Source organism: Hyperolius riggenbachi, chromosome 6 (genome assembly GCF_040937935.1).
Source record: "Hyperolius riggenbachi isolate aHypRig1 chromosome 6, aHypRig1.pri, whole genome shotgun sequence".
NCBI lineage: Eukaryota > Metazoa > Chordata > Amphibia > Anura > Hyperoliidae > Hyperolius > Hyperolius riggenbachi.
The window spans coordinates 118,670,704-118,742,792 of NC_090651.1; the positions used below are offsets into that span (position 1 = coordinate 118,670,704).

A 72,089-nucleotide genomic window follows, 5' to 3' on the forward strand; every position below is an offset into this window, starting at 1 on the left:
CCTCCTCCTCCCTGGATGCAAAACGGTTCTTGCAGTGCCAGCAATTCTTTTCCTTTCTTTTCACTACTATACCGCCTGGCCAATCAGTACCAGGCAGCGCTGAGGGGTGGATCGGGACTCCCGCTGACGTCACTACGTCGATGACGACATCGCGATCGTCGCCATGGCGATGGGGAAGCCGTAAAGGAAATCCCGTTCAGAGCGGGATTTCCTTATGGGCGAGTGCGCCGGCGGCGATCGGAGGGGTGGGAGGGACGTCGCAGGGAGGGGGGCATCATGTAGCTAGCGCTAGGCTAGCTACATGATAAAAAAAATGCAAAAAAACCTTCCCGCGGCCGCAGGGCCGCAGGAATTAGACCGGCAAGGAGGTTAATAAAACCTCCAGATGTCCTTCCCCTTCTTAGTAAGTATGTATAGAGGGTCACTTTTGACCTTCTACCTATGTATTTTAAAGTTTTAAAAAATAAACTTTATTATCTGAGCACTTTCTTCTGATGTCATCTTCTTGTGTATCTATTTTCATCTGTAATCTTGCTTGGAGATACTACCCTACCAAAACTATCCTACTGCTGCATCTTCAAACTTCTCGCCAAGAGCATGCTATTTTCATTTTATAGTGTAGAGGAGAGCGACGGAAGGTCATTGCTGCTGTGGTGGAGGGTGATGGTGCCAGATATCAGATGAATGTTGGAATACCCAAAACTATAGCAATCGGTCTGGAAACCTCTTCTTTTAGATAGTCTCAGTGCTAAAAAAAATAGCCTAGATGTCACCAGGTCCAAAGGGCAAACCAGCATAGACAAGGAAGATATCCTGAACCGAGAAAAGTTCAGACGACTTACAGGGCAAATGGGCTAAATATGCCTGCTGCTGCCAATGCCATTTTTTCAAGACAAAAGGGAAAACGAGAGAGGGATGCTCCCTGGTATGAAAGTAAGCAATGAGCCTATTGCTTGGTTTCTATGCAGCTCACCTTGTATGATGGGTGATAATGTCATGTAAAGATAATCAGCATAACAGGAATTTATTGTCTTCAGCTGCTATCATCCATAAATATGATGAATGGCAACAAATGTTTTCCTCTGGTGTTAAAGCACTACAGCACATGCGCTGCCCCGGCGGCCAGGAGCATTCTGCTCATGTGCAGTTACAAGTTTTTACCAACTGCACATGCACATAATGCTCCCAGCTATGGTAACATGACAGGACAGCGCATGTGCTTTAGCCAATGAATCAGCAAGTCGCAGACATTAATTTGGGAAAAAACAAGGGAGCCTGGAGGACTTCAAAGACTACAGGGGCTGGAAGAAGCCCCAAGTAAGTAAAACTCAACTTTTCCGCCCATCTCAGGTACACTTTAAGACTCTGATTAGCTCTGTGAGGGACCCAGGAGATTAATGTAGTTTGTGATTGTTCCAGAAGTATTAGCAACAATCTCATTAAACCAATTCAGAGGTATCAGTTTTTTATGTTCAGATATAAAAATTGTAAAAAAAAACCTCGAAATCTTCAGACCAAAAGTTAAGAACCATTAACTTTTACTATGAAGAAGCGATGTTGATCCTCCGAAACCACTAACTACATTACTCTCCTGGGAGCTAATCGGAGTCTTAACACCAATTTGAGACGCTTATTGCTGTTCATCATGTTTCTGGATGAGATCAATACAATACACGCCTGTTATGCTGATTATTGTTATAGACATTCTCTAGATGGTACATTTGCAAGGGCAGGGATCTCCAAGCGTTTCTTATTCTGCTGTAATTTATCATATGAACATACTGGTGATGTCTGAAACCACTCATCAACTATGTATGTATTTGTATGTTCTGATTGTACTGTCTCATGAAACTATGACACCTACAATTTTTTTTGTACTATGTACAGCACTACAGAAGATGTTGGTGCTATATAAATAAAAAATAATACCATATATACTTGAATATAAGCAGACCCGAGTATAAGCCAACCCCCCAACTTTTAACTAAAAAAAACAGGGAAATATGATTGACCCGAGTATAAGCTATACTCTCCACAATACTCCCTGTAAGCCTTATATGATTATACAAAACTGCAATATAATAAAAAAATGATAGAAATGCACCCTGTATGTATTTAGAGAGTTTAGCTTGTGTAATCCCCCCTCATTTGTGTCTAATCACAAGTTGTAATTTGATCTCTCCCAATGTCTCCTGACTGCCACGGCAGATAAGCTCATTTGAAAGCACAGGATGTTAATCAAAAAAAGTTTTTTTCTGCAAAGGTTATCATGCTGTTGTGTATCTTTTAGAGCAGAGAGTAAAGTTCTGAGTTCAGGTCCGCTTTAACCACTTAAGAACTGCAGTCATAAAACCCCTTAAGGACCAGAGCCTTTTTTTCCATTCAGACCACTGCAGCTTTAACGGTTTATTGCTCGGTCATACAACCTACCACCTAAATGAATTTTACCTCCTTTTCTTGTCACTAATACAGCTTTCTTTTGGTGCTATTTGATTGCTGCTGCGAGTTTTACTTTTTATTAGATTCATCAAAAAAGACATGAATTTTGTCAAAAAAATGACTTTTTTAACTTTCTGTGCTGACATTTTTCAAATAAAGTAAAATTTCCTATACATTTGAGCGCGAAAGTTATTCTGCTACATGTCTTTGATAAAATAAAAAAAAACATTCAGTGTATATTTATTGGATTGGGTAAAAGTTATAGCGTTTACAAACTATGGTGCCAAAAGTGAATTTTCCCATTTTCAAGCATCTCTGACTTTTCTGCCCACCTGTCATGTTTCATGAGGTGCTAAAATTCCAGGATAGTATAAATACCCCCCAAATGACCCCATTTTGGAAAGAAGACATCACAAAGTATTCACTGAGAGGCATGGTGAGTTCATAGAAGATTTTATTTTTTGTCACAAGTTAGCGGAAAATGACACTTTGTGACAAAAAAAAAAGTTTCCATTTATTCTAACTTGCGACAAAAAAAAATGAAATCTGCCACGGACTCACTATGCTCCTCTCTGAATACCTTGAAGGGTCTACTTTCCAAAATGGGGTCATTTGTGGGGTGTGTTTACTGTCCTGGCATTTTGGGGGGTGCTAAATTGTAAGCACCCCTGTAAAGCCTAAAGGTGCTCATTGGACTTTGGGCCCCTTAGCGCAGTTAGGCTACAAAAAAGTGCCACACATGTGGTATTGCCGTACTCAGGAGAAGTAGTCTAATGTGTTTTGGGGTGTATTTTTACACATACCCATGCTGGGTGGGAGAAATATCTCTGTAAATGACAATTTTTTTATTTTTTTTACACACAATTGTCCATTTACAGAGATCTTTCTCCCACTCAGCATGGGTATGTGTAAAAATACACCCCAAAACACATTGTACTACTTCTCCTGAGTACGGTGATACCACATGTGTGGCACTTTTTTGCACCCTAACTGCGCTAAGGGGCCCAAAGTCCAATGAGTACCTTTAGGATTTCACAGGTCATTTTGAGACATTTGTTTTTAAGACTACTCCTCACAGTTTAGGGCCCCTAAAATGCCAGGGCAATATAGGAACCCCACAAATGACCCCATTTTAGAAAGAAGACACCCCAAGGTATTCCGTTAGGAGTATGGTGAGTTCATAGAAGATTTTATTTTTTGTCACAAGTTAGCGGAAATTGATTTTAAGTGATTTTTTTCACAAAGTGTCATTTTCCGCTAACTTGTGACAAAAAATAAAATCTTCTATGAACTTACCGTACTCCTAACGGAATACCTTGGGGTGTCTTCTTTCTAAAATGGGGTCATTTGTGGAATTCCTATACTGCCCCGGCATTTTAGGGGCCCTAAACAGTGAGGAGTAGTCTTAAAAACAAATGTCTCAAAATGACCCTTGAAATCCTAAAGGTACTCATTGGACTTTGGGCCCCTTAGCGCACTTAGGGTGCAAAAAAGTGCCACACATGTGGTACCACCGTACTCAGGATAAGTAGTATAATGTGTTTTGGGGTGTATTTTTACATATACCCATGCTGGGTAGGAGAAATATCTCTGTAAATGACAATTGTTTGTTTTGTTTTACACACAATTGTCCATTTACAGGGAGATTTCTCCCACTCAGCATGGGTATGTGTAAAAATACACCCCAAAACACATTATACTACTTCTCCTGAGTACGGCGATACCACATGTGTGGCACTTTTTTGCACCCTAACTGCGCTAAGGGGCCCAAAGTCCAATGAGTACCTTTAGGATTTCACAGGTCATTTTTGTTTCAAGACTACTCCTCACGGTTTAGGGCCCCTAAAATGCCAGGGCAGTATAGGAACCCCACTAATGACCCCATTTTAGAAAGAAGACACCCCAAGGTATTCCGTTAGGAGTATGGTGAGTTCATAGAAGATTTTATTTTTTGCCACAAGTTAGCGGAAATTGATTTGAATTGTTTTTCTTCACAAAGTGTCATATTCCGCTAACTTGTGACAAAAAATAAAATCTTCTATGAACTCACCATACTCCTAACGGAATACCTTTGGGTGTCTTCTTTCTAGAATGGGGTCATTTGTGGGGTTCCTATACTGCCCTGGCATTTTAGGGGCCCTAAACCGTGAGGAATAGTCTTGAAACCAAATGTCGCAAAATGACCTGTGAAATCCTAAAGGTACTCATTGGACTTTGGGCCCCTTAGCGCACTTAGGGTGTAAAAAAGTGCCACACATGTGGTACCGCCGTACTCAGGAGAAGTAGTATAATGTGTTTTGTGGTGTATTTTTACACATACCCATGCTGGGTGGTAGAAATATCTCTGTACATGACAATTGTTTGATTTTTTTTACACACAATTGTCCATTTACAGAGATATTTCTCCCACCCAGCATGGGTATGTGTAAAAATACACCCCAAAACACATTATACTACTTCTCCTGAGTACGGCGATACCACATGTGTGACACTTTTTTGGCAGCCTAGGTGCGCTAAGGGGCCCAACGTCCTATTCACAGGTCATTTTGAGGCATTTGTTTTCTAGACTACTCCTCACGGTTTAGGGCCCCTAAAATGCCAGGGCAGTATAGGAACCCCACAAGTGACCCCATTTTAGAAAGAAGACACCCCAAGGTATTCCGTTAGGTGTATGGCGAGTTCATAGAAGATTTTATTTTTTGTCACAAGTTAGTGAAAAATGACACTTTGTGAAAAAAACAATAAAAATCAATTTCCGCTAACTTTTGACAAAAAATAAAATCTTCTATGGTCTATGAGGGGCCGAATTTTGTGGAACCGGTCATAAGCAGGGTGGCCTTTTAGATGACAGGTTGTATTGGGCCTGATCTGATGGATAGGAGTGCTAGGGGGGTGACAGGAGGTGATTGATGGGTGTCTCAGGGGGTGATTAGAGGGGAAAATAGATGCACTCAATGCACTGGGGAGGTGATCGGAAGGGGGTCTGAGGGGGATCTGAGGGTTTGGCCGAGTGATCAGGAGCCCACACGGGGCAAATTAGGGCCTGATCTGATGGGTAGGTGTGCTAGGGGGTGACAGGTGGTGACAGGAGATGATTGATGGGTGTCTCAAGGTGTGATTAGTGGGGGGAATAGATGCAAGTAATGCACTGGCGAGGTGATCAGGGCTGGGGTCTGAGGGTGTGGGCGGGTGATTGGGTGCCCTAGGGGCAGATAGGGGTCTAATCTGATGGGTAGCAGTGACAGGGGGTGATTGATGGGTAATTAGTGGGTGTTTAGAGGAGAGAACAGATGCAATGCACTTGGGAGGTGATCTGACTGCGGGTCTGCAGGCGATCGGATGGTGTGGGTGGGTGATCAGATTGCCCGCAAGGGGCAGGTTAGGGACTGATTGATGGGTGGCAGTGACAGGGGGTGATTGATGGGTGGCAGTGACAGGGGCTGATTGATGGGTGGCAGTGACAGGGGGTGAGTGATGGGTGATAGGTGATTGGCAGGTGATTGACAGGTGATCAGTGGGTTATTACAGGGAAGAACAGATGTAATTAATGCACCGGTGAATTGATAAGGGGGGGTCAGAGGGCAATCTGAGCGTGTGGGCGGGTGATTGGGTGCCCGCAAGGGGCAGATTAGGGTCTGATCTGATAGGTAAAAGTGACAGGTGGTGATAGGGGGTGATTGATGGGTGATTGATGGGTAATTAGTGGGTGTTTAGAGGAGAGAATAGATGTAAACAATGGATTTGGGATGTGATCTGATGTCGGATCTGCGGGCGATCTATTGGTGTGGGTGGGTGATCAGATTGCCTGCAAGGGGCAGGTTAGGGGCCGATTGTTGGGTGGCAGTGACAGGGGGTGACAGGGGGTGATTGATGGGTGATAGGTGATTGGCAAATGATTGACAGGTGATCAGTGGGTTATTACAGGGAAGAACAGATGTAATTAATGCACCGGTGAATTGATAAGGGGGGGTCAGAGGGCAATCTGAGCGTGTGGGCGGTTGATTGGGTGCCCGCAAGGGGCAGATTAGGGTCTGATCTGATAGGTAAAAGTGACAGGTGGTGATAGGGGGTGATTGATGGGTGATTGATGGGTAATTAGTGGGTGTTTAGAGGAGAGAATAGATGTAAACAATGGATTTGGGATGTGATCTGATGTCGGATCTGCGGGCGATCTATTGGTGTGGGTGGGTGATCAGATTGCCCGCAAGGGGCAGGTTAGGGGCTGATTGTTGGGTGGCAGTGACAGGGGGTGATTGATGGGTGATTGATGGGTGATTGACGGGTGATTGACAGGTGATCAGGGGGGATAGATGCATACAGTACAGGGGGGGGGGGGGTCTGGGGGGGGGGTCTGGGGAGAATCTGAGGGGTGGGAGGGTGATCAGGTGGGGGCAGGGGGGGGATTAAAAAAAATAGCGTTGACAGATAGTGACAGGGAGTGATTGATGGGTTATTAGGGGGGTGATTGGGTGCAAACAGTGGTCTGGGAGCTGGGCAGGGGGAGGTCTGAGGGGTGCTGTGGGCGATCAGGGGGCGGGGGGCAGATCAGTGTGTTTGGGTGCAGACTAGGGTGGCTGCAGCCTGCCCTGGTGGTCCCTCGGACATTGGGACCACCAGGGCAGGAGGCAGCCTGTATAATACACTTTGTAAACATTACAAAGCGTATTATACGCTTCCTATCCGGCGATCGTCGGGTTAACAACCCCCCGGCGCTTCCGATTGTCGCGGGTGGGCGGAGCCTATTGCCGGCGGATGCGCGCGCATCCCAGCGCGCGATCCCCGGCAAAACAGTGCCCCAGGACCTGACGCCATTCTGCGTTACGTGGTCCTGGGGCTGCCACTTTGCCGCCGCCGCCAATATGAAGTAGGCGGTCGGCAAGTGGTTAACATGACACCTCCTCCCAGAGTTCCCCCACTTTATGCAGAGTGCAGCAGTGACTCCCGAGTGCCCCTTCCACCATATGCCGGTGTGATCTCCGTGAGGCGACGTATAAAATGTTCCAGGCGTTATTTATGACATGTGGCCGCCCCACCTCCCCGAGTCTCTAAACCTCCCCCCCGCAGAGTGGAACAATAGTAGTTATTGGCATTGTGTTCCCGCCGGCACACACAGGCTACATGTGTAGAGTGTAGGGGTATGGCGAAAGCTTTCACTCACCGCCCAGATTTCCCTGCTTGCCTGTTGCCAGCTCGCGTCTATGACGTTATGCAGTGGCGTCTCACGTCTAGCGTGCGTCATAGACATGGGTCGGCGACAGGCAAGCAGGGTAATCCTAAGCGGTGAGTGAAAGCTTCTGCCGTACTGCACATGTGTGCACCAGCGGGGACACAATGCCGATAACTACTATTGCTCCACTCTGCCGGGGGAGGTTTGGAGACTTGAGGTGGGAGGTTTGGAGACTCGGGGGGGGGGGGCACATGTCATCACACCGGGACATTTTACTCATTGCCTCACTTCTCATCATTTTACCGGAAGTATTCTGCTGGCATAAGGCGGAGGCAGCACTCGGGGGGTCACTACTGCACTGAGCACATGGCGGGGGGCACTCAGGGCATGTTAGGACTCGAGTATAAGCCGAGACCCCCACTTTTGGGCCAATTTTTTGGACCCAAAAATTTGGCTTATATACGGTAATCATCAGCCATCATAGAAACCAAGCGAAAGGCACATTAGTCATTTTTTTTTCAACACAGAGCTCCCCTTTTTTCCCCCTTTTGTCTCCATACATAATTACCAGTCTAATGAAGGGCAGCAGCATATCAGCGTTGTGAGTAAACTAATATAGTGATAAAGTGTAGAATCCTCCTCAATTAATTGAACTGATGCTATATTTTGCCATTCTTCAAGAGGCATCTCCTCTTCATGGGCTTCCAGTATCTACCACGTGCAGAGTTTCAAGCTTTTCATTATGGTTAGGTTCATGGAGAGTAGACCCTACAGTATAGTCTTCTGTTTTATTTGGAACATATGCATTGTCCTCAGCCTGCTCTGCTTTGCAAATAAAAATCTTGAACTCACACTTGAATCCTTGTGGCAAGTTTTTACCCTATCAGTATACTGCCATGGAGGCGCCAGGAAAAACAAAAGGATACCTGCAACCGCTGGGGGGACCCGAGTAATATCAGCAGCCTTTCCGAGGAAACTCGAAGGCTTCATTAAGATTAACCATTTCAGCCTGTGAGCTTTTTTCACATATCAGCACTGCTTCCATTCATTCGCCAATAACTGTATTACTACTTATCACACCCAAATGATCTATATATTGTTTTTTTTCAGGACAAATTAGGCTTTTAGTGAGTGACATATATATATATACAGTATATATATATATATATATATATATATATATATATATATATATATACATATATATATATGTATATATATATATATATATATATATATATATATATATATATATATATATATATAGTGGCTTGCAAAAGTATTCGGCCCCCTTGAAGTTTTCCAGATTTTGTCAAATTACTGCCACAAACATGAATCAATTTAATTGGAATTCCACGTGAAAGACCAATACAAAGTGGTGTACACGTGAGAAGTGGAACGAAAATCAAACATTTTTTTACAAATCAATAACAGCAAAGTGGCGTGTGCGTAATTATTCAGCCTCCAAAATTGATTCATGTTTGTGGCAGTAACGTGACAAAATGTGGAAAACTTCAAGGGGGCCGAATACTTTTGCAAGCCGCTGTATGTATATATATATATATATATATATATATATATATATATATATATATATGTGTGTGTAATTACCTTATTTTCTTTGCATTTTAAAGGGAATTGAGGAAAATAGAAAAAAAACACACTATTTCTCCATTTACATCCATCATAGCTTTACAATAAACAGTGCTAACCATAAGTTAAAGTGTACCAGAGCCGATTAAAAATAAAAGGGGTTGATTCACTGTCTTTCACTATAGCTCCCCTTACTGCATGCCTTATCAGAGTTAACATGCCTTACCAGAGTTGACGTGCCTTATCAGAGTAGCATAGCGAGCGCTACAAACTTATGCCTGCTAATTGGCAATGATGAGAGCCCCACTCGTCCTGCCCTGAGCCCCTGCGGATCCAATCACTTTAAAGGACATTATCCCCGCACTTTGATTGGCCCAATAGGCTGCCTGTAACTTGACAGGAAACTTGACAGGCATTTTTCAAAAATAATTTTAAAAATGACTTTTTATGTTGGATTGAGTTTGTACCTACCTATTTGTTATGTAACATGGGTCCAAGCTTAAAAACACACCAAAATGTATTCTACAACTCGTCACGGTTAAAATGATACCACATGTGTCTCATTCAGTAGCAAACTGGTGGAGCAATCTCCACAACTACACTGGACATTTATATATATGACCAGTTTGCATTAAGTGGTTAAAGTCGGAATAGGGCACATGCTGGTGGAACGAAGGGACGCAGTGGGTATAGGTATCCTTTATACACTTAAAGGGAAACTTAAGTCAAGTATAAAAAATGAGATTTACTCACCTGGGGCTTCCCTCAGCCCCCAGCAGCCGATCGGTGCCCTCGCAGCCCCGCTCAGATGCTCCTGCACCCGCCGGCGAACACTTCCGGTTTGGGCGTCACCGGCCGACAGGCATGGGAACGCGAGTGATTCTTCGCGTTCCCAGCCTGTATATCGCCCCCTATGCTGCTATTGCGGCCAGCTGGTCGCAATAGCCGCATAGGGGGCGATATACTGGCTGGGAACGCGAAGAATCACTCGCGTTCCCATGCCTGTCGGCCGGTGACGGTGAAACCGGAAGTGTTCGCCGGCGGGTGCAGGAGCATCTGAGCGGGGCTGCGAGGGCACCGATCGGCTGCTGGGGGCTGAGGGAAGCCCCAGGTGAGTAAATCTCATTTTTTATGCTTGACTTAAGTTTCCCTTTAACTAAACTCCTCTCCTGTGTCCTGTTTATTCACTGTGATCAAGGGAATTTTCCATCCTCCATTTTGAAAATGGCCATTACCCATAACAGCTTTCTGGTCAGCACACAGTTAAACTGTAACATCGCCGACTTGAGCCATAGGGAAACATGGACATTACCTGGTACATCAGTTTTCCTCTCAGCTATAACTGACAGCAACTGATATTTTACTGACAGCAACTGATATATTTCAGATCTGACAAAATGTTGTCAGAACTGGAAGGGATCATTGTCAGAAGAAAATGGTGAGCTTCTGAGAGGAACTGATGGCAAGGTAACTATGCAATGTTCATTTGAAGTTACCTCGTGTTTATTTTAAATATGTTTACTCAGTACAGGTTCTCTTTAAAGTGAACCTCCGGACTAAAAATCGACTCAGCAGCACTGAAAAGGCCTGGTGTTTCTTTAACAGTTTCACAGCATCAGAACTTTGTTTCTCTTACACAAGGCTCATTTTTAGCTGCACAGAAGAAAACTGCCCGGGCTTTTTTCCCCTGATGCTGTGCAAAGCATGATTGGATTTCTGATGCTGTTGTTCTCGTTCTGCTGTTTTGGTGCATTTTTTTTTTTTTACATTTTGAATTTGACACTTGAAGCCTAGCGCATGCAGCTGATAGGGGTTATCAGCAGGGCCGGGCCGAGGCATAGGCTGGAGAGGCTCCAGCCTCAGGGCGCAGTGTAGGAGGGGGCGCACAATTCATTCAGCTGTCATTTCTAATTGTGTTTGTAGCAGAAAGAAATAAGAAAAGGGGATACATAGCAGTGACTGCAAGCCAGATAACTAGATATTAAGGTGTTGGGGAGGTTGTGGGCCCTGTGGCACCTCTTAGTCTAATAGCAATCAGTGTGTGATGGCTGGGGTGGCAGGGATGGAGGGGCGCACTTTGGTGTCTCAGCCTTGGGTGCTGGAGGACCTTGTCCCGCCTCTGGTTATCAGGACACAGGATAGTTGGAACTGTGTCTCCTGCTCCTTGTCACATCCTTTCAACCAAAAAGATGGCTGCCCCCATGACAAAGATGGCAGCCCCCATGAATCACAAACATTTGCCTGTTCTTTTAAAACAGGGTGGGTAAAAAAATTATATTACCTATCTATTTAAATTAACATAACAAATGTAACTTGATGACAGTATGTTTGTTTAGGCTGAAGTTCCCCTTTAAGGCTCATACACACATCAGACCATAGTCTTTTGAAAATGAAAGATCACAGACCAATTTTACCCCCTTCCATGTAGTATGAGAGCCATACCTACACAGTCTATTCTATGGAGCTGAACTCCCCATCAGACAGAAATCTTTGCAAGATGCTGCACACAAAGATGCTGTAGACATTCAAAAGATCAGTATCTGCAAAAGATCCGTTCCTGCAAATTGCATTCATAGTCTATGATATCTGCAGATCATCATACACACCTTGTTTAACTGACATTCATCTGCAGATCAGACAATAATCTGCAGATCTGAAAATCCATCCTGGTGGATCTGATCTGCAGATGAATGTCAGTTAAACAATGTGTGTATGATGATCTGCAGATCTCATAGACTATGAATGCAATTTGCAGGAACGGATCTTTGGCAGGAACAGATCTTTTGCAGATACTGATCTTTTGTGTCTGTACAGCATCTGTGTGTGCAGCATCTTGCAAAGATTTTTTTCTGATGGGGAGTTCAGCTCCATAGAATAGACTGTGTAGGTATGGCTCTCATACTACATGGAAGGGGGTAATATTGGTCTGTGATCTTTCATTTTCAAAAGACTATGGTCTGATGTGTGTATGTGGCCTTAGTGATAGATCATGTCTGTCCACCCAGAAGAAGGTTGGATAGACTCAAGGTGCGTACACACGTCTGATTTTACACCCGATTCAAACCGGACGACTTGTCCTTCAAACAAAAAGTTGTTCAGACTCTGTGTGCACACAGATGACAAAACGTTTGAAATGCTAATTACAGCTCATTTACGTGTCGTTTGACTGGTCAATGGACTGGATAGAATAATGGACCAGATCAAAAGACTGATCAAACGACTTGTTGTTTGAATGTCTATTAGTGTCAAACTAATTTTTACAGCTTGATACAAATCCTAAAATAAATCTGCACTGTTTCTACTTCCTGATTCATGGAAGCAGACATATTATTAACAGCCTGTGTTTTCAAATGAGCTCATCTGCCATCTCTGCCATAGGCAGTCATGTGACACAGGGGAGAGATCAAATTACAACTTGTGATTAGACACAAATGAGGGGGAATTAAACAGGCTAAACCCTCTAAATACATCCAGGGTGCATTTCTCTGTTTTCCTTCTGTCCTGTGCAAGAGGTCAGGTCCACTTTAAGTAAAAATGATGTAAAGTCCCAGCAACTGGCACACAATCCCCCCTGTGCTGATTATAAATAGGATTTTACGGCACATATCTGTCATGCAACTCCATATTGGATCTATAGGTTTAGAGCCATCTAACCTGCTAGCCTCAACTACATATAATTATCTTACACATTTAAGTATTTCTGTATTGCTAGTGTTTGTGTAAAGATGTATACTATTTTGATAACGCACATCTGACATGAAATACCAATTTGGTTGCAGAGATATGCTCCCACCAATTCATATGTAGAATTGCGATTGTAGTATTTATAACCCCTTATTAGGAATCCTGTTTATTAATTTGTCTATTTATTGATTTGTCTTGGCTATTCTAACATTACTATGTTTATAAGGTAGATATGTCTATGTACACTTGTTTGACAGATGCCGAGATGGTTCCTGCCTTTAAGTTAATGATTATCTTTGCAATTTTACTCTCTTCTAACACCCCTGTGGTCCCACCCCCTACTGACAGTACAGACTGATTTGCTGGGATCTCCTATGACAGTGATGGCTAACCTTGGCACTCCAGCTGTGGTGGAACTACAAGTCCCATGAGGCATTGCAATACTCTGACAGCTCTAAGCATAACTCGGGGAGGCAGAGGCATGATGGGATTTGTAGTTTTGTCACAGCTGGAGTGCCAAGGTTAGCCATCACTGTCCTATGACCACCGCTGCACACGGCAGCCACGTATACTGCAGCTAGCTCACTGTCAACGTGAGTGCACATCTTCAGGGTAGGAGACCTTTGATTTTAAGACTGCATATACTGTATAAAAGGTGACCAGGCATTATAAAATAACTGCACATATCTTCTCTCTCCAGCTTCACTTTACACTAATTTATTTTAGTAACATGCACCATCTGTAGGTGATGGTCCGTTAAAGGGGCACTACAGCGAAAAACTGTAAAATTTAAAATATGTGCAAACATATACAAATTAGAAGTACATTTTTTTTCCAGAGTAAAATGAGCCATAAATTACATCTCTCTTATGTTGCGGTCACTTACAGTAGGTAGTAGAAATCTGACATTACCAACAGGTTTTGGACTAGACCATCTCTTCATAGTGGATTCTCTGGATTCTCAGCAAGGCTTTTATTCTTTATAAAGATATTCACAAAAAAGGATTTAAACAATGATGCTGGCCAGCTTCCCTGCTCATTACAGTTTTTTGGCAGTTGGACAGAGCAACTGCCATTCACTAAGTGCTTTTGAAAATAAATATATCCCTGAGAATCCCCTATAAAGAGATGGACTAGTCCAAAACCTGTCACTTCTGTCAGATTTCTACTACCTACTGTAAGTGACAGCAACATAGGAGAAAAGTAATTTATGGCTCTTTTTACTCTGGAAAAAAATGTACTTCTTATTTGTCTATGTTTGCACACATTTAAAATTTTAGTTTTTCACTGTAGTGCCCCTTTAAACAAGGTGTGTATGAGATCTGCAGATATCGACTATGAATGCATTTTGCAGGAACAGATCTTTTGCAGATACTGATCTGTTGCATGTGTACAGCATCTTGCAAAGATTATTTATCTAATGGGGAGTTCAGCTCAATAGACTGTAGAGTATGCTCATATACTACATGGAAGGGGGTAAAATTGGACTGTGATCTTTCATTTTCCAAAGACTTATCTGTGTGTACCCACCTTTACTGAAGATTACCGCTAAGGCAGTTAAAGATGAAAAGACCTAAATATTTGATTACCAGGGGCTTCCTACAGTCCCATGAACACATGCTAGTCCCTCACTGTCATCCTGCGGTCTGCTGTTCAGCTGCGGTAACTGACTCAGTTGGATCAGTCTGGGTCTTGGACCAAGTATCAACTCTTTAGTTCTTTTCATCTAATGCTGGGCATACACGGCTCGATGCCCCACTCATCCGCGCATGGATCAATCCCCGCCGGCGCTCCTTATCAGCCACTCGATTCCCCGCCATTGTCCGCCAGCGGGGATCGAGCGAGGTCATCGGACCAGCTGAATATTATCAGCTCCCGGCATCAGCTGCTCGATACACGGTACAGAAACGTACCATGTACCCCCAGCATAAGTCTCTTTAAGGACCATACACATCAATATCTACAGATGACTGGCCAATTTTACCACTGCCATGTAGTATTAGGGACAACAGATTTTTGAATACTAAAGCCGAGTACCCACAAGATAACTCTTTGAAAAGTGAAAGCTCAAAGATAAACTCTGCAGACTATCTTTGTGTAAAAAAAAAAAAAAAAAAAAAACTTCACAAAAGACCTCTAAAGAGCCATATTAAAGATATTTCTCTCAATCTTTGATGCTTCCTGGTGGATCGGATCTGCAGATGACTCACTGTTACACAAGGCGAGATCTCTAAATAGACCATGACAACATTTTGCAGGAACTGATCTTTTGCATGTGTACATCTTAACGCCGCATCTACACGCGTAGATGCGGCCGCGATGCTCCTTAACAATCGAGCCGCTGATGCGGCTCGATTGATAAGATCCGGCAGGACGGATCTTCGCACCGCCGATTCCCTGCTCGCTCCCCGCGAGAGGACAACGGCAGGGAATCGTGCGGGAGATAAGCGGCGCCGGCGGGGAATCGAATGCGGGGCACGCGGAAGAGGCGATCCGGCGGCTAATCGAGCCGCCGGATCGCTACAATGTCCCTCCGTGTAGATGGGGCTTTAGAAAGATCAGTCTTTCAAGAATACTGTAGGTATGCTTTAATATTACATGGAAGGTGGTAAAAGTGGAATATGATAGATAAAATACTTATCTCCTGTGTACCTAGCTTGTATATGTTACGGCCAGAACCCGAAGTTTGGCCAGAACTAGAAGTGGCCGGCCACTTCGGGTTCTGGCCGGCCAATGCGCGAACTGGCCGCTGCGCTGCGGCCAATGTGAGGAATGAAACAATTCCTGTAAGGTTTAATGTGATGTTGTGGCCGCAGCGCAGCGGGTAAATGTATCACATCTTTACTTTATTCAATGGCATTAAGCCGCCCGGCTTTTTCCCTCTGCCTCTCTCTCCTCCCCCCGCCTCTCTCTCCTTCTCTTATGGGCAGCGGGCGGGGGACACGCGTGTCCAGGAGAGTCGTTCGTCGCGGCAGGAGAGCAGAGCGGGGAGGCTGCAGACATCGCTTCTGCCAGCACCCGCTCTGCAAGAACGGCAGGATTCCCCTGCCGCGACGAACGACTCCGGAGGGACACGCGTGTCCCCGCCCGGCTGTGCCCATAAAGAGAAGGAGAGAGAGAGGCGGGGGGAGGAGAGAGAGGCGGAGGGAAAAAGCCGGGCGGCTTAATGCCATTGAATAAAGTAAAGATGTGATACATTTACCCGCTGCGCTGCGGCCACAACATCACATTAACCTTACAGGAATTGTTTCATTCCTCACATTGGCCGCAGCGCAGCGGCCAGTTCGCGCATTGGCCGGCCAGAACCCGAAGTGGCCGGCCACTTCTAGTTCTGGCCAAACTTCGGGTTCTGGCCGTAACATATACAATGTCTGGCACAGAAGTTAGTACTGCTTGCAATCCTCTTACTACTGATGCATTTTGTTAGTGACACTCTTCTGCACTTAGTCTCACTCTTAACACATTTTGCTCTCACGGTTTCTCCTTTGGGCTGGTACACACCAGAGCAGTTCTGGAGCATTTTTAAAAACCGCTAGCGGTTTGAAAACTGCTGGGATAATGTATTTCAATGGTCTGGTGCACACCAGAGCGGTTCATTTTTTTTTTCCACAAAAGAAAACTTGGGGGGCTGCAGCATTTTAGATTTGAGGCATTTTTGCCTCAATGTTAAAGCAGGAGTGTCACCATAAAAATCAAATTTTAACAGCAACTGGTCTGAGTGAATTAAGTGATAAAGATGCTAATCTTGCATTCAAAACTTTCTGCTGTTACGATTTGGAGTTATCACATACTTAAGAAGCACTGGCCCTTTAGTAGTCCGTGCCAAACAGCTGCATGCTGGGAGTTTTAGCTATAATAAATTCCTCTTCCCTTTATCTCCCTGCCAGCTGCTTATCTGAAACAGGATCCCCTGGTCACTTGTGTTTACAAGCAAGGGTGAGGTGACTCAGCGATTAGAGGAGAAAAGAAAGTAAAGGGCAGACATGACATCAGGCATTAACCCAAACTGTGGGCAAAAGACATAGCCCCCACCAGGAATAGAATTCTCTACATTTACTATACAACATTCACTGAAATCAAAACGTGGACAGTACAATACATGTTAAAGAGACACTGAAGCGAAAAAATATAATGAATTGGTTGTGTACTATGAATAATTACTAGAAGATTAGCAGCAAAGAAAATATTCATATTTTTATTTTCAGGTATATAGTGTTTTTTCTAACATTGCATCATTCTATAATATGTGCAGATTACACAACACTCCGTATTCAAAATGATTCTTTCAGAGCAGTCTGAACTAATGACCTCTGGCAGAGAAAAAGAAACCAGTTGAGATAATAAAAGTCAGATAACAGCCCTCTCCAGACTTTGAAAGTTGTAGAGCTTAATGGCTGTTTTGCATAGAGATAACTGGAGTTTCTTAACTCTTCCTGTACTAGAAACAATTAGACGGATGTATCTGATGTTAATGTTTTATTTCTTAGCTGTAACTACACATACAAATATGATTTTTTTTCGCTTCAGTGTCTCTTTGTAAATCAAGTATTTATCTACCTATGTCTTCCCCCCCCGGCATAGTATGGCTAATCCTACCGCTTTAAAATAGTGGAAAACCGCTAGATCAGAGCGGTTTTCCAAGTGTTTGTTACAGAAGCTGTTCATTAACAGCTTTACATTAATATATAAAATCTGCTACACAAAAATGCTCCAAAACACTAGGCATGTTTAGAAAACCTCTAAACCTGCCTAGAATCACTCTGAAAATCTGCTTCAAAAACCTCTAGTATTTTGTGGATCTGCTAGATGTTTTTGGTGTGCACTGGCCCTTTCACAGTCTCTCTGTAGTGCATGCTTTTAGGTACAAGACATAAGCAGTTCCCAGTGCGATTCCCCCCAACCAGCATAATCCACCTACCCTCCTCCCCACCGAGAAGCACCCAGCATGATCCTTCCCACCACTCCCTACCTAGTAGTGACCTTCCTTCCCCACCACCTACTTTTTCATGTCATTGGGCTGGGGAAAAAAAAAAAAAAAAAATCTGGGGAGAAAACTGGACAGGGATCTATTGCTGCTAGTGTAGTGCACAGGCTTTCAAAAGATTTCAGCACAAAAGCGGTAAGAAATCTGTATGCCACATCAGAACCACCCTTATGAGAGAAACGTCCTTAAAGGGAACCAGAGCTAGCCTAAAGAAAAGATTCTATACATACCTGGGGGCTTCCTCCATCCCCATACGCACCAATCACTCCCACGCCGCCATCCACATCTAGGAGAACCAGCTCCTGTCAGTGACGTCATTGGAGCCGCGCTACGCAGGAGAAGTGCGCCCTCTACGTATCTCTCCATACACTGCTGCAGAGATACGCAAAGAGCGCACCTCTGCTACGCTAGACTGGCGGCAGAGCGGGGTCCTGGTTATAGATGCGGGCAGCAGTGGATGGCGGCGTGGGAGTGATCAGTGCGTATGGGGCTGGAGGAAGCACCAGGTATGTATAGAATCTTTTCTTTAGGTTAGCTCTGGTTCCCTTTAAAGAGTAACTGTCGGGCATAAAATCAATTCTTTATTTTTATCTGGTGAACAAGTAATAAGGATGCTAATCAGGCAATCCAAAAGTTAAAATCTATTACTTTTGTGGATTAATCATACCCCAGTTTACATGACTTATTTGGTACACAAAAGAGAAGTTGCAGGGCATGCTTGGTTGTCTTTTTGCTTCTCTACTTCCCCTCAGACTTCACTAATTCAGCCTGATTGGCTGAAGCCCCTTTCTCTCCTGTTTTCCCCTCCCACACCTCTGTTCCTCTGATTGGCCAACATTTCTCAGGCTGAAACAAGCAGAGGAGACTATTGAAAGTGCATTGATTTGCCGGCACTTCGCTAAGAGCAGATATTACATCAGGGCTGGCTTCAAAATAGCCACAGTAAATATGGAAACTGTCTAGAATAGGATTCTCTACTTTTCCTTTAGAAAATTCACAGGAATCCTAACATGGACAGTGCAGCACATGTTATGTAAGTAGAGCAAGTATTTATCTACTTAGCCATACTATCTCAAGAAAAAAAAATACTGACAGCTCCACTTTAAAGAGTAAGAGCTGGTCCACACTAGGTCCGGAAACGTATCCGTGGCTGCGTTTTTCAAACCTGATGAAAAACGGAGTCCCGGATACTAATGTTCAAAACAGCAGCCAGCCTCACCCAAGTAAAAACGGATCTGTCTGCGTTTGCGGGGATCAGTTTTCAAAACCTGAACGGAAAGGTCCGGATCTGCTGCATTTTCACGCAATGGATCAGGACCACGGATACACGCAGGGGTAGTGAAAGTAATGAGAAAACGCATCTCCAGCTCCACAGGCAAAAACCGGATGTTAAAAACGGATAGCCTGAGCTTTATGATTGGCCCAGAAAAATCCTCCCACTCCTTCCTAATGATGGAGACGTTTTCGGTCAGGGAAAAACCTGAACGGAAACTGATGCAACACTGATGCACTTTCATCAGTTTGCAGTACGGTGGGTACTTCCCCTGATCCGGACCGCAGGGTCCGTCCTGCAACTGTGTCTAGTGTGGACCTAGCCTAACTTTCAGGCTGCAAAAGCTAATTTAAACCTCTAATCTCCTGTGTTAAACAGTTTAGAAGCAAGCCAAAAAGGCAATACTGAAGTTAAAAATCTTATTTTGATGTGTACTGAAAAGCAAGGCTCGTTATTCCCAAGCTCCTAAGGAGGCCAGCAGGACGCATAACAGATACTGCAAAGCATTCTGGGGCTGCTTCTTCTCCCCACTGCACTACCTTGGGTCAGCCCCTTCATTTCCCTATCCCTCCCAAAGGCTGCTTTCACAGTGAGAAGTTACAGGCTAATGTGACAGCAGCTTGTAACAGCAGCCTAACTCAGCACTGAAAAATCACAGGGCACATGTTCCGGTTAGAGTATACTACATGAGTCCGCTATTGTTCCAAGCCACATGGCTAATATTCACTGCACAGTAGTGTTGTCCATTAGGATCTTTTTTGAGAGTTGAATCATCAGGAAGCAGGGAGGATAGGACATCACAATTGGCTTCATAGGAGACAAACATGGAACCTGCCATGAGCTGTCAGGGGCATAATTCTCTGCAAATGCTATATAAAAATTCTGTGAAATCCAAATGTGGACAGTGAAATGCATATGTAATTCAAGTACAGCCAATATTTAGCTACTGATATGTGTTTTTTTTCTCTGAGACCTTATACCTAACAGCTCCTCTTTAAGAGCTTACAGCATCAAGGCATCAGTGGTAATAACTAGGCATGAGCAATTTGAAACAAGAATTTGAGGCACTGCAGAAAATGGAAGGGGAGGGGGTAAACACCCTTGATGCCACCTCCTGGAGCTCGTCTCAGTACCCTTGGCGGTATGATTACTGGATTTTAGTGTCTTTGGCACATTTCAGACTCTAAAATCAGCAACAAAAAACGCAAGCACATTTTGGGAGTTTAGATTTATTTGTTACCTTTGAGACACAGATCTAAGTAGCAAACCAAATAGAAAAGTAAGAAAAAAAAATTTGAAATAAGTTTACACTGCCACATTACTTGGTGCCACAAGCTACAATATAAACACTAACTCTGTCAATGTCATACAAATACATTTTCAAAGACTTCACAGCATTTTGTTAAAATACTAGGGCCTAGCAGGGTGACCGAAAATAAAACTGGCATTTTATCATCAGGATTATCCTGAAACATAACAGCTAAAAACTGCAAAAATAAATTTCAATGTAAGTGGGGGAAAAAGAAAAAAAAAAAAAAAAAAAACGACATTCTTAGCAAACATGGAAGGTCAGATTGCTTTCCCAAAAGATTTTAAAACAAGATGGCACAACAATTTAAAAGGGATGGATCTCTAGATTTTTGAATCAGGTAATTAATTGTCATCAGTTGCAGTCAAAGGATCAGCAGTGAAGTCTTCGCCTTCATTTTCAACAGCCTCCTCAGTATTTTCAGCTTCCACTGCAGCTCCAGGTTCTTCAACAACGGCAGCTTCTGCTGCAGATTCTTCAGTATGAGGTTCAAATGGATTTTCACCCTTGATCAAGAATAAAGCAAGTTAGTTTAAATCCATGGAATGTTTGGCAAATTGTACACAGTGGACAGTGAAAGTCGCTAAGGCTACTTTTATTACAAAGAATCTAATCTAAAAACCTCCTCTGGGGGGATACCTCAGGCGAGGGAAGCCTCTGGAGCCCAATAAGGCTTCTCCGTCCTCCATCCCTCCAATTAAGCGACAGGACCCCCTGAAGTGTGGCAAGGTAAATATTTACCTACCATGATCCTACACAGACACTAGCTGCTCTTTGGGTAAGGAACCCGATCCTACCCACTATTGCACATGCGCAAGTCCTTTGCGCCTGCACAGTAGAGAAGATACGGTTGGGCTCAGATATTTCTGCCTAGCCTGAACGAAGAGCCACTAGTGCGCCTGCAGGATCAGAAAGGGGTAAATATATCAGCTTTGGGTAGAGAGCCAGCGCTGGATTCAACCAAGCTTCAGAGGTCAGGGAAGCCTCATTAGGACCCTGGTCAAAGCCAGGTAAGGCAAACCATTTTCAGTTAAGGCTCCCTTTAAATAAAAATCCTGGCTTTCCAGATGATTCCAGCCTTGCCTTTATGATAGACTAATGCCTGGTAAGCACCATGCAATTTTCGGTCACGCCAAATAGCTAATTTCCATCAAGTAATTTCTGATTGTTTTATGATCAATTATCCTATCACGTCTATACAAAATCAATCAGAAAACTATCGGAAACCAGATTGGACGTGTCGCAAATATACTCAACCCATCTATCCAACAGGAAATTGCATGGTGTGTACCAGGCATAATAGGAGTGGAGTTACAGATTTGGAAGTTCGTTGGGTACAGAAAGACTGGTGAGTGTTAAGAATTGTTTACATTTCCACAGATCTGCTTGAGATAAGTGAGGGAATGTTGAAAAATCTATTAACCTATCAGTTTCAAATAAGAATGATTGGTTACTTGTCATACAGGGCTAGTAACAGACTATAGTTTGGTTTAATAGGCATGCCAAAGCCTACAATGAGAATTGCGCTCTACAAAAGCAGAACAGTTTTATCTACAGCAGGGGCTGTAGTTTATCTCAGGAAAGCCTTTAATCACAAACCGCATTTAAATCATTTACATCAGGGTTTGCTGCTAATATGCAGCTCGTCCAAGGACAAATGCCAGACAAGGACAAGTAATGGATTATGCCCACTACAGAAATTTTTTTTAAGAACTCACCTTCAAATACAGTTCATATCTTGCCTTTACAAGTGGGTTATTCAGAATGCTTGTTGCAGTCAAAATGCTCTCCCTCTTGATTTGGTCCTTATAGGCCTGAGAGAAAAAAAAAAAAAAAAAACGCAAATTTTACTACCATCCTCGGATGTCATACCTATAATCTACAACTACATTTTCAGATCGGAAAAGGCAGCAATTTTTCAAACAGTTTCATTTGTCAGTTTTAACTTAACCACTTAGAGAACCAGAGATGAATAGATTTATACATACCTGGGGCTTCCTCCAGCTCCATAAGCCTGGATCACGCCCACGCCGCCTTTCTCCGCTGCCTCTGTCCACCAGCACCGGGTCCTGTCATGTCGGCCAGTCGACGCAAGCGCAGTGCGCTCCCTCCGTACTGCACAGGCGTATAGAGACGGAGGGAGCCCCTGTGCATGCGGAAGACTGGACCCGGTACCAGTGATAGAGGCAGCGGAGGACGGTGGTGTGGGAGCGATCCATGTTTATGAGAAAGCCCCATGTATAAACATTTTCAGCTTTCCCTCGACTCTGCCCCCTTAAGGACCAGAGACTGCTGGTACAGGAACGCAGAATCCCGGCGAATCGCTGCACATACCCGCCGCCATCGCCAGGACAGACTGCCGCCTCTGACAGCAGACCCATGTGAGCCAGTCAAGAGCCGCTTTCACTGGCTCCCAACTAGGTCTATCAATGTAAGCCAATGGGAGCGGAGTCAATGAAACTGCTCCTGACTGGCTCACATGGCTCTGTAGTCAGACAGGCAGAGCCTGTGAGACGTGGCGAGACTCGTGTTTGAGAGGCACGATCTGCGGGGCGGAAAAGGCGGCGGTTAATTGAAATCTACGCCCTGCCAGCCAGAAGCCCACCAAAACAGGGCATAAATTTCAATTAGCTCGGTCCTTAACCTCCCAGGCGTTCTGATTTATTGTGGCGCACGGCCGCGGGAGGGTTTTTTGAAGCCTTTTCCCCCTCCCTTCGCTTTCCCACCCACCCCTCCGATCGCCACCGGCGCAAATACCTGAACGGGATTTCCTGTATGGGCTTCCCTATCGCAACGATCGCGATAATGTCATTGACGTTAGGGGGAGTCCCGATCCACCCCATAGCGCAAGGGGTCTGCGGGGGGGGGGCCCTCTTTCACGGCGGGTAGCGGCAATCGCAACAAACATGCAGCTAGCAAAGTGATAGCTGCGTGTTTGAAAACCCGCTCAAGTGGCTAAATAGTTGGGTTAGTGGGTTGGAACTCAAAAAACAAACACTTCTTGTACCCATTAGTAGTAGGCACAGAGTTACTTTAACCTAAGGACCAGAGATTTATACCTCCTAGTGACCAGGCCATTTTTTACAATGTAAACTTTAAAGAGAACCCGAGATGGATTCTAAGAATTATATCTGCACAGCCTCTTGCTATGTGTCCTCCCAGGCGCCCCCCCTCCCCCCCCCCCCTGCTGTGTTTACCTATGTAGTTTCACTCTCGCTGCTCCCCCTGCCTCCTGCATAGCTCTGGTCCCTGCCTGAGTTCCTTCCCTACAATCAGCAGGGACATGGGTGGGTACCGGAGGTATGCAGGAGGTGGGGGGATGGCAAGAGTGACACTACATAGGTAAACACGCCCGATGCGTGTCGATAGCACGGCTGTGATTTATAGGGCATAGCAGAGCGCAGGGGGGGGCCTGGGGGGACACTACATAGCAACAGAGGCTGGGCTGTATAGGCAGACCCACCTTCTGTGTGCGGATATTCTTAGAAACCACCTCGGGTTCTCTTTAACGGTTGCTCGGTCATAAATTCGCACCAAGGATTGCATCTCCTTTTCTCAAAAGGTTTCTTTTGGTGGTCTGATTGCTGCAATCTTTAGCTGCAACATTTGTTTTTTTAAACCCCACCCCCCTTTGGCCGTACACTATTCATGCATAGAAATATGCCTATGGTAGGGGATTGTGAGCCCCGAGGGACAGTTAAGTGACAAGCATATACTCTGTACAGCACTGGAAGATGGCAGCGCTATATAAACATTTAAAATCAATTTACTGGAATACACAGCCTGCCAGAACTGATCAGCCGAGTAGCAGAGTAGCAGAGTACTGTGCGAAGAGACCACATTTACCTACTGTAAAGTCTTTTCCAGGAGTCAGAAGGACAGCACCCCTCCGAGAGACAAGTTTCAAGGAGGGGTGCTGTCCTGACAGACGTCCTGGGGAAAAAAAAAAAAAAAAAAGTTCTGCACACACACACACACACACCTCTCTCCCTATCTCCTCGTGACTTACAGCAGGTTTGGGCATGTGGATTGCTGTGCACTTTGGGTCCATTTATGAGTAACATGTCTGCAGTTGCCACTGGAAAGGAGGCAGTGGGGAGGAATGCAGTGGGAAAGAATGGGAGTGAGAAGTGCAGAACTCCCTTTCACGCACCAGCTAAGAGATTAATGTTCTTTTAAAAAAAAGGGTCAGCAATGGCATCCTCACTAATCTGAATGAATCTTACCAGTTTGTTCTTTGAGTGATCAGCAGACTTGAGGTGAACTTGCACAGAGCTATGCAAAGCAGGGACATAAGCACTGCAAGCACTGCAGTGCACAGTTTCCACTTTCATCATGTGATCATCTGGAGTAACTCCTAAAATAAAAAAAGGCATTTTAACATACAACAGAATAAGTCTGATCAGTGTTGATTAAACATGAGCTCAACCTGTTTTTATTGCAATGTTGTACCCCAGCAGCTATTACTTTTAATCTGTGTTGGTATCCTCTGTGCCCTATATGTGCCAATAATTCCAGGCACAAAATGGTAGTCACTGTGCATTCACAGCAGTAAAACCTCACTCAGCAAGCTTCTAATACAGATAAAATTTACAGTTTGTAGCAAATAACTTTAAAATGAGCTAAATAAGGTGCATCATGATACTCTAACACTATTTAATAGTTACCTTCCATAATATCCTTCTCTGTAGGTTTTGGCGCATCCGTTTGATTTGGAGTCTGATTTTGAGCCTGGTTTTGACTCTGGATTTGAGCAGCTTGCGTTTTACGTGCTGCAGTTTTCTTATACTTGTTAACTATGCACTCCTAAAAAAAAAAAAAAAAACCACAAAGAACTGTTTTTCAGTAACTAAATAAAAAGCCAAGTCTTGACACTAAGGTGGATCTCACTAGTTTTACATCAGTACTTAAATGTGCCCACTTAATACAATCTGCCGACGTGCAACAGTATGGCTGTAAAGGCGACCACATGACAATATTTACTGCTTTCAGACCTTCATGATTGAAATCTACGCAGTTTGTGGCATTTTATGCCTGCCAGCGCATAGATTTTTTGGCCACACTATATGGTTTGAGTCACTGCATTCGCTCGCTTTGCTGTCACACTGACAGAACTTCCTCATCTCCGTCATTTCATTGGCTCCTGACACCGTGAGAAAGATGGCTCTGGTCTTTAAGGATACACGAGGCAAAAAATGGATTTACTTACCTGGGGCTTTCTCCTGCCCCTAGAAGCCCGTGTACCTCCCCAAAGTTCCAGCCACTCTCCTGGGATCCCCTCTTTAGCGGCCGGGAGCTACAGAGGGGACCTGGAAAAGTGTCAAGGAGAAACTGCGGTGAGGAACACAGCCTTCTAAGGGCAGGAGTAAATCTACTATAATTTCACCTCATGTATCCTTTAAAGGGACACAGCATTAGTGATTTGTGAAATTGAATGGAGCTTACCATTTTTGCAAAGTGCATATCCACACTATGGGAGCCAGAAGTGGTTGACAGTTATGTGGTACTAGCCTGCAGACCATGACATGTCAACCGGGCAGGGGCTGCACATTTCCCCCACCTACCGAAGACAGGAGGGAGCAAAGCAGGGCTAATGAACTAGTCAGCACTAGCCATGCTGCATCGACTCATAGGTTTAGTAAGGCTTTAAAGTTAAAGAGAAACTCCAACCAAGAATTGAACTTTTTCCCAATCAGTAGCTGATACCCCATTTTACATGAGAAAGACAATGATTTTCACAAACAGACCATCAGGGGGCGCTGTGTGACTGATTTTGTGCTGAAACCCCTCCCACAAGAGGCTCTGAATACCACGGTACTGCTGGCAAACTGCCACAATGTAACAATGTTCAGAGACAGGAAATAGCTGTTATTAGCTGTCTGTAACAGACAGAGCAGCTAGAAACAGCTAAATAACCTGCCCACAGTAACAATGTCACCATGTAATAAATGTCAGAATGTGAATCTGGGAGAGGAAAGATTTTACAATGAGCAAACACTGACTAAATCATTTATACATAATTATGGTAAAAAATGAAGCACTTTTTTTACTACATTATTTTCACTGGAGTTCCTCTTTAAACAAGCAAAAGTTATGTTTAGAAAGTGTAGAGGGCGCTTAACCACTTAAGGACTGGACCAGTTTTTAAATGATCTGTGCTGCGTGGTCAGGTGGCAGGCCGGGCAATCAGACTCCCCCCCCCCTTTTTCCCACCAGGGGGATGTCTTGTTGGGGGGGGGGTCTGATCGCCGACGCTCTGTTGTGCCTAGCGGGGGGGGCGCCATTTCCCTGCCTATCCGAAACATGAACCCCTGCCCACGTGTTTACAGGCAAGGCTGATGAGACTCAGCGATTGGGGAGAAAACAAACAGTTAAGGGCAGAAATGACATCAGGATTTAGCCTCGAACTGTGGGCAAAAGACATGGTTCCCACCAGGAACAGAATTCTCTTAATTTACTATATTAAATTCACTGAAATTAAAAGGTGGACAGTACAATACATGTGTTAAGTAGAGAAAGTATTTACTTGTGTTTTTTTATCCCTGGCAATAGTATGGCTAATCCTACTGCTTTAACAATAGATATGGCATAAAAAGTGTTAACATAGGCAAGGGAATGGTGGTTATGTCATTTGGTTATGTCATTTAGTGGAATTGGGGCTGTCCGGTCACCTAAATCATTGTAATATACATAGTCAGGTACAAGTTTTTATTTTTGAACAAATGCAGCAACATATTAGCATTAGGAAGCAAAGCCTCATGAGGAGAATTTAGGCCCATTACACTACTTCTCTATATTGAACTATAGTGACTTTAGTTGTTACTTACATGCAAAAACTCCATGACTGGTTTGTCAAATTTAGTTTGTTTCTGAATGTGATCTAGCATCTCCTGATGAGCATCACTAATCAAGTGGTCTTCAATGCCCTTCTCGTCAAAAGATCTAAACTTGCAAAATGAGCAAGTAAAGGCCATACTGGGGAGAAAAACAAAAAACAAACATTAATACTGGGTCACTGAAATATAGAATGCAAAAGTAAAATTACAGCAGTGGATGTTTGCACAGGAAAGCAGCAGTGTAATTCGAATACTTATGAAAAGCAATTTGTATGGAAAGCAAGTTGCCCTTTTAACCTCCCTGACATTCTATTTCTGCTGGATTTTAAAGGACTTACGAGGCCAAATGCGTTAAGTGAAGTACCTGCAAGATGTCTTAATGCACGGAGGACACCGTCCGCGCCCTCCGTGCACTTCTGCCGGGTCCCCCTCCTGAAAGCACCCCCCGTGCCGCTGGCGACCCCACGGGCCGGGTCGGGCTCTCCTGCCGCTCCCAAGATGGCCGCCGGAGCTGGCCGCGGCTGCGCAGCTCTAGGGCCAACCCCTCCGTACCACGCACTGTAGCGTGGTACGGAGGGGTTGGCCCTAGAGCTGCGCAGCCGCACTCGCGGCAATGCGGACTGCGCAGCCGCGGCCAGCTCCGGCGGCCATCTTGGGAGCGGCAGGAGAGCCCGACCCGGCCCGTGGGGTCGCCAGCGGCACGGGGGGCGCTTTCAGGAGGGGGACCCGGCGGAAGTGCACGGAGGGTGCGGACGGCGTCCTCCGTGCATTTAGACATCTTGCAGGTACTTCACTTATTTAACGCATTTGGCCTCGTAAGTCCTTTAAGCAAAAAGGGATTTCATTTTCATTTTTTGCCTGTAGCTTTCCAAAATATGTCAAACAACGGTCTAACATTGAGTATAGTTTCAATCATGTTAAGAAAAAAAAAATCTTTTCCCTGCCAGGCCACAATTTTCCCACTTCAGCTTAGGGCCCATTCACACTGCACGCGTTTCCAGCCGCGTTTTGGAAACGCGTGCAGGTGGCAGACACGCACGACAGACATTGCATAGAGTGCAATGTCTGATGTTCACACTGCATGCGTTCCGGACCTGTGCGGTCCGGGAACGCATGCTGCACGCAGATTTTGCTAAAGCGCGTGGCTGTCCCATTCACTTTTCAGTGATGGGATTAGCCAAGCAACGCACACAAACGTGGATGGCCATGCGTTCGTACGCGTTGCGGTCCGCACGCATGGCCATCCGCATTTGTGATCTGAACGGGCCCTAACTGGCAGAAAATATGCAATTTTTCAGTCGGCATCAAAATTTGCGTGCAATTTCACAGTTTTCAAAAGCATGCAAACATTCACAAATTTTAAACAAAAAAACCCAAAACTCTGCCTTAGAGCTGTACAACGAGTCCAACTGGTTTCAGACTTTTCCTGGATGATCAAGCTGGTCTATACTGCCAGGGAGGTTAAATGAACAGGCCAAAGAGCAGCTTCAATGTCAGAGCATACACAATAGGTTTGTCTGCAATTAGTGCCAGAGTCAAATTTTGAAAGAAAAAAGTGCTGCAGAAGTATCAAATGTCAAAGAGGAACTGTAACCAATGAACTTCATGCTAATCAGTAGCCATAGCCAATGGTCTGAGAAATCTTTACATTTTCTCGGTAAGGCCATGGGGGGGGGGGGGGGGGGGGGGTTATTGTGGTAAAACTGCTCCCACAGTGTGATGTCAGCACCTAGGTCCTGCAGTTTCCAGTGTGAGAATTGTTGCATTGTGGGAAACAGCTGTTTCCAACTCCTAAGCAACCAGTTCTCCATCTGTGCTCTAACTATAACCTCAACCTTTTAGCCTATTGCATTAGGGGGTGCGGTTATAGATAATGGCAGTTGGTGTTTCATGTCTGCTGTAGTAAAGATGATTTCGCGCAGGCTGATTGTGGATCAAATAAAATGAACAACTTACATGGCAAATATTTCTTGATCCCACTTTTTACTTTGCAATGTATTGATTTACATTTACCCTTTTTTCGTTGCAGTTCCTCTTTTGTATTGCATTTGAAAAAGCCAAACACTAGCAGCAGTGTCCATTAGGACAGCAACAGTAAGCACAGTCCAATATTTCCACCTATAGTCAATGAGATGCACATAATTCTAGTTCACATACCCATTTCATGCAGCTTGGATTGTATAAATCCATTTGTTAAAGTGCTTTACTACCATAAAAAGGCAAATCACACTAAGGATTGCTTTTAAGTAGGTGGGCTTTTCAGTCTTGGCCCCCATCCATTCCTAGTAGTTTTGGGTCACCCCGAGCTGCTTGGGTATTGTTTTACTACCATAGAAATCCAAGCACAGATATGTCTCAGTCCAATACAGATTTGCAGGCTGGACTGTTAGAGGAAATAATCAGGTGTCTGTAAATGCCAGACCAAACAGGAGGCTTTTCAGTTTGGACTTAAATGCTTCCAGGGATGGAGCTGTCCTGATAAGAACTCCTTGCCACAACCAAAGTGTAGGAGCAGAATGGCAGAAGGCTCTGTCTCCTAAGGTTTCAAGATGGACTCTGGGTATGACCAAGTTATTTGATGCAAGATTGTGGGAGCTGTGATGCAGTTGGATTTTTTTTTATTTTTTTTTTATCAGGTATCCAGGGCCCAGATTGTGCAAAGACGTCACAATCACTTCAAAGTTCATGTAAGCGGCCCAATACAAAGCTGCAGTTTGCATGCACACCAGATTTATTTACATCTCATTGACCATCTCTGTTCAGTGAAACAAGTCACTGAAATCACATAAGACATTTACCCATCGCCATACTTCTCACTGTTCTTCTCCCGCCTGCGTCTCTGCTTCTCCCGTCTGGCTTCAGTCCGACGTTTCTCCTCCTCTTCTGGATCAAGTGGCTCAGCTAGTGAAGAAAAAAAAAAAAAGTCTAAACTGTAGAAAATGTGTAGAATTCTGCATTGTAAATAATTTTAAAATCCTGTCGCCATACCAAAGCATGAGGAGTAGACAGATCAATTGCTGCAGTGTATTCTGCATGTGCAGTACAAAACCATTTGGCTTCCAGGGGCAAGATCAATTTAAAAACACATTTCTGCTAGAATTTGAGTTGCAGATTGCTCAGCAAGCTCATGGTGAACCTAAATGCCTAAGAGGTCTTAATGTGCTAAAAAGGATCAGAAAGCCCTAACTAACAATGCTACATAATTTTGCTTTAGCCTCCCTGGTGTTCAATTTCCCCAGGATTTCTGTGCAAAAGGTAATTACATTAATTTTCATAACTTTCCCGCAACTTGCCAAAAGGTGTCACATAAAGGTCTAGTATACAGCGCAGGAGTGTATTGGCGTGTATGCACGTCAATACTGTTCCCAGTATGTTTTGTATTAATGTGTATAGCTGTCAATACCGCTACGGAGATTAAAGAATACCAGAGCCCAACTGCCTCTGCGCACTCTAAATCACTCTGCAGTACATGCTGTGGAGACGGGAGCAATCATGCGCATCTAAGTGATGTCAGAGGAGCAGAAATACTGTGCATGTACGCCGCAGTATTTCTATACTGGTCGATCTGGTCAGGAGCCAGAACAGGCCCGGGAACAGGGAGCAACAGGAGCATGCAGCAGCAAACAGAAGGAGCAGTAAGTGACAATGAAGCCCCTCCTACCAGCACAATGGGCTCTAGTCAGTGGGCAGGCCGGTAAAATAATGGTCTTCGATAAAACACCTCATCCAGTATTCTATACTTTCTCGGTAAATGTGATTTACCAGCATGTAGCAGGTCAGTGCACATCCAGGCAAGCTGTGTGTAGGACTTGGAGGTTTTCCCTACAGTGCTACCCTATCACTTTATATGTGCTGCAGCCACCATGGGGAGCTCTTCTGTATGCTACATTACAAATAAGCACTTCTAAAGTGATTCTTTGAAAATGTCCCTCTGCTACATTGAAAGCCCCACCCGATTACCCTTCACTGTGTGGCTCTCCCCATTGGCTGCCTGGCTTTCCCCAAAGCTGCCTGCCAAATCTACAACACAGAGACAACATGGGGAGAGCAAGGTAACACTTTTGGCCGTTAAACTTAATGCAGAAATCTTTGTGAATTGCAGTTTGACATTACTTGGGGCAATTACCACTCAAGTCAGTAATGTTTATTTTTTGTGCGGTGATCAGTTTAGTGAATTGAAAATTGGGAAGGTGATTGGTAAAATCAGCTGTTTTCAGCATTACCAATGTGGTAATGCTTTGTGAATAAAGCCAAAAATGTTTTAACAGAGTTGGTTGGGCTCTGGTATCCTTTAAGCCAGAAGGCATTTGAGATTATTCAGGTTGGAGTGGGCGCATGAGGTGTCCCACAGTGCATCACAGCTGAAAATGCATCCCCTTGTCTTCCCTAAAAGCGAAACACCTCCAGAACTGCTGCAACGCGATGTGTCAGCTTGTTAATTGAACAGAGGCATAATAATCCAACAGGCATACAGTACGTATGCATGTTGGTAGCAAAATTTAACCGGGGACAGTGCTGGCACACGGGGATCATGATAGGAATGGAAATGCTCTATAGGATCCAGAGTCTTCCCTCTGGTAAGGGGGAGTAAGCATCTGACTCATTTCACTACAAATTTTCTTTAAGGCCCCATTCACACTAGAGAGTTTTGACAGCGATTTCGGCAAACCGCTCAAGCGCTAGTGCTATAATACCCTATGGGCCCGCTCTTCCTTGGGCAATTTCTGTTAATCGCCGGCAATGCAAATCGACAAGCGTGTAGCCTGCACCATTTTCAGGCCATTACCCGGCGATCGTGTTTCAGTGCTATAGAAGTGCTAAATGCAATTGTGGGAGAAAAAAAAAAAAAAAAAAAAAACCTGTAGTGTCCAGTGATTTTTCAGTGTTAAATTGTGGAAAATTCACTCCCGCAAAACCCGCGTTTTGCGATTTAAGTGTGAATGGGGCCTAAGCCCATGCTCAGTGGCAGGGCTGTGGCAAAGTGACATTATCAAAAAAACAGTCAGCTACAACAAGAGATTAAAGCAATGTGCCAGAAAGAAAAAGCTGGCTTTTAAGTATTTTATAAAATGCATCAAACAAGTTGTAGAACTTTTATACAAAAAAAAAAAAAAAAGAAAAAAAAAAGCAAACCATGAGACTGACCTGGTGCTGAAGTAGGTTTGGCATTTTGGTTGCCTCCAGGTGTCAACTTTGGTTTTTTGCCAAAGCCCATAGGAGCCCTAAAAGGCTGTGCCATCTTCCTTTTAATTCCTCTTGCCATTCCACCAGACATAAGCTGGGGGGCATAGTCCATCATAGTGGGTCTGCGCATACCACGACCAAGCTGTTGAAATGGAAGCAAGTTAGAACAAGTTGGGGATTTTTTTTATTTTCATTTCTTTTCTTTTTTTTTTTAAGTAGTGCCAATTACTGTGCAAGAGTTCTAAAACAAGTAGGTATTCTAACTCAAGACAGTAAAAGGAAATACAAGAAAATTCTAAATAACCCCCCCCCCCCAAAAAAAAAAATCAAACATGCCCCTCCAAAGTAAAAATATACAAACACATTACAAGTTAATTAAAGGTGCAATGCATTTTCCAAAATACTTACTAATTAAAAAAAAAAAAAAAAAAACATTTTTAAGGGTATATAGCTGCATTAGAAAAAAAGATCCAGGCACAAAATTTACCCAGTCTTTCTGACTATACACTACAATTTGATACAATTTCTGATCCAAGAGCTAGCAGGCTGCATATTGTTTAAGCAGGCCACACCAATTTTTGCATTCCCAGCAGATTCAATCACTGATCAAATCTGTTAGGAATCTGTTGCACAAAATGTGAAGTTGCAAAATCAGAATGCCAATCCTTTTAAAAGCTTATCGATTGATGCACTGCAACACTATGGCCAAACAGTGCAACACTGCAATTCAATCAATTCTCAGATTTCCAGTAGAAATCTATTGAGAATGGCATGCGAGGAAGAAATCTATGCCCATCTGATCAGTGGGTATCAATCATTCTTCCGCATCAGAGGATATTGAGGTGTATTGCCACCTTAAGGTGAGAAGTGTTAAAAAGTTAGACAGTTGCCTATGCACAAGGAAGGCTTAGGATCTTGTAACGCCCTCCCTGTCTTCTGTACCCCTCGTTCCAGCACCATCAGCCCAGTTTAAATTGCCTCAGAAGCCTTCGGAAGCAATCTTGCTCCCGAAGACAGGTGGCTCCATACTGCACATGGGCAAGTGCACGCAAGCAAGTACACACACAAGTATGCCACCGCATGCACAGTACATGAGCAGTCAGTCTTCAAAAGCACTCAGGGACACGAGTGCTTCAGGAGCCTCCGATGGGGTCACAAATGTGTATTTGACCAATCTGCCGAGTACACAACAGGTGTGACAACGCTGGAATGAGGGGATCAAGAGGACAGGAAAGCCTATAGGATCCAGAACCTTCCCTGTTCACAGGCAAGTATAATTTGCCTTTGCATTTACTTTAATCAGAACCTACTTATTTTGAGCACTTATTCAGTTAAGTCATGATAGCATAAGGAAAGAAACTGATAAGGCTAGAAAGGTATATTGCATCAGGGCCAAATGAAATACCAAAACCCAGTCTAAAAAGCGGAAAAAAAAAATTAAAGACTAGGCCATTTAGCTGGATTTTTAGTCTCGTTAGCTAGAGCATACAACGGTTTCTGCCCTGCAGCTGCCTGCACAGAAAGCCAACTATAAGCAGCTCTCACCAAGCTACTTTAACCAATCTATGTAAGCAGCAATTTCATTGGAGAAGCAGCTTCTGCAGATCTAGCAAGAGAGCCATGCCTTAATCCTGCCAATGAAGTGCTCAAAATGCAACTCTGCAGCATTATCACGCAACAGAACAAGGTTTTAAGTATAAATACCAATAGACTGATCATGCTAGGAGGCCTGGAGCCTTGACCAAGTTGCATATCAAATGATGGGTCTCCACCCATACTGGAGGAAAATGTAATAGCTTTAAATGGATATTAAACTCAAAGCTGATCATATCTCAAAAATCTGCAACAGGCATGTACAGTTCAAGATATTAAAAGCAAGTGTGTGGTCATAAAATGTTACACAATACATTGCACCTTTAACCTACTCAGAACTTCAAAAAGGTCTTCATGTAACCTTTTGCATTTTTGATTAAACTATAGGATCAAGGAAGAACAGATTTCCTTGTACAAAATTATTAATTATAATGGTACTTAATTTTTTTCTTCTTTTGCAAGAAAAGCATGTACCAACAGCAAACACTCCCATTTAACTTTTAAAGCATGAAGTCTTCAAAAGTAAACTTTCAGACTGGGAGTAGACAAGCCTCTAAGCAGATTTGCAATAAATATGGACATTATGCCATTTTAAAGTTCTGGGCTTGAAATCATTAAACGTGACTATCAAAAAGAATCTGAGAAGATTCTGTACTTACTCCTCCTCTGCCGCGGCCTCTGCCTGCTGCTGGTCCTCCAAAACCACCGTCGGTGTATGCAGGCATTCCTCTTCCCCGAGAGCCTACAGTTGCAGGCTTCATATAGGGTGAAGAAAAACCGCCATAGGAAGAGTAACTCTCTCTTCCTCTGTCCTCCATAAACCCAGTCCTCACTTTCGCTCGTGTGAAAGTCGGATCCCAGCTAGACCCGCTCTCAAAAGAGTCAACGCTATTCCGGTATGGGTTGTCATATCGGGCATCATAACTATCTCCGTAGCCTTGATCGGATTCATTATAACCATAGCCAGATCTGTACAGATCTCGCCCACCCACAGAAGACCTGGAGTCAAAAGACTCATAAGGTCCATACCTGGAAGAATTGACGTGAGGAAAAAAATACATGTAAGCTTACCAGTAACAAACAAAGCATCAGTTGACATTTATCAACTTAACATTTAATCTCAGATTTTATCATACAATCTCAGATCTTAACATTTAATCTCAGATTTGAAACATGCACTGGGAGAACAGGAAAACTCATCACTACTGTAAATGTAATAAGCAGGTCTTGCCTAGAAAATGCTTTCAATACAGAGCTGGCAGCAGATCTTACTAAAGAACTTCTGCACAGAGCAGATCCCAGCATTTCTGCTTTAGTCAACAAGCAGTGAATGAGACAACTGAGCTAGCCAGAAACCCATTCTGTTTGCAGATGTTCTATCAGGAGGGTAACTTTCCACTCCTTTGCATCTTCAGCAGGCAAGACCTGTATCAATCATATCTACTGTGTGCAGACCCGGTTTAATTTACCTAATGTCTGGGCTGGACAAATGCCAAGATCCAGGGATACAATTTCTACATCTAACCTTTTGAAGGGTTTCTTTGGGGAGAATGAGGGTCATGTTTTCCTGCTGGCTCCTGGACTTGTCTAACCCAGTTTTACGTAAAGGAATAAATGACTTGTATCACTGATAAAACAACCTTAACATCTCAAAATTGATGTTCAACAGCATTTAGTATATAAAGAAAGGCACAAGTAAATTTTTAAAGGCTATCCAATTGGGGGGTTGGAGATTAGATTTACTTCAAGACTTTTCCAGTCCATCAGGCCCCATGCTGTAGTTCCCCTTCCCTCCAAAGTATCTGCACGCATCTCAATCGCAGTCTCATGGCAGGAACATTCTGCACTTGTGCAGTTCATGAAGCCAAACTGAGCAAGTACAGATCGCTCCCAGCCACAGAAGCATATTTCAAGAGGGGCACAGAATATTTCGGAAAGGACAGCAGAACTACAGAGAGGGACCCGAGAGACTGCTAGTTCAAGGCAAGTAAATCTCTCCTTACAGATATCCTTTAAAGACACTCAGGGCTCTTCAGTAGCTGCCTATTCTTCAAGCCCATGCACTTCTCTTAACACTGCCATGGTGGGAACATATGGCTATAGCTAACTGCATTTTAGCATTTATAAAATCAGAAATATACAGATGACCTATCAAAATAATGCAATTAGAAGTAGTTGATCCACTTAATTCAACTACATCTAAAAACAAAGAATAAAAGCATACTAGGAATAGACAGCTTGAGGCAAAAACTATCAGGCCAAATTATACAGACCAACAGTAACCTACAGCAAATATGCAACCTAAATAGTATGCTTGCATATATGACCTGAATCTTTATTAGCATGACCATAACATTACCCTACAAAAGACTTTCACCAGGGTTCAGGGATCTCGTGGCAGCATGGGGAAAAAATAAAAAAGTGGTTTTACTTACCTAGGTAGAGAGAAGCCTCTGAAAAGGACCCCTTCATTGCCACAAGTAGACTAGACTTCATGTATGAGCATGGCTCTACTTTACCTGCAGCCTTTCCTGTGCAGTAGGCTGAAGGATGCCCTTTCAGAGCAGCTCCATCTTACTGTGCAGGCGCAGTATAGCCAAGCTTGCGCATGAAAAGAGTGGACACTAGGGATGTATGCAGCTTGAAAAAGGTCCAATCAAGTCCCACCCAGGTTTAAATTTTCAAGCTTCATAAATTTACATAATACTGCATGAACGTGGAAATATTTCCATCTCCCTGATAATTCCTAGTGAACATGAACTTCCAGAGAGTCGCAGTCTGGAGGATCCAGAGGCTTCCCTCTTAGGCAAGCATCTGATTTTTTTTTTGTATTGATACGCCTTGGATTCTCTAAGCTTCACCAGGCCAAATGCTAACTACTAGGGCTCAATGTACTGGAAAAGCAGTCACAACATGTATCCCTCTCCTCCCTGGTAGTCTGCATGCTTGCAGATCCCAAAAACTTATACTTTATTATATAGATGAGCCATACAAATGGTTAGTTTTTTTTAATGATGATTTAAACATTGGTGTTGTACAGCTCCTGGACTTTGTACCTGGCTTTGCAGCACAGTACAGAAATGGGCCCAGAGGGTGGGAGACAGTAGGTTTTCTGAGCTGTATTACATTTGGGATTGCTCAGATGTGTCTTGTTTGCTAATTAATGTCATTTAAAAATAATTTTGCTTTATGATCAGTAAGCGCATTTTATGCATGGTTTCTTCTATATACCATGTTCCACAACATCAAGTCCGGTAAGAATATTTGACTAATTTCTAAGCCTCAGCAATACTAGAAGCAGGTTTTGACTTATTTGAACTTTTGGTAATTAAATTCAGTATCCTTGCAAAACATTTCAATATGAAACTTTTACCTGGTCAAAGGGACACTAGCAATAACCCTGTCGATGCAAAACTAGTATTTAAAGAAAACCAGACACAAACTAAAGAAAAGATTTTATACATACCTGGCTTCCTCCAGCCCCATACGCACAGATCACTCCCACGCCGCCATCCACAGCTACGAGAACAGGCTCCCTGCTCTTCCGTCAGTCGGAGCCAGTTTAGCGTAGGAGAAGAGAGCCCTTTGCGTATCTCTCCAGCAGCCGCTGTAGAGATACGTAGAGGGCGCACTTCTCCGTAGCTGGCTCCAATGATGTCAGTGACGGGAGCCAGTTCTCGTACTTGCAGGCAGCGGTGGATGGCAGCGTGAGAGCGATCCATGCGTACGGGGCTGGAGGAAGCCACAGGTATGTATAAAATCTTTAGTTCGTGTCTGGTTCCCTTTAAGGGTCAAATAACTAAACCCACAAAAAAAAAAATATGGGCAGAGGTTTAACCAGTGTTCTACTAAATACCTTTATTACTGGAAGTGTGTACACTTATTTATATAGCGCAAACCTCTTCCGCAGCACTGTACAGAGTATATATATTGTCTGTCACTAACTGTCCCTCGAAGGAGCTCACAATCTAGTCGCTACCATAGTCATGTCTATATTGTGTGGTGTATGTATTCTAGTCTAGGGCCAATTTCAGGTTCAAGCCAATTAACTTATCTGTATGTTTTTGGGATGTGGGAGGAAACCGGAGTGCCCGGAGGAAACACACAGACAGGGAGAACATACAAACTACTTGCAGATGTTGACCTGGCTGGGATTTGAACTCCAGGACCCAGCAATGCAAGGCAAGAGCGCTAACCACTACACCACCGTGCTGCCTATTAAAAAGCTGCCTATTGCCAATTTTAAAAAGAACCAAAACACCCTTTACCTGTCATTCCCGCTTTCCATGGAATAACCGTCCATATTTCTGCCATAGTTCCCATGGCCATAATCACGATCTGTCCCTGTAAGAATATACAAACCAAATAACTTGAATCACAAGCTTGTCGCAGTTTTTAATCTGTAGGTCAGAGATTTGCACCTTAAGAGAATTTCTAGAACTACTACATGTTGAGATACACATGATTAGCCTCATCTAAGATTTCTGACTGCCAGGTCACAACTATGACATACCACTCATGTTTGGTGCAGCAGCTAAATTCGCCCAGCCAAATTACAAATCTATCAGCTAATACAACTTGTTGCTTCTCTGAATTCTCTGTGCAGAAGTAATTGCCTTCAGGGAATTAATCTCAGCAACCTGGCCTTTGGAATGCAAGGTGCCACCCTGGGGGCTGAAGACCAGTCTGGCATTATTTGTGTCCTCATTCTTAAAAAGCTGTCTACCATCTTAAAGAGGTATGGTCACCATAAAAATCAAATTTCAACAGCAACTGGTCTGAGTGTATTAAAGGGAAGGTTCAAGCAAAATAAAAAAAAATGAGTTTCACTTACCTGGGGCTTCTCCCAGCCCCATGCAGCCATCCTGTGCCCTCGTAGTCACTCACTGCTGCTCCAGTCCCCCGCTGGCAGCTTGGCGACCTCGGAGGTCGGCGGGACGCATTGCGTACATTTTTACGCATTCCCGCTAGTGCAGGAATATTAACATGCATTTTTACGCGTTACTGGTTCAATGCGTAAATTTTTACGCAATGAACCAGTAACGCGTAAAAATGTATGTGTTAATGTTCCTGCACTAGCGGGAATGCGTAAAAATGTACGCAATGCGTCCCGCCGACCTCCGAGGTCGCCAAGCTGCCAGCGGGGGACTGGAGCAGCAGTAAGTGACTACGAGGGCACAGGATGGCTGCATGGGGCTGGGAGAAGCCCCAGGTAAGTGAAACTCATTTTTTTATTTTGCTTGGACATTTCCTTTAAGTGATAAAGGTGCTCATCCTGCATTCAACCTTTTACTGCTGTTATGGCTTGGCGTTATCACATACTTAGGAGCACTGGCCCTAGTGCCAAAAAGTTGTTCTTTTTCTCTATAATCTATTCCTCCTCTTCCATTTATTTCCCTGCCTAGCTAATTACTTGTGTTTACAAGCAAGGCTGAGGTGACTCAGTGATTGGATGTGTAAATAAAGAAGAAAAAAACTCTGAGAGGAGGGCAGCTAATGAATACACAATGAGCAAGAGAAGGGAGGGGGAAAACAAGAGTCAGGAAGGATATGAGGTCAGCATTAGCTTGGCAAAATGGCCACTGTCTGCAATAGGATTTTCTGCTTTTCCTTTATAAAAAAAAAAATCAAAAAAAAATCACAGGAATCATTACATGGATAGCACAATACATCTGTTATGTAAGTAAAAGTAGTATTTATCTACATACACACACGTTTTTTATTACTAGGTTAGCATTGGTGTCACTTGTTCTTTAATGCTGATACTTTTCATGGGCATATGTGACTTGTAGCCTCCAAAAACCTTAGTGATGTTAAATATCAGGTGTGTATAGAGCTAGCTTTTCACTGCACTCTGTCCAAGTGTGTGCATGAACAGCTGCATAAAACAGATTTTATCTTCCACATTTTGGCCAAGCAACTGGCAGCACTACAGGGAGACCCAAACTGATGGGGGGGGGGGGGGGGAGGGGGAGAAGATATGTACACATGCTAGATTCTCATCTCAGTATACTTAAGGCCCGTACACACGCCGGACTGGAGGCAACGACGGGTCCGTCACCTCCCGCTGGGTGGGCGTTCCAACGACAGTCCGGCATGAGAAGAGAAGAAATGAGTGGATATGCAGGAGTTACATTAGTGGAGTATAGAGTGGAGAACAAGGCCAAGTAGGATAAGATAATGGAAAAAATTAGCACACAGAGGGGTCAAAGTGAGGTGGTATAGCAGAGATCTATTTTTTACTTTCAAAAACAGCAAAGCTAAAGCATACTATTGTCTGTTAAGTGAAATAGACAACACAATGGCATTTGATTGGCAGCTGAAACATACCTCCACCCATGGACCAGCTTTTCCTGCCTGCACCGCTGTCCATAGTTAATGTTATTTTTCTGATCCTTTGTTTGCAGGCATTCCGTTAAAGAAAAAAGAAAAAAAAAAAAAGATAAAAGTAACACATTAGTGAATTTGGAAGCTTCCCTTTGCAGCATACAAAACAGGCAGTGTGATTAAGAACCTATCACTATACAGGGTATGGAATACAAAAGAACTCAACTCCTTTGTCTCAGGACAAAAAATGCATTCAGTCAAAGGGACAATACATTAAAAGCTGATGTTTACACACCATCGCTCCTGCAACATCGTTCTAATGTGGTCATGTTAGGCAAAAATTAAAGTACAGTAGCTCTGAAATGGAATCAGCCAAGTAAATAAGAGGCCCCAAAACTAAGACATATTGACTAAGTTTGTTAGCAGACATGTAGCATGTCAGACTCCAACAACAATAACCTGATAAGTTAAATATAAAAAATTACAGGCATCACTTATCCAGTGCTGGACACCAACTTGCAAGTATGGCAAACAATACTGCATATTAGAAACCCATAAATCTCCCAATCTGATTTCCAACAGGACAGAACAATTACACCGCATGCTTTTACTTTCATTTTTAACTCCTTGCACAGAATTTAGATCCAATTACTGATTGAACACAATAACCAAGGCCAAAAGTGGCCACTTGCAATTTGCTGATTACAAACGATTGTTGGTATGAACAATCAGAAATGATAGTGACCATTAATGGGGGGCACCCAGATTAATGAAATCAATCCGATCACAGCAATCTCATCTGACTCATCAGGAGATTTACATCCAATAGAGCCCCAAAACTGATTTCCAATCGCTCATAAGAAAAATAAACGACCCATCTTCAAAATTTTATTGTTAGTGGCCACCTTGAGATCGTTTGAGAATGCTTCTCCCTCTATCAGATGTATAGATAGATCTCTGGTCTTTTATAGCTTACATCAGTAAAGCTAGTGGTGGTAGCAAGAGGCTAGGTAGAGAACGTGGGCGCCACAGGCCGCCATTGCCAGCAGCGCCCAGTGTATAAATTGGGCGCCGCGACAATAGAAACGCAAACGGCAAGTGAGGCCTGCTGTGCTGGGTCATAGCACGGGCTAGATTAGGATGCAGCTAGAGATTAGGACACGTTAGAGGAGGCGCAGAGCAGGTACACATTCCTGCGGCCTCTACTCGCACTCCATGCGCTCAGGCAGGCCACACCTCTGGTTACACAACTCTCAGGCGCGCCCGCTGCGGCGATGGCGGGGAACACAGACTTCCGTACGCCCCGGGCCTATGGCCGCACCTCACAGCGCAGCACTCGCATCTCCTGTACCGATACCGCTTTATACAGCAAGCAGAGCACATGGTGAGGCTAGCCTCGGTACTTCCAGTTACCACCCGCCGAGGCGAAGCTACGAAGCTCACGGAGAACAAAGACGCCACGTCCCCACATCCCTCCGCCTGCCCCGCACAAAGGCGCCACTCGCCTCCGCTCACTCCCCGCCACTCGCTCTCTCTCCTCACCTGAATGAAACACTGAATAGAGTGGCCGAATTCACAGTCTGCGCAGAGCCTTACGGAGCGTCCTTCCTGCTAGCCGCCTGCGACAAGATGGAGACCAAGCGTCCTACTCTGCGCTCTACAAATGGCTGCCGCTGGGCGTGAGGGTGACGTCAGTCCTCAGCCACCCTCGCCGACATTGGCTGAATAGAATGGAACGGACGACGTCACTCTGGGCCCGCCTGCTTTTCTCTTCCTCTTTGAATTGAATAGTGCTGCTTTGCGGCGGTGGCTTGGCTTGTATTTCCGTGTTTGCATTGTGTGTAAATGGATATGGGACAATGGCGGCGGCGGCTGCTGCTAGCAGGAAGTCCTTTGTCTTTTCTTCTTCTGTGTCTAAATGTAAAACATAAAAACAAAACTCTCTTTGCATACATGTTTGCAATCAATGTGAATGTATTCAGCTTTTTTTATCTTGCTAGTATAGGCCAACGTACCCATTGGGCTCTATTCACAAAACCATGTGCGGTAACTCTTTTTTGGGTGAAAAATTACCTCCAGTTATAATTCACTAAAAATAGTGAAAAAAGTGAGTATTCACTAAAAATGTACCAAGTGTGATAAATGTTTGATAAAAGTGCGGTAAAACAGGTGATAAAACAGGTGATAAAACTGTCAGTAATAGGTACGGAAATAAAGCTTTTTTGACCACTGTAGGGCAGCCCATATACTTGCCACCCATTACACAGAGATGACCCAGGAAAGCCTGTCACGTTTAAAGTGGGACCTCAACTCTTGCACAGGACAGAAGGAAAACATATATAAATGCACCCTGTATGTATATAATTTAGCCTGTCCTTCCCCCTCATCTGTGAATAATCACAACTGTAATTTGACCTCTCAGCTTTGCCAGCTGGCTGCCTCAGCAGAGTAGCTAATGTGTAAACACAGGATGTTAACCCCATGTCTGCTTCCATGAAAGCAGGAAGTACATACACTGGAGATTGTTTGCTGGATTTGTATCAGCTGTAACAAAGAAATGTTTTTCTTTAAAGGTAATTATGCTGTTGCTTATCTTTTAGAGCAGAGAAGAATTTCCTCCTCGGCATCTATTAAATCATCTAAAAGACTGTACGAGGTCGGAAAGTGCGCCTTGAGATTAGACACACTCGTCTTTTCTGCCTTCTATGTAAAACTGACATAAACTCGAGCAAACAAAGCTCAATAGGCTCCATCCTGAAGGCCAAAAGCAGAGAAGTGATAATTATCACCTACCATTTGTAGGTGATAAAAACATCCTTAATTAACACCAACTTTTCAATTGAGAATCTCAAATTGGAGATAAATTTGAGGTAATTACCACACTTTTACCTCACTTTTACCGCATGAGGTAAAAAAAAATTGTGAATTTGAAAATGGAGATATTTTGGTCGGTGTTTATCACTACCTAATTTAACTCATGCGGTAACTCATTGAGAATAGAGCCCATTGTAGGGTACAATTTTCACTTTATTAGACAGTATTTCCATTTCAGAAATTGATTGAATCGCGCAAAAATATTATACAGCCTACTGATTGCCAGATCCTAAGCTGAAAATCGACCTCTCTCTCGATCAGAAGTAGATTGGCCATGCTGAAAAATATTGATCAAAATGCAGCACTGGCTATCAGTCCATTATATGTTCTTTCCATTCATTTTAGATCAATATCCAATCGGAAATCTGATCAGAATTTGACAGGAAAAAAAAAACATACATGTGTACGCTAGATTTCTTTTATATCTGATTGATGTCTGATCTGAATAATGGTTTGATCACTTGCTGGAATAGAATCTGATTTTAAAACTGCATGGTGTGTACCAGGCCATTAATGCCACATTCACAGTGGTTGTTGCGTTTCCTGTGACTTTAGAAACGCAACTGATCGGAACTACCGCAATGCACGTTATACTCGTGTTGCATCGGATAATGTAAGGAATACAGTCGCTGAATGATACTAAGGCATTGTTTCCACTTTTCTCTGTGTGCAACCCTGGTGGCTGTGTGGTAACGCACAGATCTGCGTAGCATCACGATTTTTCTAGATGCTCTTGCAGTCTCATTCATTTATAATGAATAGTATCGCTGTGTAAACACGCCAAAAGGCATGCAACCATATGCTGCAATTCCACGGTGAATTGCAACACATGTATAGAAACATTAGACAGTGCAGTCTATGCATCAATGTCCTAGCGAAAGCGCATTAGCTGCGTTTCCAAAAACACAGATGGTTAAAATCGAGCCGATGGAAACAATCCCTTAACTTTTTCTGTTCACGCTTGCGTTTAATGTTATCACACTGCAGCAGTGAGATACAAAGCCACAACTCGTTATATCGCAACGCTCCCGCATAGGGGGTGCAGTGCGGTACACCGCGTTACAAGGCAACTGTCACACCGCAACGCACGCCTGTGAACATGCAGTCATGTGATCCGATGACAACATTGAATTCAAGTGGAAATCTATTAAGTTCTGAATACTGAACATGATCAAGAATATCTTGCCGCTCAGCGGATCGTTCAGAAACAGCCTTATCAGTCTGCCGACAGCGCGTACACACACACACTACTGTCGGCTAAAAGACCTCCCAGCGGGAGGGTCTGGTGGACCCGTCGTTGCCGCTGGTAGCAGTGGGTGAACCAGAAGTTTGCACAGAGAAACATACAGAGAGCCAAGCAATACGATTGTGCAGTGATCCTAAGGTCCCATTCAGGCCTTAGGTTCAATGGGGCTGTTCACGTCTCTGTGTTCTAACTGATTGCGTTATTCCAACTTTCTGCATGCAGGCTTTGAATTAATGTCCATGTCCAGTCTCCACTGCAGTTCACACACATTATAACTGTTAAACTAACTTTTAGGGCTTGTTTCCACTACACGTAGATTGGATGCAGAATGGATGCAGAATAACTGACTCCTATGAATGCCTATGGGAAAATCTGCATCAGAAAAATCGCGTTTAGTGGAAACAGGCCCATAGGCATTCATTGGAGTCAGTTTTTCTGCATCCATTCTGCATCCAATCTGTGTGTAGTGGAAACAGGCCCTTAGGCTACGTTCACAGTGCTCAGTTACGTTACATCATAACAGAGTATTTTAGTGTAGAAAATTGCACAGCAATGAAAAGTAAATGCAGTGCATGTGGTGTAGATCCTGCTCTGCGTTTATACAAATATATGCGTTGATACACTCAATATTAGTCTATGGCAGCTTTTCTCAACGTTTTTACCCTGGGGGAACCCTGCAATTACCTTTTGGGTTTCAAGGAACTCCTCCAAACATTCTTTTGTGATCTCAAGGAACCCCTGCATTTATTTTGCAGGAGGCATGGTCTTTAAAGAGGAGCTGTCAGCTATAAACACATATATAAGTAGATAAATACTTGCTCTACTTACATAACATATGTATTGCGCTGTTCACATTTTGATTCTAGTGATTTTTCTACAGTAAAAAAAAAAAAAAATCCTTCTTAGTATTTCCCATTTTAACTTTGGCTATTTGAAGCCAATACTGATGTAATTTCCTCCCTTACTCACCTTTCATTATACTGTCTCAATATCCTTGTACTTTTTACTAATGTGCTCATTATTATTATGACCCCCAATTTAGTGCTTCTTTTTACAGTACCCCCTATTATAATGTGCTCTATTATACTTCCCCCACGATAGGGGAAAATGCCAAGAAACCCTGGGGTACCAGGGAACCCTGGTTGAGAAAGCCTGGTCTATGGTAACGCATGCATGTTTGAATATTTGCATCGCGTTGCACTACGTTATAGGCACTACTACTACTACACAAGCGCAAATCTGTTTTAAAAAAGGCAGAGCTTTATACGCTTAAATGTGCGACACAAATGGAGCACATCTATGATGCAGTTTTGATTCATATGCCTCTGTTACATTGCATGCCACTGCAACCATATTACTTGCTACTTTGCATTGCGTTTTATTTGCCTCTGACTGCTTATACAATTCTATGGGGCTGTTTACAGTACTGCATTGTAACTGATTGCGTTATTCCAACTGGCTGCAAGTAGGATTTGTATTAAAGTCTATGTCCAGTATCTATTGCAATTCACATAGATTTTAACACATTTTAACGCATGCGTTATGCAACTGACCACTGTGAATCCAGCCTAAGGCTAGGTTCACAGTGGGAAAGTGAGTTACGTTGCTACAGAATGCGGAAAAAAAACACAATTCAATGAAGCAAATACTGTGGTTGCAGTGGCATGCGATGTAACGGAGGCATAAGATTTAAAATTGCATCATAGATGTGTGTCATTTGTGTCGCAATATAAAGCGCTGCCTATTGTTTTTTAAAGAGAACCTGAGGTGGGTTTGATAAATTATATTAGGACACAGAGGCATGACCAGCCTCTTAGTCCTTCCAGCATTCCTCCAGACCCCTGCCTAACCCCCCCCCCCCCCCCCCCCCCCGCTCTGCTGTCCCTCATTAAAAAAAAAAGCGCCAGGCTAGTGACAAGCAGGTTGTCGCTAGCCTGTTATTTACCTCTGCCTGTCATTCACCCTCCGCTCCCCCCGCCTCATGTATAGCGCTGCTCCCCGCCTGTGCCCCTTCCCTCCCTGCCTCCGTAAGCCGATTGGAGAAAGCTTATGGAGACGGGGAGAGAAAGGACACAGACAGGGAGCCGCACTATACAGGAGGCGGGGGGAGCGGATGGTGAATGACAGGCAGAGGTAAATAGCAGGGTGGCGACAATCTCTGTGTCACTAGCCTGGCACTTTTTTTAATGGGGGACAGCAGAGCCGGGGGGGGGGGGGGGCTGGAGGAAAGCTGGAAGGTCACAGAGGCAGGTCATTGTATACAGAACATGCCTCTGTGTCCTAATATGATTTATCAAACCCACCTCGGGTTCTCTTTAAAACAGATTTGCACACGTGTAAAGCCTATAGCGTATTCCGCCACGATGCACATATTCAAACATGCCGGCGTTAACATAGACTAACATTGAGTGCATCAACGCATATATTTGCATAAATGAAGAGCAGGATCTGTAATATTTTTACATACTCCGTTGACGCGCATCGCACCTCATGCACTGCGAACGTCACATTAAGGGCTCTTTTCCATTACTCTGCATTTTGAGCTCTGATTCCGATTGCTAACGGATCACAAAATGCAGGGTACAGTAAAACTAATGGAAATGGCAGCAGCCATCTTCACTGTAAACCAATTGCGTCATGATTTTGGCCCAAACGCAGTCGTTTGTATGCGATTGAACTCTACTGAGTATAGTAGCTCAATTGCATTAGTGGTAATTGGATAGAAAAGGGATTGCGATTGTCATTGCGTTTCATAGTGGAAAAGAGCCCTTACTTCATTGCTGTGAGATATTCTCCGTTAAAGGACAACTGTAGTGAGAAGGATATGGAGGCTGCCATACTTATTTCCTTTTAAACAATACCAGTTGCCTGGCATCCTGATGATCTTTTTGTCTGCAATAGTGTTTGGATAACAATAGTAACAAGCATGCAGCTAATCTTGTCAGATCTGACAATAATGTTAGAAAACCCTGATCTGCTGCATGCTTGTTCAGGGTCTATGGCTGAAAGTATTACAGGCAGAGAATCAGCAGGATAGCCAGGCAACTGGTATTGTTTAAAATGAAATACATTTGGAAGCCTCAATATCCCTCCTGTTTCAGTTGTCCTTTAAAAAAGCTCAGTTATGACGCAACTTAACTGAGCACAGTGAACATAGCCTAATACAAAGCCTGCAATCAGCGAGTTAGAATACTGTGATCCGTTACAATGCAACTGTGCACAGGCCCATAGAATTGTATGTATGTGCAGTGAGTTGACATGTAGAATTATTCTGCAACACAACTGAGCACTGGGTTCGGGGCCAAAATCTCTGGTGGTCCTTACAGCATTCACACCATGCCCAGAAACGATCTTGAAAACTTTATTCACTCCACAGAGCAGGACCTTGGAATAGGATATGTGGCTCCTGCTTGTCAGCATGTCTCCAATCAGTCACCCGCACTTGACCGTGCTTTAAATTTTTTTTAGGGTTTCCTACTGTTCTCAGGTTGGAGGTGAATGGAGTCTGAGCGCAGCTGTGTTTTGAAGAAATATGATTGAGAACAGATTCTCCTGCTGCACTGCAAAGGAATATATACAGTGGGCTTGATTCACTAACCGGCACTAAGTGTTAGCGCCGGAGTAAAAAAGAGGTTTCCGGCACTAAGCCGGTTAGTGTGCCCTATCTGAGGTTAGTGACTTATCTGAGTTAGTGTGCCTTAACCACTTGCCGACCGCCCACAGCCGATGGGCGGCGGCAAGAACTGGGCCTAAACAACTGCAATACGCCCATCGGCGATGGCGGGCGTGGTTATGCGGCGATCGCGTCATTCGCGACGCGATCAGCCGCCGGTGACAGGCTCCGCCCCCTCGCGCTGTAACATCCCGGCCGTTCAGAAGTGCCGGCGGGTTACTAGGTGCCGGATCGCCGCTACAAAGTGTATAATACACTTTGTAATGGATACAAAGGGCTCTATTCACAAAACCATGTGCGGTAACTCTTTTTTGGGTGAAAAATTACCTCCAGTTATAATTCACTAAAAATAGTGAAAAAAGTGAGTATTCACTAAAAATGTACCAAGTGTGATAAATGTTTGATAAAAGTGCGGTAAAACAGGTGATAAAACAGGTGATAAAACAGGTGATAAAACTGTCAGTAATAGGTACGGAAATAAAGCTTTTTTGACCACTGTAGGGCAGCCCATATACTTGCCACCCATTACACAGAGATGACCCAGGAAAGCCTGTCACGTTTAAAGTGGGACCTCAACTCTTGCACAGGACAGAAGGAAAACATATATAAATGCACCCTGTATGTATATAATTTAGCCTGTCCTTCCCCCTCATCTGTGAATAATCACAACTGTAATTTGACCTCTCAGCTTTGCCAGCTGGCTGCCTCAGCAGAGCAGCTAATGTGTAAACACAGGATGTTAACCCCATGTCTGCTTCCATGAAAGCAGGAAGTACATACACTGGAGATTGTTTGCTGGATTTGTATCAGCTGTAACAAAGAAATGTTTTTCTTTAAAGGTAATTATGCTGTTGCTTATCTTTTAGAGCAGAGAAGAATTTCCTCCTCGGCATCTATTAAATCATCTAAAAGACTGTACGAGGTCGGAAAGTGCGCCTTGAGATTAGACACACTCGTCTTTTCTGCCTTCTATGTAAAACTGACATAAACTCGAGCAAACAAAGCTCAATAGGCTCCATCCTGAAGGCCAAAAGCAGAGAAGTGATAATTATCACCTACCATTTGTAGGTGATAAAAACATCCTTAATTAACACCAACTTTTCAATTGAGAATCTCAAATTGGAGATAAATTTGAGGTAATTACCACACTTTTACCTCACTTTTACCGCATGAGGTAAAAAAAAATTGTGAATTTGAAAATGGAGATATTTTGGTCGGTGTTTATCACTACCTAATTTAACTCATGCGGTAACTCATTGAGAATAGAGCCCAATGTGTATTATACAGGCTGCCTCCTGCCCTGGTGGTCCCAGTGTCCGAGGGAACACCAGGGCAGGCTGCAGCCACTACGGTAAGCACCCAAGCACACTGATCTCCCCCCCCCTGCCCCCTGATCGCCCGCAGCACCCCTCAGACCCCCCCTGCCCACCCCCCAGACCACTGTTTGCACACAATCACCCCCCTAATCACCCATCAATCACTCCCTGTCACTATCTGTCAACGCTATTTTTTTTTAATTCCCTAAACTGCCCCCTGGGGACTCCTGATCACCCCCCACCCCTCAGATTCTCCTCAGACCCCCCCCCCCCCCTGTGTATTAACCCACTGATCACCTCTCAATCACCCATCAATCACCCCTGTCACTGCCACCCATCAATCAGCCCCTAACCTGCCCCTTGCGGGCAATCTGATCACCCACCCACACCATCAGATCGCCTGCAGCTCGACGTCAGATCACCTCCCAAGTGCATTGTTTACATCTGTTCTCTCCTCTAAACACCCACTAATTACCCATCAATCACCCATCAATCACACCCTATCACCACCTGTCACTGTTACCCATCAGATTAGACCCTAATCTGCCCCTTGCGGGCACCCAATCACCCGCCCACACGCTCAGATTCCCCTCAGACCCCCCCTTATAAATTCGCCAGTGCATTATTTACATCTGTTCTTCCCTGTAATAACCCACTGATCACCAGTCAATCACCCCCTGTCACTGCCACCCATCAATCAGCCCCTAACCAGCCCCTTGCGGGCAATCTGATCACCCACCCACACCATCAGATCGCCCGCAGACCCAACGTCAGATCACCTCCCAAGTGCATTGTTTACATCTGTTCTCTCCTCTAAACACCCACTAATTACCCATCAATCACCCCCTGTCACTGCTACCCATCAGATTAGACCCCTATCTGCCCCTAGGGCACCCAATCACCCGTCCACACCCTCAGAACTCCCTCAGACCCCAGCCCTGATCACCTCGCCAGTGCATTGCTTGCATCTATTCTCCCCTCTAATCACACCTTGAGACACCCATCAATCACCTCCTGTCACCCCCTAGCACACCTACCCATCAGATCAGGCCCTAATTTGCCCCGTGTGGACTCTTGATCACTCGGCCAAACCCTCAGACCCCCTTCCGATCACCTCCCCAGTGCATTGATTGCATCTATTTTCCCCTCTAACCACCCCCTGAGACACCCATTAATCACCTCTGGTCACCCGCCTAGCACTCCTATCCATAAGATCAGGCCCAATACAACCTGTCATCTAAGAGGCCACCCTGCTTATGACCGGTTCCACAAAATTTGCCCCCTCATAGACCACCTGTCATCAAAATTTGCAGATGCTTATACCCCTGAACAGTCATTTTGAGACATTTGGTTTCCAGACTATTCACGGTTTTGGGCCCGTAAAATGCCAGGGCAGTATAGGAACCCCACAAGTGACCCCTTTTTAGAAAAAAGACACCCCGAGGTATTCTGTTAGGTGTATGACGAGTTCATAGAAGATTTTATTTTTTGTCAAAAGTCAGCGGAAATTGATTTTTATTGTTTTTTTTCACAAAGTGTCATTTTTCACTAACTTGTGACAAAAAATAAAATCTTCTATGAACTCACCATACTCCTAACAGAATACCTTGGGGTGTCTTCTATCTAAAATGGGGTCACTTGTGGGGTTCCTATACTTCCCTGGCATTTTAGGGGCCCTAAACCGTGAGGAGTAGTCTAGAATCCAAATGCCTCAAAATGACCTGTGAATAGAACTTTAGGCCCCTTAGCGCACCTAGGTAGCAAAAAAGTGTCACACATGTGGTATCGCCGTACTCAGAAGAAGTAGTATAATGTGTTTTGGGGTGTATTTTTATACATACCCATGCTGGGTGGGAGAAATCTCTCTGTAAATGGACAATCATCAAAAAAAATCACAAAATTTTCATTTACGGAGATATTTCTCCCACCCAGCATGGGTATGTGTAAAAATACACCACAAAACACATTATACTACTTCTCCTGAGCACGGCGGTACCACACGTGTGGCACTTTTTAGTATCCTAAGTGCGCTAAGGGGCCCAAAGTCCAATGAGTTCCTTTAGGATTTTACAGGTCATTTTGCGACATTTGGTTTCAAGACTACTCATGGTTTAGGGCCCCTAAAATGCCAGGGCAGTATAGGAACCCCACAAATGAACCCATTTTAGAAAGAAGACACCCAAAGGTATTCCGTTAGGAGTATGGTGAGTTCATAGAAGATTTTATTTTTTGTTATACGCTATAGCAGCATAGAGGGTGGTATAGTGGCTGGGAACGTGGAGTATCACTCGCGTTCCCAGCCTGTCGGCGGCTGTCGCCGAACCCGGAAGTAGCCGCCGGCGGGGACAGGAGGATCGGAGCGAGGTTGCGAGGGCACCATACAGCTTCAGGGGGCTGAGGGATGCCCCAGGTGAGTAAAAATCATTTTTTTTTTTTTTTAGACTTAAGTGGTTAAGTAGCTTTGTGCACACTAAATAGCTTTGTGCACACTAAAAGATGCACAAAGCTACATCGCACACTGCAGATAAGACACACTAACCTCAGATAAGGCACACTAACCTCAGATAAGGTTAGCGCTGTAGTTTGTGCCCACTAAGTGATAAGGCACACTAACCGGCTCAGTGTCGGTTAGTGAATCAAGCCCCGTGAGTGATTTAACCACTTGTGTAAACAATATTCTGGACTTCATTGATGTCTTACATGAGTTTTTCACAGATTATGTTAGGACTGACAGTGTACATTAGCTGTATTTCAAAAGTGTAGATCTCATTGGCTTTTTCCCACCGTTTAAGCAGGGTTGCCAAATCATCCCTTTAAAGAGAGACTGAAGTGATTTAAAATTAAAAAACCTGTTTTTTTTCAGCAGGCAGCTTCAGCATTACAATCTAAACTGATTCGCCGCATTCCCACACAGTATGAGGTCTTTATCCCCATGAAATCCCGGGGCAAAATTCCACCACTTTCCAGGTCGTGGATTTTGCTGCCTGGGGGAGGCAGAGCTTTGTGCTGTAGCTCTGCCTCCAGTCCAGTCAATCTCCGCTTCTTGGGGAGAGGTGGAGATTGGCGGAGATTGACTGAAGCCCGGACAAAGCTACCGTACTGCACAAAGCTTCTGCCTCTGCCCTGAAGGATAGCAGAATTTTTCCCCGGGGATTTCATAGGGGGGGGGGGGGGATTAAGACCTCATACTGCATGGGAATGTGGCAAATCAGTTTGGATTATAATGCTGAAGCTGTCTGCTGAATAAAAACAGGTATTCTAAATCACAAATCACTTCAGACTCTCTTTAAACACTGACACATCTTATCATGCATGATAGCCCAGGGTCGAGGGTGGTAGTGTCGCTCCATGCGGAAAAAGCCTTTGACTCTGTGGAGTGGCGATATCTATGGGCTATGTCGCTTTGACTCTAAGATGTTGATCTGGATACAGGCCCTATACCATGCTCCCTGTGCCAGGATTAAGACTGGGAGAGTCATATCCAAGCCATTTTGCCTAGAGAGGGCCACGCGGCAGGGTTGCTCACTATCCCCCTCCCTTTTCGCCCTGTCCATTGAGCTCCTGGCAGTACAAGTTAGGGCTAACAACAGAAGTAAAGGGCTATGGGTGGGGGAGATCCAAAAAAAGATCTCCCTCTACGCGAATGACCTGCTACTATACCTAGGGGACCCTCATTCCTCTCTGGTGATGTTTCTTCAACTTGGCCAGTACTCAGGCCCTAGGATAAATTTGTCAAAATCAATGATCCTTTCCCTGGACCCAATCCTACAACTGTCTGGCCTATCTTCCTTCCTACAGGTGGAGCAATAAATTAAATACCTGGATATTAAACTTACCATGAACCTGCAAGACTTTACCAGACTGAACGTCTCTTCAGCACTTCGCACACTCCGTGATAAATTGAAGACCTGGCAAAGGCTCCCTCTGACCCTGAGGCTGGGTGTACACATAGCATAACATGAAAGGCTGCGTTTTATGTCATGTTTTCATTTTATGTTGTGTACATTGTGCGTTTTTGCTGCATTTTTGGTGCGTTTTCGTTTTGTACAGCAGATGCGTTTTTTACAGCCTTTTGCAAGCGTTTTAATGCGTTTGCGGTTCGCATATACAAAACGCAGATGCGTTTTTCGTGCATTTTTATATTTCCATTTATACAAATAACTAGGAAGACAACAGGAATTGGAAATACATCACAAAACTAATTTTTGGGGGGAAAAAATGCATATAAAAACGCATGGAAAACGTATACCATTGCGTTCCCATCCCATGGGTTTTTGCATATTATGCAACAAAACCTGCATTTTGTTGCATAATATGCATATGCGGTTTTTCCTGCGGCCCATACACTTCCATTAGCAGCAAAAATGCAGCGTTTTCCGCCACGCTAGCTTTTCTGCTATATGTGCCCCTGGCCTGATAGAGAAAGCCAATGTCATCAAAATGAATTTTCTCCCTAAATTTACCTACATATTCAGGAATTCTCCAATCCCAATTACCAGATGCAAATATCACCTCCTGCCTCTGGAACGCGAACTCCCTTAGGATCTCCTTACAAACGCTCCAATTATGAGCAGATGCGGGAGGCATAGCTCTACCCATTTTCAAATACAACTACTGGGTTTTCCTTATAAAGTAGCCACGTTTAGCTTGATATATGAACCCTGGAGGGAGTCGGGGTTCGGATTCTGCTCTGCACCACCATTGTACAAGTTGGGTTTTTTCTTGTATATATTGTGCCAACCATTGGCTAAGCATTGTTGTTAAAATATAAAAAAGTCAATAAAATGTGTTTAGAAAAAAAATACTGACATATCTAAGTTATACAGATATTGGGGCTACTCACACTTAATCAGTGCTTACACAGCATCTAACTGGCCACAACACATGTATCATTCAGAAGCGTCCGTATTTCAAGGGAACCTAAACTGAGAAGGATATGGATTTTTCCTTTTAAAATAATACCAGTTACCTGACTCTCCTGCTGATCCACTGTCTCTTATGCCGGGAATGCACGAGTCGATCCCAGCTAATCAGCCGCCGGATCGACCCCAGCCGTGTCCCCACTCGTCCGCGCGGATCGATTGCCACTCGTCCCCGCCGGCGCTTCCTAATCAGCGCTCGATTCCCTGCCATTGTCCGCCAGCAGGGATCGAGCGGGGCGGGAGTCGAGCGGCTTGATCGGGCCAGCTGAATATTATCAGCTGGCCGGATCAGCTGGTCGATACACGGTACCATGTATCCATAGCATAATACTTTTAGCCACAGCACAGCCCCTCAACAAGCATGCAGATCAGGTGCTCTGACTGAAGTCAGACTGGATTAGCTGCATGCTTGTTTCAGGTGTGTGATGTAAACACTACTGCAATCAAAGAGATCAGCAGGGCTGACAGGCAACTGGTATTGTTTAAAAGGAAACATCCATATCCCTCTCAGTTTAGGTTCCCTTTAAAGGGATGGGTTGGTAACACTGCATTATAGACCTCTTTCATACAGATGGATGAAATGCATGCTTGTTCGACAGTTCAGCCTCCCATCCACTGGCCTCTGAGTGCCTTTGGGCAGCAATTTAAAGAGGCACCAGTATTATACTGTATATTAGAATGCAGTAAATTATTCAGGATACCCACTTTTACATGAATTATCCTGGTTTCAGCATCGGAAACACTTCCTATATTGCTGTATATTGGTATGTAGCCCTACCTTCCCAATGATGTTTAGCCTAGGCTGTTTAGCTATGCAGAATTCTCCTTGCATAGCATTCTCCTCCTCAGGGCTGGTATTAGACTTTTTGCTGCCTGAGGCAAACTTGTGAGGATATGCCCCCCTCCCCCCTAAATGAAATCACCCGACACAGCACCTGACAATTTATTCTGCTTCATTTAATGTTCTCACATGACATTCTGCAGCTTAACACAGTAGAACACTGGCTGGCTGTGAGTCTGTGACAAACTAACTACTCACCCTCAGCCACTCCATTCCTGCTCAGTCAGGACAGCAGTGCCACCTCCTCCCTTCTGCTGTGCAAGTCAAATAAAACACTGCTGCTCTCCTGCCTCTCCCCTCCTCACTCACTGTCAGACTCCTCACATAGCACAACAAGCTGCTTTTCCCAAATGATCACCTCTTCATCTCGCTCTCCTCTTGCTTCTCCTCCTACTCTGACTGCATGATGTTAGTGTAAACACACAATACAAACACGCTGTCCCTGTAATCTCTGCGCCTGATGCAAATGTTTCACCTTGCTTCATGAGAGAACCGGCACTGCTCCTCCTAGTGCATTAGCTTATGAGTTACAGTAGATCTATTAGGCTGTGTTCCCATTTTAGCTGAGAACTTAAATTTTTTGTCCATTCTCCACTCACTGCTACACGGACAGCGAATGGCTATTTTATACATAGGAGCCGTTCACACTTGTCAGTCTGCATTGCACTTTTTCATTCCATTGCACTTCTGTGCAGTCCGGGATAATCCCAGAAGAGCAGATGCATTCCTATATAGCTTATGGTGGCAACGCATCTGCCCTGGGTTCCAGCTGGACCACAGCGGACCATCGGAGTGGTTCTATCCCGCTGGCTGCACATGATCCGGCACAAGTGGGAACCGAGGCTTATGGAGTATTAACTCCAGAGACACAGGATACTTTGATTTCTCTCAGGAACACATACAAGTGTATTTTCTCTCTTTTCTGCTTTCTGAGTAAACTTTATTTAACACTTTAACAAACAGAGAACATTGTCACATGACTCTAGAACAGTGAATAAGCTGTATAAGGCCACGTACACACTAAGAACACATGTCGACTGTCGGGGGTTTATGAACTGATCCACTTGGGCAACATCGCTGGGCCAGGCTGCACACACGCGTGAGGGCGTGGGATGATGGAGTGACGACGAGCTGTGCATGTGCGACCAATGGGATTGGCATTGCTAGGGGTGAGTAGATCGCTAGTGGTTTGGGGGCTGCCATACACACACCTGATTATTGGTTGTGGCGGTTGTTATCGGCTGCCTCTGCCAACTTAATTCAGGTGTGTGTATGGGCCTTGAGAGCGTAGGACAGGCATGGGAAAACTTGGCCCTCCAGCTGTTGAGGAACTACAAGTCCCACAATGCATTTCAGGAGTCTGACAACCACAGTCATGACTCATAAAGGCAAATGCATTGTGAGATTTGTAATTTCTTAACAGCTGGAGGGCCAAGCTTGCCCAAGCCATGGGATCCTTCTTCCCTCATAGATCAGAACATGCAGAAAGCCAAGCAGTATTATTGTGCAGTGATCCATAGTGCACTTGTGTCTGAAAAAGAAATGAGTGACATACACTGTTATGTTCTGTAGTCTTGTGTCATAAAGTATGTATTGTGCCCAGTGAAGAAAGGCAGGTGAGTCCATGGAACTGGAGGATCTGATGACCTTTTTGCATTTCAGGAGGTTTAGACCAATGCCTATTCAATGACTGTGGGAACTTCTGAAATTCCATAGCATGATGTCAGTGCAGGATCACATGCTGCGTGGAGGCATAGTAACCCATCAATCACCTATCAGATGTTCCCTTTTGCACTTTTGTCACCCAAACTCAATAGGAAAGATTGTTTTAGAGTAGACAACAGAAGAATTCTTTGCAAGTGGCTTTAAAATAAGAAGAATAAGTTACTAGTGAGGATACACATACTATTTTGTAATATGTCTGATTGTGTATTGGTGACGTCAAGCAGTGACCCTTCTAATTCCACACTGGGAGGCAAGAAAAAGGAAGAGTAGGTACGGTTATCATATTACAAAAATGACCAGACACAGACAGCAAAAGGGCTAGTAAGTTATAGAGCCAACCAGCATAAGTTATTCCAATGGTGTGTAGATAATTATGGAAAGCCTTATAGTCCATAGGGAATCTGAAAATTACCTATAATAGATCCAGCACCTGATATTGAAATCCTAATATTCAAGAACCAAGAGGGGTGAAATTCTGCAGCAAGACTTAGCACCTGACAGATGCTGAAGGGCTTATGCTGGTTGGCACTATATACAGTAGTTCTAAATAGGTGGTAAACGCTCCTTTCCTCCACACGCAGTTCATGTCCTTTCTACATAGCTATGGAGGAAAAGTTCATTAGCCAAGCTTTTATATTGCCCTTATATGTATTTATACATTTTATTCAGGCCACCTCTAAAGCTGTGTAAACACGCTAGGTGCAGCAGAGGTGGATTCTTAGTGTGAGTACTGGTGTCTCCCAAGGACTGTGTCAGCCAAGCTGCTCCCTCGTGTACCACACTATCGCCCTTCATCCCCCACCCACAGCAACAGTAGGCATCACTCTGGTATACCACAGCAGTGTGTACATCACTTGTTCCTAGCTTGACACCTGCAGGAGCCAGCTCAGTCCTGACAAGGGACGCAATGGTGCATTTTATTTCCCATTTTAGCATTGATTACAATTGCTCAGCTTATCATCAATCACTGTTCCTAAGTGATTTTCCACATGTGATGTCCCCAGCCATATGCAATTTAGTTTAGGCGATGCCCTGCCATTGGTAAGTTCAAGATACATGACCTTGCATATTAATTTAATCTGCCATATAAGGAATACTGTCAATATCCTGTGGTAATATGTCACTCTTCTGTGTAGTGTTTGTTCATTCTACATAACTATGAATTTTCTGAAAAGATGGCAACATTACTTTGAATTTAAAATGCTAAATCATTAAGGAACAAGCGACACCCATGCTAACCTAGAAATAAAAAACACATATATAAGTAGATAAATACTACTTCTACTTACATAACAGATGTATTGTGCTATCCACGTAATGATTCCTGTGAATTTTATCAAGGAAAAGCAGAAAATCGTATTTTAGGCAGTGGCCATATTGCCAAGCTAATGCGGACATCATATCCTCCCTGACTCTTGTTCTCCCCCCCCCCCCTTTTCTCTTGCTCATTGTGTATTCATTAGCTGCCCTCCTCCCAGAGTCTTCAGACACTCCCACTGAGGTGAAGATTGAATAAATTAAAGATTGCTGGACCCAGTAGTGATTCTTTGGGGATACCACTGCCAACAGTTTCCCATTTTCAGTATGATCCATGTAACTACTACTGTTTATCTTCTGTCCCCTGGCCAATTTTCTGTCCATGTATACTTTGTAAGGCCTGGTGGATCTTCTACTTTCTTTTCAGTTCTTATTCCCCAATCTTCACCGCAGTCTATGTGGTGTGTCCCAGCTCAGCCTTAGGAGATTTTATGCGTTGTCCTAGCACATAGTTATACCTAGGTGTTAATGGCACAAGGTGTAGCAAATGAAGGCAGTAGTACCACCAGAACCTCACTAGGCAGGCTATGGGCAGGAAGAGTAGTCATATAGTTCAAGGTCCTACACAGGAGGTCAGACTTGAGGTCAGGAACAAGCCAGGCGTCATACACATACATCAGAGGTTCAAAGTATCCAAGGGGCTAGACAGAAGCAGGTCAAAGTACACCATTGAGATCGATCTAGGCAGCAATCGGATGTGGAGGAGAAGTCAAGAAATGTTGTAGCACACAAGCAATCCAAATTACACCTTAGCAGCTTAGAACACGGCAACTAAATGCTATCACGGACAAGAGTACGCTGACAGGGGCAGAACTTCATTAGGGATGGTATCAGTCAGGTGGGACTACAAGTCTCAGCAGCCCATAGGCTTCCAAATAACAAAGTGACCCATTGGTCACTGAACTATTGAATAATTACCCTCTGACTGCTATCACCAGCACCAAAGGACATTAGATGGACTCGTGGTTTATGCTCACTGTTTCCACTAGCACTATATTGATACCCCGACAAAGCCCCAATTTGGGTGAAACATGTAGAGATTGTGAATAGTGGTTGGGATAGGATGTGATGTATGTAGAAGGAACACTGTGAAGTGTTTATATACTTTGAGGGGGCACAAGGGTATTGTACCTTGCACAGGCCGGGCTTCAACTGTTACGCTGGGCAGATAATATACGGTATGTTCTTTGACAGTTTTCCCTCAGATCTTTACAGTTTCATATATAATAGTCTGTTTTCAGTTTTCAGACCCATCATTAAAGTTAAGCCTTAGAAGGTTTCCCTAGTTAAATTCCTGTTTCCTACTAAGGGCCCCTCAGCACCACATTCAGAGATCAGAACCTCATTGACTTTACCCTGGTACTTACATGCATCCATTTATCTGCCAGCACCTTGTAAAAGCTGGCCCATCCATCATTCGCTTCCTCCATTTTTGCGCACACACTGCTGGTGTATAGAGCATGGCGTGTGTGTGAAGTCATGCTAATGCCACATGCTACACACCGGCAGCGTGAGGTGCAAATGGAGTAGGACGAAGATAGATGGGCACCGCTGCAGGTGATAGCGGACAGGTAAAGTATAAATGCATGTACGGGGGTACATTTACATCAGGGGGGCACCAATGGAGGCAGCGTCATGAAGCCCCAAGATTTCATGCTGACATTTATCGGGATTTGGCCTGTGGTGTATGGGCAGCCAAAAGATCTCTCTCTAATCAGATTTGATCAGAGAGAAGTCTGTCTCTTGGTCGAATCTGCCAATCATTGCTAGATGTATGGGCACCATAACCAATTAAATTGCACTAACAACCACGGGACCCCCAAACAATGTGCTGAACAATAATTCTGATCTTTTGGCAGGACGAGGTCTGCATAAGCATTTAGGTAGTGCACCGCCCAGCCTTGGCCATATAAAGTCTATTTCAACACCATGGCAACAGTAAGAACAAGAAACAGTGACTTAAAATAAAGAAATGAAAGGGGAACTTCAGCCTAAACAAACATACTGTCATTAAGTTACATTCGTTACGTTAATTAAAATAGATAGGTAATATACTCTCTTACCCACTCAGTTTAAAAAGAACAGGCAAATGTTTGTGATTTCATGGGGGCATCCAACTTTTTCATGGGGGCAGCCATCTTTTTGGTTGAAAGGAGGTGACAGGGAGCATGAGGCACAGTTCCAACTGTCCTGTGTCCTGATCACCCCTACCAGCTGCTCGCGCTAGGCTTCAAATCTCAAATTCAAAATGTAAAAAAACAAAGTTGCACCGAAACAGTGGAAGGAGAACAACAACATCAGAAATCTCACTTTGCAAAGCATCAGGGGAAAAATGCCTGGGCAGTTTTCTTCTGTGCAGCTAAAAATGAGGCTTGGGTAAGAAAAACAAAGTTCTGATGCTGTGAAACTGTTAAAGAAACACCAAGCCTTTTCATTGCTGCTGAGTAGATTTTTAGTCTGGAGGTTCACTTCATCGGGAAATCACTCCCCTCACTAGACCAACTCTACAACTCCAGACTTTGCTGCAGAGCTCTGAGGATCATAAATGAGCCATCTCACCCAGGCTTCTGCTTCTTCAAGGGGCTCCCCTTGGGCCGGAGATTCCGGTCTCCAAGACTGCAAGACACCAAGACTGCAAGACACAGAAATAGCTTCTTTCCCTCAGCTGTAAACTCTTTGAACTCTATGAACTCTCTAACCTGCCCCATTCAAGTAGCATTCGGTAGCACATGACTGCACTGCCGCACATCGTACACTTTACATACCTGAGCTCAAACTTGTGTCAGCATTTATGGTTATGGTTAAATTGCTGTATCTGTACTGTTCACTGTATTGTTTTTGTACTGTATTGTATTGTGTATCTTATTCCACACCTAGCCCTGTACATGCCAAAACTAATTCCGGGTACGACCTAGTCGTGCTTGGCGAAATAAATGATTCTGATTCTGACTTTAATGCGGTTTTAAACTCTGACAAAATATTCAACAAAAATGTGTTTTCCTACTTTTTATAACCCATACAATTATCATATTTGCTTTTGTGCACAAGTATTATTATTCATTTATAAATTATAACTTCTCAAAGTTCAGTTTATTTACTTTGAAAGCCGCTGGTGCATTTTATTCATAACTGTTGTAATTCTGTTTTAAATGTAGCCATCAGTGATTTCTGACCGGTGTTTCACTCCAGGACTCATTAGCATAAGTTTCTGCACAGCCAGAGAATGTTTACTTAATTGTATCAAGCAAAGAATGTATACAGAAGATAAGCTAATCACCAGTTGGGATGCGGCAGCCCCTGCAGAAGAAAAAGTCAGTCCTGTGATGTAACCCATTATATGCTGTAAATAATCTTTTAGAGCAAAGAAGAAATACTGGGTTATATTCCACTTTAAGGGGCAGGAAGGAGAGACCAAGACATCATTCATGTATAATCACAACACAAGGCACGTAGGGCTATCATATACCTTACTCAGACATAACTAGTATTGTCAAAGGTTTGTTCAACATCGTGTGCTTTGATGCCACTAAGACAAATAAATACATTAAAAACAGATAACTTTAATGAGGAACTGTGCTGAAAATAAGGAAATTAATAAAATTGCTTAGTTTTTACTTTATACATTACTTTGTCAGTGTTTGTCCACTGTAACATCTTTTATACCTTTTTCTCTGTCACTCCTTGTGCAGAAAGTCTTGGGGCGCGAGCACTTCCGAAGATGAGAGGATCCATACTGCGCACGCTCATGGGGACGCGAGTGCTTCAGAAGTCTGTGGAGGAGTCCTGTTGGTGCATTCAACGGGGGCAGTGGTGGCACCAAGGGATAAAGAAAGCACTGGGAAGGCTCGCTTCAGGTTCACTTTAAGTAAAGTTAGACTCAGCAACTGAAAAGTGAATAGAATGGTGATTTGCCAGCATAACACTCATACTCTAATAATCTTCATGTGTCCCTGCGTACTCCTGTCCCTGTGTCCGTGCGTTTGCACTGCTGCGCATGTGCAGCACGGACAGCCGTTGGGACAGTGGGAGCAGGGGGCCGGACGGACGTGTGCGCAGACGGACGTGTGCGCGCGGTGGCGGCGGTCACAGGGGAGGGAGGTTGCAACACAGACCTAGAGCCCGTTATGTTAGCAGGTTTAGGTCTACTAGTACTCCATAAAAGACTGTTCTTATACACATTGTTGTTATTGTGAGCACCAGGAACACTGGAACTGGAATGAAACTAGCAGAATGAATACAATTGCTTATTTTTACTATATTCATTAATAAATTATTTAGTCAATGGTTGTCCATTGTAAAATCTTTCCTCTCCCTGATTTACATTCTGAAATGTATCCCTGGTGGTAACATTAGTTCTGCCAGAGGATCTGTATGGAATGTTCCTTACTAAGGGCCTGTTTCCACTACACGCAGATTGGATGCAGAAAAACTGACTCCAATGAATGTCTATGGACCTGTTTCCACTAAATGCAGATTTTCCCATAGGCATTCATTGAAGTCAGTTTTTCTGCATCCATTCTGCATCCAATCTGCGTGTAGTGGAAACAGGCCCTTAAGCCCAATCTACACGATACGATTCTTTATACGATTCAATTATAATTCTATTTACGATCCGATTAAATCCGACATGTCTGATCAGGACTCGATTCTATTCAATTCAATTTGCCACTGCAAAACAATGGCAAATCGAATTGAATCGAATCCTGATCAGACATGTCAGATTTAATCGGATCGTAAATAGAATCGGATCGTGTAGATGGGGCTTTAGAGTTCTATGTGCAGAGTAAGATATTGCTTGCTTGGCAGTTGGAAAAAAAGCTGTTATTCCTCACAATTGCAATGGGGTTCACAGACAGCAAACTGTCAGGACCATGGTCATAACATCACAAAGTGTGAGGGGTTTCATCACAATATCAGCCCTACAAACTCCCCTGATGATTTATTTGAGAAAAGCTACTGATTGGAATGAAGATCAATCCTTGGTCACAGTTCCTCTTTAAAATAAAAGAATACAGTAGTCATCCCCTTCATTTACTTTTAATTTGCAGACAAATGAAGTCTCTCTCTCTCTCTCTTTTCTGATATGTTCATGGAAAAAAAAATTCAATAAAAATTAAAAAGCAATCCAAATTGCTTTACGTTGAGGAATTTTCAATAGACGTTCTCTTTACTTGCAATATGCAAATATACCACTAGGTGGAACTATTGGCATATAGAAGGCTATACAAAAAGTCTGTGGCGTCGTACAGCACTTGAGATAGCAAGCTGACAGAACGCTGTGAATTTCAACAGCAATATGGATGGGTATCAACATCATGAAATTCTGGCTGACCCCAAACACACCACAGAAAGGGCGGCTTCAGATTATCACGGTGGGAATTGTTAAGCTAAACCTAGCAGTGTGCATCATGTCTTTTGCAGACTGTGGAGAAGAAAGCGGAATACTTACTAAAGAGCATTCAGGAACACACTGTTTTTATGCAGTATATGTACTGCTTATTCTTTCTCAGTAAATCAGGGTTATAGATAGCTGTATTGGTTGTTCATGAATCGCACAAGGTGAAACAGAATTAGGCAAACATTACTAAATCTAATAACTACAGTATACATAAACAGCATGTTCCACCCAACAGGTAAAAATACTGTACCATAAGAAACTCAAAATCTATTTTTCCTACACATTAACATAATGTCCAAGTTGTTAGTATATTGTCATTTTACATTTAAAGTGAATCTGTACCACTTCAAGAATCAAGAAGTCAGATACTCACCTAAGGAGAGGGAAGGCTCGGCCCTAATGAGCCTTCCCTCTCCTCTCCCGGTGCCCGGTCCCGCGCAGGATCCCTCGTAGCAGTATTCGACCAGTTCGGTCAAATACTGCCACACTTCCTCTGCCGAAGGGATGTTTCGGAAGCCTTCGGGGGCACTCAGGCTCCTGAAGACGGGCCGCTCCATACTACGCATGCGCGAGCGTCCTCTATGACGCAATCGCGCGTGCGTAGTATGGAGCGGCCCGTCTTCGGAAGCCCGAGTGCTCCCGAAGAGCTCCGAAGTCCCTGCGGCGGCAGACGCGAACGGGGGAGCCAGCGCAGCACCGAGGGCACCGGGAGAGGAGAGGGAAGGCTCATTAGGACCGAGCCTTCCCTCTCCTTAGGTGAGTATCTGACTTTTTTATTTTTAAAGTGGTACCCATTGGCTTTAAGAACTATCTCCTTGCTTCCCTTTACAAAAAGTAAATGGGGTATATTAGTAATTGCCTCAAATGCCTAGCTCTGTCAAACCCCAATTTATACTTCGCTCTAATGCTTATCCCCCTGTCCTCTTCCACCCAACATAAGCCCCTTCCTAAAGCCTAATCTTGACTTTACCCCTTAATGTAAGGTATTTTCTAACATCTAATCATAACCTTATAGACCTTAAAGGGTACCTGAACTCACTTAAAAAAAAGAAGTTAAATACCTCAGTAGGGAGAAGCCCCTGGATGGTCCAGAGGCTTCCCTGCTCTCCCAAAGCGCCTCCTTTCCTTCACTGGGACCCCTTTTACTATATTCAACATTAAAGAAAAACTATCAAAAAAACTGTTCTTCTGTAAACCCCACTTACATATAGAGCTTTTAGCCAGCAACACTAGAAAGCTTTTCAGAGGTCTCTCATCACAGCCTGTGTGAATAAATTCCTAGTTGGTAGGTGTGTATGAACCTTAACAAAAACCCTTTCAAGATCCCCTTTGGATGTTCTGTTGTGATTAAGACTTCTGAATTACATTTACTTTGATTTGCTAAACAATCTATGTATCTCTTTCAAATGTTGAATGTATATACTGTATAGCTGTGTGCTCTAACATCAAATCAGTGTACTAGAACAAAGTCTGCAGAAGACACAGGAAAGAAGGAAAACAGAGAAATGTACCCTGTATGTATTTAGAGAGTTTACCTTGTCTAATTCCCCCTTATTTGTGTCTAATCACAGGTTGTAATTTGATCTCTCCCCTGTGTCACATGACTGCCACAGCAGAGATGGCAGACAAGTTCATTTGAAAGCACAGGCTGTTATCAATATGTCTGCTTCTATGAATCAGGAAGAAGAAGCAGTGCAGAGTTATTTTAGGATTTGTATCAGCTGTATCAAAGAAATACTTTTTTGCTTTTTAAAGGTTATTATGCTGTTGTGTATCTTTTAGAGCAGAGAGGAAGTTCTGAGTTCAATACAATACAATAACATTTCTATAGCGCTCTTCTCCCATAGGACTCGGGGACCTATAGGAGTTCAAGTAGGCTTTAAAACACAACTATATTAAGAGGTATATGGAGGTTGCCATATTTACTTCCTTTTAAGCAATACCATTTGCCTGGCAGCCCTTCTGGTTTATTTGGCTGCAGTGGTGTCTGAATCTGGGAACTGGAGCTCCGGGGTCCCTAGTATTCTTTAAGATGTAGCTGTGGCCCACTTCAACTACTTACACAGTATGTGGGCATTAGTGCTGCATCTAGGCCGTATCAGTATTTTGCTTCACTCAAAGGAGTTCAGAGTGAGTCCACCCATAAGATCATGAACCCCTATGGGCAGAGTTTTTGGAGACTGGCACAGACATTGATGAACTCAGCTTGATGTACTGAGAAGCACTAATGGATTCCATTATCCTGTATCTGGCAGCAGACAGCAGGCCACAAGATTCAATAAATCTTCCTAAGAGTGTTTTTATAGCTTCTCTTAAAGGAGAACACAATAATGCATTTAATGACTATAGTTAAATGTTATTACAGCTCATTTCTGCATATTTTTCCTTTGTGTGCTTTAAAAGATTGTTAAAATATGCTTTTAGCTGCAACAAAAATTACTTGCCATTCCTTGAGTTTAAGTGAATGATAAAGTTCAGTTTTAAGCCTCCAGCTTTGTTAGCAATTGGGAACTCATGTCTTGCCTTTACCTATCTCACTGACTCATTCAATTAACAGGAGTCACACAGCTGGCTACAGAGCAGACTGAGGGATGTTCATACTTTTGAACCTAAAATAAATGTTTGCTGTTTTTTTTAAAAAAAGGCAATGACATTTCATGGAGTTCTTATTTAAAAGGAACCTGAGGTGTGAGACCTATGGAAGCTGTCATATTTATTTCCTTTTAAACAACACCAGTTGCCTGGTATCCTGCTGATCTTTCTGGTCAGTAGATTCTAATGGCTCATACACATGTTCAGCTATTCCACCCAACCATCATCTAAACTCGGTCTGTTGCATGATAGTTGGGCACGTGCAAACTGGCAAAAGCCAAGATGTCCAACTGATAACAGGCGGTTTGCCCAATCCAACCGGCGGATCAACCTGCCCAACTGTTGTGCAGGTTGGCCACATGTATACAAGTAGTTTGAACGACTTGTTGTGTTTGAATGTGGACTTGTTGGTGCTTTGTCATACTTAACTGAACCAAACTCAGGTTTGTGACACACGTTTTTTTCATTTAGTTTGGCTGCACTTCCCATGTCACATATGACCATCTAGGTTAGTGCTTTATCTAGGAGAAAGTGAAAGGTTCACTTTATTAGTGGGAGGGGAATGCTGATGGGGCTTGGCTGGAAAAAGAGTGGGCGTTATCTTAGCACAGGGGCGTTACTACAGGGGGGCCACCCTTGCGATAACAGGGGGACCCAGAGCTTTAAAGGGGGCCCCAACTACTACTTTGCTTATTGCTACAGTGAAGATTACGATGTTCACACTTGTTTTATGAAGTTCGCAAGATGCCCCTCCCCCTCAGGCTATGAGGGTCACTGGGGTAGGCAAGGGAAAGGGTGTGCTTATTGGGGGGCATCATCAAAGTTTTCCAGGGGGCCCCATAATTTGTAGTTATGTCCCTGTATCAGCACACATTTTATGCTGTATAAAAAGGTAAAGAAACTGAATAAAATGCTTTATACTTTCATACTGAAGAGAAAGGTGTATTGTTCAAACAATTAAACAGTCCACTGCCAGTAGGAATCATTTTTTTTTGTTTGCAGATGTTGCCATGGGCACAGTGCCCTGTTAACACACATCCAACCCTCAAGCCTTGTACACACGCTAGACTGTTCTCGGTTGGGGCAATCTCGGGTGAGAATCTAGCATGTGTACAGGTAACCACTGAGGTCTGCCGAGGTCGCTTAAAGAGACTGTAACAAAAATGTTAGCAGTATTTCTCCTATCCTACAAGTTCCTAAGGCTGTTCCATTGTGCTCTGGCTTACTGCAGCACTTATCTTTCCCCTATCGGATTTGTCACCTGTGTCTGAAAGGCTGCCAACTCTTCAGTAATGTGAACAAGTTAACTCCTTCCAAGCCCCTCCAGTGCTCCTGTGATGATTATTCCTCACAGACAATGTCCCTGCTCTCACTGTCAGCTTGTCTGCTATCTGTGAGGTTGATAAACACAGACTGATAAACTGAACAAAGAATAGCTGGCTGAGGAGGAAGCTGCCTGTCAGGCTGACACGACTCCAGGTTCTAAAGACACAGCTTGTCATGCTTCATTGACACAGAGCTCTTTCAAAACTTGCACATAAACTCTTGAGACTAAATTCAATGTGTAACCCACTGAATTCTCTGTGTACTCGCTGTGTATTAACAGAGTTCACTGCTCTGCTGATGTACTTCCTGTTTTGGTGGCCATCTTTTCTGTTTACAAAACAGTTTATAAAACAGTTTTTTTACCCTCTTTATTGCAGCGGAGAGCAGCAAAAATATTACAGAGGGGGCTAGGAGATGACCCCAAACAGGCAGGGATGTTTGTTTATACTTCATTTTGTGAATACAGATTCTCTTTAACCCTCTGGGTTAATCATCGCCCAGGAGGGGGCGCAGCACTTTTTTAAAAAAATTTAAATCATGTAGCTAGCCTAGCGCTAGCTACATGATAGCCGCTGTGCAGCGGCATCCCCCCACCCCTCCGATCGCCTCCGGCGATCAGCGCAAGCAGGAGATTCCGTTCAGAACGGGATCTCCTGCTTGGATTCCCCTGTCGCCATGGCGACGCTCGCAATGACGTCATCGATGTTGTGACGTCAGAGGGAGTCCCGATCCACCCCTCAGCGCTGCCTGGCACTGATTGGCCAGGCTGCGCAAGAGGTCTGGGGGGGGCTGCGCGGCACGGCGGGTAGCGGCGGATCGGCGGCGAGTGGCGGCGATCGGAAGTTGCATGCAGCTAGAAAAGTGCTAGCTGCGTGTAACAAAATTAAAAATTATGCAAATCGGCCCACCAGGGCCTGAGAAATCCTCCTGCGCGACATACCCCGAGCTTAGCTCGGGATTATCGCCCAGGAGGGTAATGATATGGCATGGTAGATCTTTGAGTGAAAATCAGAGCCAAGTCCATCGTTCCCCACCTTGTCCTGCCTGCATAAGTTGCTCCGTCATTCTCTGCACCATCTTCCCAACTCCTTTCTTCATAGGCGATTGCATAGCAACTTGTCTGTACAGCATTGCGGTAGCTTCAACCACAGGATTGAGTTTGATCCTGGTGGGCAACACGAATTGTGCATATGTACTTACCTTAACATCATAATGACATGCTGACTTATAAAAACGTCCTGCTAGCCTCTTAATGGCTCCAGGACGTTTTTATAAGTCAGACAGTGCTGCTGCCGCTGTGCGTGTGCACGTTCCGGCGGGTGCACATGCGCGCTCCTGCGCGTGCACGTGAAAATTGTGAAAATAAAACACCCCAAAAAAATACACCTTTATTTCCAAACGATATATTGTCACCATACTTTGTACTAGGGACATAATTAAAATCTTGTAATAACCAGGACAAATGGGCAGATAAAATGTGTGGGTTTTATGTACAGTAGCAGTGTTTATATTAAAACCACAGGGGATGAAATTGGAGAAATAGTGTATTTTTTCATTTTTTTCCTTGTATTTCCCTTTAAAATGCATAGAAAATAAAGTACTTACTGAAAACAAATATCAACCCCAAAAAGCCCAATTTTTGGTGAAAAAAACCAAGATATAGATCATTTCATTGTGATTAGTAGTGATTACGCTATTGGCAAATGAAAGGGATGAGCACTGAAAGGTGAAAATCGCTCTTGTCCGTTAGGGTAAAAACCGCCTTGGGATGAAGTAGTTAAAATGGTATTAAACTCTGCTATAATATTCAATAAAAATGTGTTTTCCTACTTGTTATATCCCATACAGTTATCATATGTGCTTTTGTGTAGCAAATTATTATTAATTTAGAAATTACAAGTTCCCAAAGTACAGTTTAATTTGCTCTGAAAGCTGCCATTGCATTCTATTCATAACTGGTGTATTTATATTGTAGTGTACCCAGTAATGATTTCTGAGCAGTGTATCAGTTCTGGACATATTAGAAGATGTTTCTGCACAGTCAGGGAATGTTTACATTCCTCTCTGCTACAATTAAGCAAACACAAGATAATGTTATCACCCCTACGGATGCGGATCTCTCTGCAGGGAGCTTTCTATTGAAAAAGTAAATCCTGTGTTTTAATCCTTTGAATGCTGATCTGCTTAAAAAATGTGTGGTAGTATATTATATGCTGTAAATAATCTTTTAGAGAAGAAATACTGTGTTTTATACCACTTTAAAAGCCTTCGTTCTTGCGCATATAAATCAAAATGCAAACCACTTCTTAAGCAATATACAGCGAGTGTGCATGCTGGTCAAAGAGTTTTGTGCATTCCACTTCAAAAACTAGGACTTGTAAGGGTGCAGGCTAGTGTTATACCATATTAGTGTAAAGTGGAAGAGAAGAGTCCGGGCACCAGATGAGCTGCAATGTAACCCCACTTTATTTCATCCCACCAGACAGATAAAGCATACACAAAGATGGCGACCTAACAGCCGTTTAGAAAGCCCAACGCTTTCTTCCTCAGAGACCCTCTCTGAAGAAGAAAGCGTTGGGCTTTCGAAACGGCTGTTAGATAAAGCATACACAAAGATGGCGGCCTAACAGCCATTTCGAAAGCCCAACGCTTTCTTTCTCAGAGAGGGTCTCTGAGGAAGAAAGCGTTGGGCTTTCTAAACGGCTGTGTATGCTTTATCTGTTTGGTGGGATGAAATAAAGTGGGTTTGCATTGCAGCACATCTGGTGCCCGGACTCTTCTCTTCCACTTTACTGTCAATGTTTACTGATCCGGAGGCACAGTGAGTAACCCCCAAACCCCCAGCGAAGGTCTGCCTCAGCTAGTGCCGATCTACCTTGCCTTTTCTATTTGTTATACCATATTAAAGTGAACCTCCAGACTAAAAATCTACTTAGCTGCACTGAAAAGCCTTGGTATTTCTTTAACAGTTTCACCTCATCATAACTTTGTTTTTCTTACCCAAGCCCCATTTTTAGCTGCACAGAAGAAAACTGCCCGGGCATTTTTCCCCTGATGCTGTGCAAAGCATGATAGGATTTCTGATGTTGTTCTCCTTCTGCAGTTTTGGTGCAATTTTTTTTTTTGAATTTGAGATTTGAAGCCTAGCGTGCGCAGCTGGGAGGGGTGATCAGGACACAGGACAGTTGGAACTGTGTCTCATACTCCCTGGCACCTCCTTACAAACAAAAAGATGGCTGCCCCCATGAAAAAGATGGCTGCTCCCATGAAATCACAAACATTTGCCTGTACTTTTAAAACAGTGTGGATAAGAGATTATATTACCTATCTATTTTAATTACGATAACGAATGTAACTTAATGACAGTATGTTTGTTTAGGCTGAAGATCCCCTTTAAAAAACAAATGAAGAGACAGCGCACCACGGCTTTGCTTATTGAAGTGTATATTGCAATGTGACAGGACAATACACTACATGTTGTGAACCATCACTGTCCTTCTTCAGGTGGACCATGCATGACAAATGACCGTGATTGTTTGCAACATGTAGTATAATGTTCTGTCAAATGTGGTGCTTCTTCATTTGTTCTCTGCTCTGCCTATTCAGTAAGCCTGCAACTATTCAGTAGGAGATCTTGGGCAAGTCTCCCTAACACTGCTACTGCCTATAGAGCGCGTCCTAGTGGCTGCAGCTCTGGCGCTTTGAGTCCGCCAGGAGAAAAGCGCGATATAAATGTTCTGTGTTTGTCTGTTTGTTTGTTCATTGGAGTTCTTCATACTCAGGGGGTGACCTGAGAGAGGCTTGACATTCATTTCTGTGGACGTTCCAGTACTGTGGTTCCTTCACTAGTTACCGTGTCTCCTATCTAGAGTAATCTTCCAGGTTGGATGCACAGGCCACCTGGCCATTGCTCCCCTTCGCTGGTCAGTAACCCTGTACAAAGAGCAACAAGTATTTTGCTAGGGATTGGCAGCATAATGTATCCCACACGGATGAATGGACGCATGGCATGCGACGTTCAGCCGTGGGAGGCAGCCAACCCATATATGTCGCATGTGCATGCGTATTTTTGTACGCATGCGGCCGCGTCATGCGTACAGGAGAATCTGATTGGCCGACGGGATCATGTGAGCGCACCCGGAAGTTCTTTAAAAGGGAAGCGCTGTCTTGCTGGCGTGGAGCTCCTGTCCCACGCTGCCAATATCTGAAGGGTCCTTGATGATGCATCTTTGATGTGAAACAATTGTCGACCGAGGGGTCTCTATGCTGGGTGCACCTGGATGGGGTGAAGTATTGCCGTTTTGCTGTCGAATCTGTTGGAATGTTTGCTGCAATGCATCATTAAACACAGAGGTGTGCATTTTACTGGTGCCCACGTTTTTTCTTTGCCTGTGATGAACAAGATTGGATTGTTGTTTTCTTAGACGTGGAGGCACAGAGAAGTTGCAAGAGCTGTGTCGGTTTCAAGTT

At 43.8% G+C, this 72,089-nt stretch overlaps 1 protein-coding gene across 2 annotated transcripts; it reads right to left on the bottom strand.

The window, feature by feature from the left end:
• Positions 1-20,353: 20,353 nt before the first annotated feature.
• Positions 20,354-42,073, bottom strand: ZNF326 (zinc finger protein 326). Of its 2 annotated transcripts, none has more exons than XM_068239828.1 (11): positions 41,932-42,073; positions 40,393-40,457; positions 38,331-38,406; positions 34,722-35,091; positions 32,431-32,611; positions 30,096-30,186; positions 27,277-27,424; positions 25,117-25,255; positions 24,676-24,806; positions 22,168-22,263; positions 20,354-20,955 (listed from the first exon to the last, which is right to left on the bottom strand). In XM_068239828.1, the coding sequence occupies exons 2-11, from the start codon at positions 40,433-40,435 to the stop codon at positions 20,794-20,796; spliced, it is 1,437 nt and encodes a 478-aa protein (XP_068095929.1). In that variant the 5' UTR covers positions 40,436-40,457; positions 41,932-42,073; the 3' UTR covers positions 20,354-20,793. The 2 variants fall into 2 exon arrangements, with proteins under 2 accessions (XP_068095929.1, XP_068095928.1); XM_068239827.1 differs by having other exon boundaries at positions 30,084-30,186.
• Between the last annotated feature and the right edge of the window lie 30,016 nt (positions 42,074-72,089).

What these genes read in the sequence shown, in the direction of transcription:
- ZNF326 (XM_068239827.1), bottom strand. Translation starts at nt 40,435, where the DNA reads ATGGACAGCGGTGCAGGCAGGAAAAGCTGGTCCATGGGTGGAG. An exon ending in AAGCTGGTCCATGGGTGGAG is followed by an intron (nt 38,407 to 40,392) that starts GTATGTTTCAGC and finishes ATATTCTTACAG; the next exon opens with GGACAGATCGTGATTATGGC. An exon ending in AGAGAAGGATATTATGGAAG is followed by an intron (nt 24,807 to 25,116) that starts GTAACTATTAAA and finishes TTTTTATTTTAG; the next exon opens with GAGTTACTCCAGATGATCAC.